Source organism: Anabas testudineus, chromosome 9 (genome assembly GCF_900324465.2).
Source record: "Anabas testudineus chromosome 9, fAnaTes1.2, whole genome shotgun sequence".
NCBI lineage: Eukaryota > Metazoa > Chordata > Actinopteri > Anabantiformes > Anabantidae > Anabas > Anabas testudineus.
In genome coordinates this window covers 2,379,062-2,451,150 of record NC_046618.1, presented here as the reverse complement: position 1 = coordinate 2,451,150, position 72,089 = coordinate 2,379,062, and the positions used below count along the sequence as shown (strand labels likewise).

Below are 72,089 nucleotides of genomic sequence, written 5' to 3'. Positions count from 1 at the left end.
CTGGTGTTATTCTACAGAATGGAAATGGTTATCGATCGTGTGACAGAAGACTGCAGACAGGCAAACTAACAGTGGAGCATGAAAAGTACAGATCATTACAGAGCAGTGCACCCGTGTACAACACACTGCACTGTCACGCTGTTGCAGTGTAGACGTACCACAAAAACAAGGAGAGATGTGTGATTACTGATAAGCTGCACCAGGCCTGTGAACGTAGTGTCACAAACAAATATGTTTCTCTCCTTCACTGTCTTTGTGAAGCCACCATTTCTTTTAGACAAAAGGTGCTTCTGGTATATGAAATTGGCAAATTCTATAAGTGGCTGCATTTAATGTCTAAGAGGAACTTAACACAACAGTTTGAGTTCATAAATGTCCAATGCTGTAATTTTATTACATTGTGTAAAGCCTGAGCCCATTCATTTGGCCTGATGTAGACACTAAAACAAGTGATTCTGTGAATTCTGGGTGTTGTGTTTTCCCAATACTTATTAATTAATTAATTAATTAATTAGGATTAGTCAGAAACTAAAATTGTTGCATTGTATGCACCCACCAATCGGCAGTTGAGATGTATATCCAAACTTATTATTCATATTCTAATCAGTTAATCTCTGTGTCTAAGTGATTGTTTGTGCCAGGTGTAATGGAAATTTCTTGAGGTGTTTGTAAAATACAGGGTGTCATTGACAAGATATTTGAGAATGTAACAGATCTGAGCTCACCGGTGAACATGACCTTTGACCAGCAAAATCTAATCAGTTCATTCTTCAGTCCAAGTGGACGGTTGTGTCATTTTTAAAGTAATCCCCAAAAGGCCTTCCTGAGATAGAGATATCACGCTCCCGAGAATGGGATGGATGAAGCAGGACAGACGTGACCAAACAAGAATTTGCCAATTTTGAGAAAATTCCCTAAAGGAGATTGTGAGATATTGACATCACAAGAATGGAACAGATTGACAATGTAATCCCACCGTGCCGACAACAGCCGTGGACAGAGGGATTGTGTGTGAGGATAGAGAGCTTACACTGCTGCATCCATTGGACTCAACGGGTTTTTCAAATCAGTCTTTTTCACTGCAGACATTTTGACTTGTTGTAGCAGGATAAACACGTGTTAACATCACAGATGTGTCTGCTCTGCACCAGTTAACTTGAACATTTTTTAACAGAACATCTAAACTCGTGCAGAATGAACTGGATATCAGCTCTGGTGGAATTGTTCTTCTCTCCTTTTGTATGAATAGTTGTCTTGATAGTTGAGTTACAACTCAGATGTAACTCAGATTGAGTTACAATCTGAGGCAAGTCAGATTCCAGGGATGTTTTTTAAGACACTGTACAGGTTACATCAGCACTTCTGTCAGTCTGTTTTCCGACTGCTGGCTTCTCCTGACACATTTTGTATTTTTTAAAAGAACACAAAAAAACCCAGAAACCACATAACCTAATTTGATGAAAAACTGACATCTTTGAGCTGTGTGTTTATCTGTGGGGTACACAAAAAAGGTATTCAGTGGAAATCTCCCTAGCAAGAAATGCACTCACAAAGTTGACACGTCCAACAAGCAGGTTAACAGAGTGCCATGACTGAATTCATTATGTATTAAACTAATTCTAGTTAAGACGTCATTGCGTTACTTTCACTTTGTTACAGTGAAATGTTTATCAGAGCAGTAACTGTTAGGGAGGTTTTCTCACAGTTGCATTGTGTATTCTGAAATATTTTACTTTTGGTACACTTCACGCAGCAGTTTGAAACCATTTCAATCAGCATTTGATGAATATGGAAAGACTACTTTAGTCAGACTTCACTTTACCAGCTATTCTTTCAGAATTTGTGGATTATGTCCAGTGTTGTTTCCTTCTAAAAAGGTTTACTGTTATTATTTCTTTTTTCCTCTAATTGTCTGTGTAGATGCTTTTAAAAAATATATATTTACTGTATCTTACGGTATTTGTCATAATCACTATATTTGCCATAAGCCATCATTTGGGCAAACTATCCTGTGGTCATTTACAATTTAAATAATTCTAAATCCTTGCCTGAAAAAATGTAGGCAAGGGAAAAGTTCTCCTTGCTCCTATGTGTCTTCCAGTAAAGGTTTTCATGGTGATTTTGCTCATGTGGTAATGACTTTGTCTTTGTCTACAACTTTATTTTTTATTTAAAAAAACATGGCATACCCTGTCTTTGGAATTCAGGCCCTTTCTAGTGTTACAGTCATAAATAAACCCATTAAACATTCAGAGTGATGGTGGAAAAGTAAGTGAAACTTGTTTTAATAGCAAACTCCTTTGAAGTTTGCATTCTTTCTGAAATAGATGTACATTGATGTTTAGAATCATTGTCCTGCTGCATCACCCAGCTTCTTCTGAGCCTCAGCTTGCAGAGAGATTCACCTGAATATTCATATTCTTTTGTAGGACACCTGGATAAACTTGAGAATATGTTTTCTCCTCCATGATGACAAGCTAAGCAGTCCCAAATCATGATGCTTCCTCTACCGTACTGTTGGGTTAATATTTTTATGTTGGGACTTCATTTTCTTTTTAAACCATATGTAGTGCTGCATGTTTTTCCCAAATAGTTCTACCTTTGTTTCATCTGTCCACAAGACTTTTTCACAGTAGTGTTGGACTGGAGTAGTGGATGGACTTTTTACGAGTCTAAAACAAATTTCCATTGTCGCTATAAGCCCTCAGTTTAGATTTCTGCACTGTCTCACTAAACTCACTGGACAGTGGAAGTATTAACTAACACTGTGTGGTGGGTTTGATAATGAAGCAGTTTGAAAGCATCTCAGTGCCCTGACAAATCTATAATCCAGGCACAAACAGCCTATGTTTGTGTGTGGATTAAAGATTTGTTAGTCTCAACAGCCTCTTGCGCTATGGTGTTAGGCCTGATTGATGCCTCTGATTATTTCTCCTGAGATGTTTTCAGTGTCCTGTCTTGCGCCACCTTTATATTTCAAGTGTGCTGTCACACACTGACATATTCAATATCTGATCCACTTACCAGTACTGGATGTTGTGAAATTGCTGGAACAGGCAGAGGTCAGGAAAGGATCTGGACCCTGTTGAACAAAATAGTTGATTCTGAGTTTTCAGAAGAGACATTGCAGCAGCATTACATAAGCTGTGTCCTCAATTCCTGCCACTGCATCTACTAAAATCTACACAGTATATAGCACATACTAATCACCATGATTCACTAAATAACCGTGATTGTAATGACCATGTTTTGATTCTAACATTATGCAGTGCTAGACATTTGGCAGAATGTGCACACTGTGAGTAATCCATGAAACATTCTTGCACACAAATGTGAATAGAAACTGTAAAGTATGAATAGCACCTCTGGGTGGGAGCATTGTGCAGCCTGTTGTACAGCTGTGCATCATGCTCAGTCTGGTGTCAAGTGTCATCTAGCTGGAGGACGACTGGATGGACTTGAAGTGGAAGTGAGTGATATGAAGCAATCCTGTGACGACAGGTGAAACATCCAGCCCGCTGCCACTGAACAGCGTCTCTGGCTTAACTATGACCTTGATAACTGAGAATCTCCACAGACTTTATCCAGGAATCAAACTGCCAATCCTCAAATCTATATTAGAATTACCACTGATACCTTGTTTATCATATACATTTCAAAATAAAATTGCCACTGAAATACTGCTGTTAGATTAGGTAGCTATCACAACTCAATAGACAGTTGCTTTAGGAATTAATCAGACCCAGTCACTATTTGCACACGTAGTTTTGTAGATTATATTTTATATGTACATTTTCACACAATAGCCCATAATGACAAGATAAAAAGAGTTTTTGTAATTTTATTAAATAAAAAACTGAACTTTCTCATTTACACAACTCTTCAGAACTTTTGCTGTGTGGCTCCAAACTGTGATCACCAGGTGCGTGCTGTTTGTTTTAATTATCCTTGAGACGTGTCCACACAGTGACTGGAGCCCACCTGTGGTAGATTGAATGGATTTGACACACACCTGTGTATATGGAGGTCCCACAAAAAAACAAACATCCATCCCAAGTTCAATTTATCAAACAGTATGTTTTATGGATCTGTGAAAAAAGTGGTATTTAATTACTACACATATAGGTAAGAGATTTCATTTACCCACAACTTACTGATTGATAAAAGAAATTGGGGGTTGCAACTCCTGCAGAGAGATGAATAGGTTTAAATTCTGGAGAGCTATAAGATGATGATAGTTGGAAATTTTATTTTGAATTTAGAAACGGGACAGTAAAGGTGCCCCTTTAAGAGAAAAGGGACACAAAACACAGTATAATAGGGCAAAAAGCACATGCATGTTACACCTTTGCAAATAAACATGGTGCTTATTAGTATTTGAATCATTTCAGAACAGAAGTCGTCGGCCAAATGTGCTTGATTGAAGTAAAATAAAGAAAGATAAAAGGCAGAATGGAAGACTCATCTACCAGCTTCCCTTTGGTCAAATGACTGGTTTTAATCTTTATGTTGCACTCCTCCTGCTCCTCTTCTCCACTTTTCTTAGTGCTTTTGTGTGATCCATATTTAATGAAAAAACAAAGTGGGTCAGGCAGGTAGGTAGGTCAGTACACACAACAGCTGAAGTTGTGAATCTCTGTGGTTTCAGCACATGTTTATGTGCTGTCCACACTGTCACCGCCAATCGCTCCACTGAGACATCACATGTGACAGACAGGGAAGTCAACCAGTGATCTCATATATCATGAACTGAATTAGTCAGTAGAATAAAGTACAGTTTATTCAAAGGTATTCCTATGTTTGTATTAGTTTGTAGATATATATATATTTGTTTTCAGTTGGATTTTTATCAAGTGTAAAGTGAAATCAATGTCACTGCCTGCAGCATTATGTGCAGAATGATGAGGTTTAAAGCATTTGAATATCTTAAAAAAAAGAGGCTTCAAACAAGCTTTGCAAATGTTTAGTGAACAACAAAGCGATTTAATCTGGACTGGAATTATTCCATTTCACACTCCTGTTATCGTGGCTGGAGGTAGGGTACAGTGGTGCCACCACTCTGTTTCCCCCTTAGACTAACAACGATAAAAGAAATGTCTGTTGACAGCAGACTTGAAACACGCTTGGTGTTTCCCTCTTACGAATGATTTAAAGCATGCAAAGTTTACATCTGTATAAGTTTCCCTGAGGCAAAAAAGGTTTATTTTAATGATGCCATCTCAGCATTTAGGCCGTTATCCTGATGACTTCATCACTGATCAGAACCTGGATTGTGCTTTACTTACTGACAACTAGCTCCTGCACTGATGAAGCTCTGTCCACTCACCACTCCTCCTGAGGAGTAAAGCAGGGCAGATGGACAGAAGATGGATGGACTCTGACTTGGTAACACTTCATGCCTTTGAACACAATGTCTCTTTAAAGTTGTTAGCATCCTTTCCTTCAGTAACAGCAGTCAACTGCTGGAAATAGTTAATAATTCAAGATTCAAAAATCTTTATCAATTTCAGAGGGCCTTGTTACCGTTGTTCACAACAGAGACAAAAAGAAAGGGAACCACAACCAGGAAAGATGTGAGATGAATGAGAATAGGTCGACAATTATGGTCCAGGGTCGAATGACGGCAGATATATGACAAGAACTTGTCAGTTCCCCCTGCCCCTTACAGAGGGGGAAGGAATTGTAAAGATTGTTGGCCACAGGTAGAAAGGACCTCGTGTGACGTTCTGTGGAGCACTTGATGTTGATCAGTCTCTGGCTCAATGTGCTCCTCTGTCCAGCAGCACACTGTGTAGTGGGTGGGAGGGATGGTCCAGGATTGAGAGGAGTTTGGACAGCATCCTCCTCTCAGCTACAACATGTAGAGGGTCCAGCTCCAGTTCTTTGTCCAAGTACACTTCCAGGTATTTGTACTCAGATACAACTTCCACCTCCTCCCCCTTTATGGAGAGAGTAGTGATGGGACTCCTAGTTTCTCTTGAGTCTATTGCCAGCTCCTTTGTTTGTTCTGGTGAATTGGAGATGTTTGAGCCCACAACAGTCCACAAATCTCCAAGATGGAGTTGATAAGCAAAACTGGAGGGGGTCAAGTAAGGTTTGACAAGAGATTGGAGGGACTCCAGGATCAGCCTGTCAAAAGACTTCATAATACAATAGATTTACTGTGAGGGTCAACACAAACCAGCCAGCCTCCTGGTTCTAGTTTCTAGGGGTTTAGAAACACAATAATAAATCCCATATCTGCCAAACAAATTGGCACACTACAGTTATCTACATACCTTGTACAGAGTGATATGAGGTTTGGGCATGTTTAGCCTGCAACAGGAGGACAGTAGCCCTACACTTGTTCTCTTGACCCAATTACTACCCCCCTGTTTAAAACTATTTTTAATTTGGTGCCCAAAGACCATAGTAAATAAATGACTGCCCACAATGCAGAATGAGGCATTTTCTGCTGAAATATTCACTTGCTTCCCAGGAAGCTGTCAACACGACAGCATATGTCTCTCAACCACCCCGTCCATGCCTCTGCGTCAATGGCACCTTCACAGTCACACATACTGTGGCCACTGATGCATCCCCATGCCATCACAGGTGCTGGCTTTCACTAATAACAGCCTGGATAGTCTTTTTTGCCCAAATTCATATTTTTCCTAAAACAAGCTGAAACTTGAACTCATCTGACCACAGAACACATTTCAGTTTTGGTCCATCTAACAGGAGCTCAGGCTCAGAGACGTTGCTGTTCCTGCAGATAATTGATGTATGGCTTACTTCTTCTGCAATAGTATCTCGTGTTATGTTTTTGGATACAGAAACTCTGTTAAGGGACAATGGTGCAAGCACTCCAGAGAGCATGTGTCTATACTCTTCATAGTAGCATGGCTGTTTCTCATGCAGTGCCGCCTGAGGGCTCAAACTGTCACACGGCCTTTGCTCTGCTTCATCTTCACTATCATGAGGACATTATGTTATTATTGTGTGTTTGATAAAACCTTGGTAAATGTTCATAATTGCTGGGATGGAAAGAAAATAGTTAAATGTTTATTTACTGAAGTGGTGTTTTTGTATATTAACTCTAAGTCTCCTCTGAGCTACTGCTTAGTCCACAAATCAAAAACAAACACAAGACTATTAGTCGTGCTAGCAGTTCTGTAAGACTGCATGCTAAAACAACGACAAGTACAAGGCCATATTTCTCACATACAGCAGGTATAATGTTTGGGTAACACTGGTATTTATAAGTATCTGTGAACAGTACTGTATGTAGAGCTGAGGCTAATGGGAATGTAATTATGATTGGTTAAAATCTAATTGATGATGGTGCTAGAGAAAAAAACGAAAGTGGTTCTTGAAAGTTGAGGAGTAAGTACAGCACTTGGAACTTCTTGGAAGCAGTAACTTTGCATCAGTGGTGCTGTTATATTTCTGCATGTTTAGACAGGCGTTATAGATTTTACAGTATTTAAAGATTTTGTAACCAAAATGGCAAATTATAGTTGAGATTGAATCTGTGTGTAGAAGTGATTGTTGAATGAAACAAGACCAATTTGAATAATCTATGAATCCAATAAGCCAACATTTGAATCCACTGGGAGAGACACCGTCAGTTCTCTGACGTAAAGAAAGTGAAGAGATAATATACTGCACAGGCAGCAGGTCTGTTCCAGCCGCACAGCAGTGATGGGAGTGGATGGTAATTTGGCAGGATTTACATAGTAATAGGCCGACTCACTCTCTGAACCCAGGGACAGTTTAGCCAGGTGATCACTCGATTGACAGTTTGACACAAAACAAGTCAATGCTGAGAAATGTCTATTTTTAATAATGCAGTCTCTGTTGATGTGTGAAGCCAAATTGCACCAAATGACGAAAGGCATCTGTCTTGAAATCACAAATTATTTGAATAAAAGTCTCTTCTAAACATTGACAATTACTGAGGGTGGCTGAGTGGATTAGAGGAAAGGAGCTGTCGGTCATTTCATCCTTTCTAATGTGTCAAAAGATTGTGGCTGTATGTTAACCTGTATGACACTGTAAGCAGCACGTCCTGTAAGTGGTGGTTGTATTCATGACAGGAGCAAAATATAATGTGAAGTCACATTGAATTTAGAGGGAGGAGGTTGTCATTGGCAGAATGTTGGACTGGAAGACAGTGAGTCTGATATTTGTACACTGAAAAGGGAAGTGATAACAGATAGTCCTATAATGTTTCTTAAATGGTTATATTTAAACAGCAAACCTTTCCAAACCCTTTAGATGTGCAAATTACAGTGAGTAAAAAACTGATGGAGATGAAGATGAATGATGGAGAAGGTACAAAGAGTCAAAATTAGAAATGTCTTAAAGAGAGGAGTTGACTTCACTGTGATGTCTGACGTTTTTCCAGGTACCTGTTCCTCCAACACATGGAAGTGACCACTAAATGAGTGTAAGTTAATTAGGCTCAGAACGCAGACAAGTGAAAGGCATCAACAGAGAATCTAGAAATCCACAGTTTTTTAATGGAGATACTACATCCACACTTAAAACAGAGAATACTGGATACTTGCAGGGAGGGAGTCAGTGATGCCTGGGACTGAAGAAGACTGTGTCTGTCTTTACATCCTTGGCAGGTATAAGCAGTCTTGCTGTTGCCTTTTCTTTTCTCATACCAATGCTGTCGAGAAAGAAACAGATCTATATCAGACTTACTGATATAAATAGCATCTGCACAGATCAAAGTCTGTCTATTTTAGTTCAGTGATGCTTGTGGAGCGAGGTGAGAAGTTGAGGTGGGGGGGACTTAAGAGCGTGCGTGCGTCACCCACTCGTCAGACGTCTAAAAACAGCACAACAGACACGCGGACGACCCTCATGACCACCTTCACAATATCACAGACTTCCAGTTTTCACACCTAGTCTACCGTGTAGAAAATCAGGATCTTGCAGCTAATTATGATGGAGCACCTTGACTCTCGTGTTTATTATGGGCCATTTTCACAGAAACCCTTCAGAATAAAAGGCAGAGTAGGACCAGTAGCATGAGGCTGTCTGTAAATGACAGACTGCAAGAAGCTCTTCTGATGAATTCTGGTTTACAATCATTAATTCTAAAATGTGTGGTGGTGCGGCTTAGGGTGGTATTTTAATTCTCATCACCCATTTAAAATATCAATATAGCTAATCTCATAGCACATCCTCTGGCACATCCTGATGTATGTTTGAAGAAGGAAATGCCAATGTCAAATGTTAATAAATAAAGATGTGCAGCTGTTCAACAAATATTTCAATAAAGTGTATCTTCATCACCATTATTAGTATTAAACACCTAGCAGCACGAACAGGTGGACAGGAGTTATAGGACATGGGGGTAAGAAAAGGATATGAACTTTTTCCAGTTTTTCCAGTGCTTATTATGGCTACACTATGTAACATTTTGGGAATATTAGTATTAGTATTAGTAGAAATATTCTTCAAAACTTCTCTTAAGGTGGAGGAGTGTCATCAAAGCCTCCTGTGAACCATATTAAGGTTTTGAACTGAGGCTCACCCTTCTAATCTATCAGAGAATTTCAATTATTTCTACTTGATTACTAAGTATTATACAGACTTATTTCTGTATGATGTATGATGTAATTTCACAAGAACTAATGTGTAAAGAGCTGTGCAGAGCGTGACAGATCGTAGCAGATCGTGAGAGAGCTCAAAGGAGCAGGGAGATGGAGAGCTGAACAGAGCGGAGTGGATTGATCATGAGTCTCATGCTAGTCTTACATAGCTCTGAGGAGTGGAGTCACTTGTGTTAACTGACGGTGATTGCCAATCGATAAAAAGCAATTAGTGTTAGTGTCTTCAACTGTTCATAATCGATTTGAACTTGAGAATAGAACATGGTATTTAAAGCAGAAAATGACTAAGCATACAATAACAGTATTCAGCTGTCACTGCAACAGGGAGTCAAAAGGAAAAAGGAAGATAGCAAAATAGAAAATGTTGTATGCATGTCTTTTTCCAAAAGTAACAACAGTTTGTGCCCCTGTATGTACGAGCAAACATGGAAATGACAATAAACCCGCATGTGAACATTAGAGGCCCAAACTTGGGTTAACTATTTAGCTGATGATCATGCTGTCTGTTTCTCAGACAGTGTATTCTACTCACTTTGGTGATCCCCTAACTTTTACTCTAGGGCACTACAGGTGAGGTTAGTTACACTATGATGTTATGTTGGCGTGGGTGACCCCATCTGGGCTGCAGGTGGCATAGGTAAGGACATTGACAGAAGTGTCAGCTGATACAGCTGACTCATGGGCATGGGTGTAGACTGGAATGGCCAATACATGGACCTGAGTAGGAGCTGCAGTGGCCTCTGTGGTTCACCTTCGAGCAACAATGGCTGTGCTATAATTTATCCACTGTGGAGCACAGACGTCAACCTGCAGCGGAGCTTGATCTCCAGCTTCATTATCATTCACTACTTGGACTAGTGTGAAGAAGGAATGTAGGCTGGAACAAAAACATCTAACAAAGTTCATCTAAGGATAAATATTTGAAGGTTTCTGGGGGAGAAAGAATTCGGGAACAATTGACAATGACCAGTTTTCCCACAGTGACTCACAGAATGCCCAGTATTGAGCAATACAAGCTGCTAAAGTGAACAATGTTGGAGGTTGTTTAAAGTCACACTGAGAAATATAGAAGATTTGGAAAACAGCTCGAGGAAGTATAAATCCCAACACTTAATCACAAAATTGTTCTTGGAAAGCATTCAACAACACAGATTGATGATATAGACGTGCATTAGTACAGTTCCAAGGTTGGAATTTCCCTTTAAATCTAAAAAGGGCAAACTTCAGTAGCTAAATCATGATAAATAACTAGTAGAAAGACAGAATGCCAAGCAATACTAAATAACTCTTTCTCTGGTAACTCAGTCTTTAAAATTCTCCAGTGATCCAGGCAAAAGGTCGACAATTAGTCAGTGTCACAAATCACCCTAATACAACAGCAGACAGGGAGAGGACCCAAATGCAAATGAACGAGAAAAGGGTTTAAGAGCAAAAACAGGCTTTTACTGAGACCAGGTAATAAAAAGCAAGCAGTGAAACACACCAGCACAAAAAAGGAAAAACAAAGTCCTAAACAACTTGTGTCCAACAGGGAGCATAATTTAAGGCACAATTAAAAAAGGTGGGTGGGGGGTGTGCGGGTGGCTTTTAGAGCACTACTCTGGAGGATAAGTAGGAGGCAGGCAGGTCTGCAGTGATTTTCCTTTTTTGTTCTTGGTTTGGTCTTGGAGAGAAGATCCAAAGCAGACAGTGATGGATGAAAAGTGAACACACATAACTGCAGTAACTGGACTAGCAGCTCAGGACGTACCCCGTTTGTTGAGAGGGGCAGGGTTGGAGAGTCCCCCCAGAAGTCCACCATCCCCGCTACAGTTTTCAATATTGTTATCACGCTCACAACATCTGTGCTAAAATGCAAAAGTTAGACTTCTGTTTTTGTTTTGCGGACGTTTGTGTCTCGATTTCTTGATTGCAGAACCATTACATTCCTGATGGTGATGCTAGAAAGAAAGTCAGGAGAGCAACAAAATGAGTTTGATTCTCTGGGCATCGTCAGTGCCTGTACACATTTTATGGCAATCCAGCCAACAGAAAATAACGGCCGACAGACACACGTTGACTGATATATTGATACAGAGCCAAAAGCATGATTAAAAACCGTGTTCCTTCACTGCCTCCTCCACTAAATAGTTTACCAGTTGAGTTGTTTTGTATCCAGCACAGTGAAAAATTGGCTTAATGTAGATGTTTCACATGTAGTAGTCCTTGAACTTTACTGAAATCAATAAGACACCTTCTATCAACACTAATTAGATTCTGATTCATCAATAATTTGACACTTTCTCTACAAGACATCATTATCTGTGGAGTGATTTTTACCACTACCACAAACACCTGAACATGAGGTGAGAACCATGAAAATGTGATTTTAAATGAGTCATATTTGCATGAATAAATGTCCAAATCAACCAATGGTAGGAAGAGGAGAGAGAACATAAATAGAAGACCCAAATAACGTTAGCCACGGTGATGATGCCTGATTAATTGCATGAATGATCAATGATGTGGTTCTCGGATGATTGCTGTGATTTCTGGCAGCTCAACTGTCTGCAGTTTGAGCAGGGACACAGTCCAATGTCTTTAACAGCTGATGTCCAAAGATAGGACAAACTGTAGTTCCAGACTTGCTTACAGTTACAAAAAAAAGTAAGTGAACCATTTGCAACGTCACAATTTCAACAAACACAAGTTGATAAAAAGCAAACAGTCACGATTTCTCTCGTTTTTATTTAACACAACCATTAAACACACAGTAGCTATAAATAAATGTAATGGAGTGAAAGTAAAATATTGTTTTTTTATTATTATAATTTTTTTATTCCTTGATGTCACATTGTTGAGGATACAGCCACTGTGTCTGTGTGATTCAATACACAAAGATAATAGCAATAAATAATCTAAATGTATGTTTTTTTATTTTACATGTGAGTAATAGTGGAGTGAGGAGCAGGCACATTGAAATGTTAGATGACAGGCTGTACAACTCCAAGTCCTCAGCAAGTTTTACTGTGTCCTGCTGTTGTGTGAAAAACTACTCACACTGTGCGACGCATTAAATCAGATCACTCGAAGTTTGCTGTACTAATAAATTGCACTTGCAGTCACCACAGAAACGATGGGCGCCATCAGCTCAGTGGTTCAGGACTGATTTCCTATGACTTTGCAGTAACCTACCACACATGATTCATGGTGATTTTTTGTTTGGGGAAAACTCTTCACACAAATCCCTTCATATATCACTGGCTGCACCATAAGCTCCTTTACAAAAGCACTGGCATTTCACATATTGAACTCAAGTACAACTGGAACCCAATTAACACACAACTCCCCAGTTGAACTGTTCACACACCAATTGGAATTTCACAATAAAGGGCCAATAATGGGTCAAATGTCACTTATTTTGAAACAGTGGACCCACAAAGACCTGAAGATAGAGGAAAAGGACGCAAAGTGTCTGACGCCATTCATACAGCTCTATTTGTCCCTGACATGAATGAGAGGAGTTGGGGAAATAGTGAGCTGCTTCACAGTAACATCTAAAAATCCAGACCTTCAGAGAGGAAAATAGTTCTTTTTGAAAGCAACTCAGATGGTCAAAAACCAATACTTTCTTTTCGTACTGTGTGGTGTATTTGACTGAAGTACAGGTGAAATACAGTTCTGTATTCCATTTTATATACAATATGAAAATGATTACAGTTATGTTATGCCAAACTGGAAGAGATAAAAAGAGACTCACCAAATGACTAAATGAAGGAAGCTAAAGTTTGTAAGCCAGTTTTTGGTGACATAACCCAGCCAGGTTATTATGCTTTACATGACCCAATGGAGCACCTTTAGCTCTTGTTGACAATCACAACAAAGTTTCTGTATAAAAAGAACATATTACAATCTGGTTCCCATATCACAACTCCATGTGACCCTATTTCCACCAAGCATAACCACAACAGATCAGATCTGACTCCATCACCTCATCGTTATTGATACACTCCAAATAGGGCATCCATCAGTTCCTCTTTCTATGTTTGCTGACAGCTGTAGTATGGTGGGATATTTAGGTCAAGATGATCTAGTGTGTGTCTCTTGAGACAAGAATGATGGCACTGAACACTTGCTAATGGGCGGCATGCTTAATTAACTTGGCAAACATCAGTCAGATGGGGAGACAAGTCACATGTCGGCCAAAACAAATCACGTTTCCAATGCAAAATTTCATGACGTAACTATCTTCATATCAACACAGCTGTTTGGTTTATATATATAAGATTTATTTTAGGATTTCTCAGTTGTAATAGACACTTCTACTGTATTTATTTTGAGTTTTTAACCAACACAGATGGAAGTACGGCAGGAAATAAAGGTTTCTGAACACCTGCTGTGCTTGAACAGACCGTAAAACTTGATACACATCAAACTTAAATCTCCAACTCCAGATTTAGCCTGGAGCACAAAAGGCTGCATGAGCTGATTTATGTGAATGTCAGAAAGACATAGAGAGGAAATGGTAGACAGACAGAGAATGGTGAATGTATTTGCAGCATCATTGCTGGCTCACAGACTTCCAGGCATGCCAGATGGCTTCTCCAGTTCATCCACACTACACTAAACATGATCACAACCTACTGGTAGGGTTTCATTATGCATCTACATCTGTAACTGTGCAAGTGCCTTTCTTCCGCCGTCATCCTCATCTCTCCATCCTATCCTCCAATCCCATCACTCATTGTGACTGTTTGGCAACAATTGGCATCAAATATCAGCGTGATGGCTGTGTAGAGATGGGAGGTGATGACCCGTTGCTGCCGCTGTAGCCATCTAGTCTTGTACCAAGCATGTGTGCAACATGTCTGTGCAGGTACCCCCAGGTACGAATAGAAACATGCACATCTGTAGCGTGGGTATGCATCTATCGAAGGGCAAGCTCCTTCTATGAATTGGCCGTTAGGGGGGGTTAGGGTTGCATTTAAATGTCTTCTTTTAATGTTCACTTCCAAGCAGATTATTTATAGAGATTGAATTGGATAGTGTATCCTTGCACAAGGTCAGAATAGTTATGAGCCTGAATGTAAAAGCATAAAATAAATGTGCAGATGAAAAGAGATCAGGGCAGAGGTAACAGGAATACCTCTCATTTTTCACTAGATAAATAGTGTTGCTAGCAGAAAATACTGGGGTTGGGGTCTAATCTAATGGGTAGAGAATATTTGTGACTAGAAGGTCTTCCCTTTAATGGATTCACTGGATAGAATAACTCAACAAGATAGTGCACTTTGTTGGCAGTCATGTTAGCATTTTATGGTAGTAATGGAAGATGTACTTTAAAGAGCTGGGATTGGGATTGAAGGACACTTCAACAAGAACAGGAAGAGCCTGCTCAAAAAAGTATAGGAACAGTTGTTAAAAACACATCGGATCACACTCATTTATAGTGATGTGGAGTCATGTAATGAAAGAATACCACATCGTTTGAGTGATCAAAGGCACTCTGAAAATTAAAGTGAAATCACTGTTGAATGGCCCGAAACATATCCCAGAGCTGTTGTATTGGATTTAGGTCAGGTGAGCGGAGCGTGGGGGCCCAGCAGTGATACCAATCCCTTCATTCTTCAGAAACTGTTTGAATGCTCCATCACATGTGGCCGGGCATTGTCATGTACCAGGAGGAACCCAGGACCCATTCCCCTGAATGGGGTCAAGGATTTCATCCTGACACCTATTGACACTCTCTCTGCTGCTTAACTGACCAGATCCATATCCCAGAAGTTTTTTGAGCAGTGTATACATACAGGATATTGTATCTGACACATGGATGCAGACGTTGTGGCCTGAAGACCAAATTCTCACAGTATTAACACTGGTATTCTTCTAATAGTACAATGTGAAATGATACAAATGATTTTTAAAGGTCATTGCTTAGTTGAAATGCAACAAAGAAGCATTTGAGACAGATTCCTCATCAGTAATCTTTGTCATTTCATAGTCTGCTGAAGTAGCCACCAGCAGGGCAGTTATTCCTGAAATGATGGCCAATGAAGTCACTTTGAAATTACACTGACATCAGCAGTTGTTCTCTCTCTCAGAAGGGGCCGGTTAATTCCACACTCACAGACAGAAGGAAAAGCTGCTGGATTAGTCGTGGTAGTTGTTAACCAGCTAGTTTGTCAAACTGTTATAAAACTTCAATGTTAAGTTATTCAAACAGATCCAGCTGCAGTACCCCTGACAGTTGTGAGCTCACCAAATGACATGCATTTACTGTATGTTACCAAGTGAATATGTATGAAATCCATATAGGTTTTTATACACATATAAGCACTTGAATGGCAAGTGTAAATTGGTTGTATGGACCTAACTAAATCACAACAGCTTTCTGTAATATAACCCATGGTTGAACCTTTTCTTATGTGAGACTTATTAATAGGACTCATTAATCTCAGTCCACCACTGGCTCCTTTCTGTTGTTTCTGGTGATTGATTATAAATTGTTTCAAAAATCTATTACATTATGACATTATCATTAATATCAGACTTGGGAGTTTTTCCTTTGACACGGTAAAAGATTCAAGATTCAATTCAAGATTCGAAAAACGTTATTAATCCCAGAGGGAAATTGTTTTAAAAACTTTGTTTTTTCGTCACGCTGCCTCCTGCAGATTCATGGTACAGCATTCTATGTGAACTTGCAAATGTGCATTAATCTTGCCAACTTTAAATTATGGTACAATGTGATTGAGATGCTCCTACACATGAGACCCTCTCTTAAATCTCCTGTTAGTCAGAGAGACATCAGTATGACAGATTCCTACTGTCATTTCCCTTGGGGCTTGCTGTACACTCTCTCCAGAATAACAAGCCCTTGGGAATACCATTGGCAAACACAGAATGACAGAGTCGTGACTGCAAGTTAGCAGACAGTGTTACATCAGGACAACAGGTAACTAAGGCCAGTTTATCTTATTGGTGGGAGATCATCAAGACACGTTAAGACCCAAACAGCTGGATAATGTTTGAATCATTCAGCTTGTGGCATGTAAAACAGCATGAATACCAATTAAAAGGTCAAATCAGCCTGAGATATTTCTGGTGCGGCTACAGCTTCACTTATACAAGCTGAACATCTTGCTTTTAATGCCAGGGCTGTTTGAACTGTGTATGTAAAACACAGCAGGACGCATCACCTTACACACCTGTTCTCCAAAGACAGTGTGCCGAACAGCTACTGAAAGGTCCAGTGGATGTAGGGGAGGAAATATGCATCCACTATATAACAATAATAACAATAACATTACAACTCTTGAAGAATCAAAAAATAGATTGTACTGTCAGTGGAGCTGCTGTGGTTTGAGGGCACGGGTTAAATGTGAAATAAGGACAGAGCTGAATGTCAAACAGTGAGGCATGGAAAACGAGCTCCATACTCCATGTTGACAGTAGTTGACCTCCACTATTAACAGCTGGGTTTGTTCTACCAAGTTTTGATAGATATACCAGTGCAGTTTGTGCAGGCCAGAATGCTTCACTGGTTTTATTCCAGCACGTTCTACTCTTTCCATGCACACAGGCTGTAGATTCACAAGCTCTTTTCATTACTGTGCCCTCTCCTGTGAACAATGCATTTTACAGCCATGTCTGCCTCCACAGCAGCTTGGTGTATTACAGCTATAAACTTGTTTTGTCATGGGAGTGAGCCGTCCGTGAGCAGCGTGAGCATAGGCCTGTTATTGCTTACTCCTCTGTGAAACACACACACGCCTCCATGTTTAATTTTTTTTTTTTTCCAGGGTTAATCCATGCTGTGGCCTGAATGGGATTTAAGATGCATTCATTTCCAGTCCTGATGTTAGAATGCCCTCACATGAGTTGGACAGACTGGGAACAACAAGAAAAGCCTGTTGTTCGGATCTAAGACTATTCAAACATTCTTAGTCCAGAAAGAACATTCTGTAAAGCACATTTTCAATTTGGATAACTGCATAAAGACAGGATTAGATGTGAATATCCCTCTGTGGAACAAGTTGAAAATAATTCAGCTAAATGATAAAATTTGGAGTTCTTTATGAATCTGCCTCATAGACTTACAATGACACAAAAGGACAAGAAAGACAAGGGCTTGGCTGAGAATAACAGGAAAACGACGGCTGAAGTAAAAGGTGTTTCGTGGCAAAATATATCTTAGGTCAGTCTTGTGACTCATGGGAACCGTGCACCCCAACGTGGTCGACCGTGTCATTCTTAAGTGTTTAAGTGCTGCATGAGATATCCCAACCCATACATCCACACACCAGCCTTAGTACTAAAAGCAGCACATAAATCAGGAAGAACCAAAACACACTGTGCACCATGATCAAGACCATTCATTGTTTGTAAAGAGAGCTGTCTCCGTGCTGTGCCATTTAGAGGGAGGAAAACGATTTACTCTGGCTAGAAATGAGAAGCTGCTAGCTGAATGTTTTGTACATTGGCATTTGCGAATGACTAGTAACCCAAATTTAGCGAATCTTTGCCAACATCAGCATCTGAGCTCAATGGGAACAAAGTCTTCACATTTTCATTCATTGTTTTAGCCAATACCGATCTTTTGGAACATTCCCAGATGGGCCTGATGCAGGACAATGTAATTCATTTGTTTTAGTGGTAATTAGTGTAAGAAACACACAGTCTACTTCAGAGCCTTTAGATTGTGAGTACATGCCGTCTTCCTTTGGAGGTTCAAACTCAGGCAACGAAGTGCTTCTGGCACTGTGTGTTCTCCATGTCCATCCCTGGATATGTGCGCTGCTGGCATATGATGTGCCAGTCTGTCGGCTTCAGTTCTCTCTCCTCTTTACTCGACACTCACGTGGGTGGTGTGCACTACATCAGCAGCTGATCAGCAGTAATATGCTGCCATTTGAAAAACGCACTTCTCTTTATTTCATTTTGATATGAGATTTCAGTTTGTCAGTTCTGACTGCATGTACACAGAGCTCTTGCCAGTGTACTGCACATATAAACATGACGTGTGTACTTCTGCTGTTCCTGCAGTCGAGATTTCAGTTTTAGCAACAGCCGCACAAGCTAAATCTGTCACTGTCTCTACTAAAATTGATCTGCATGAAGCATGCTGTCATAGTAGCATAGTAGATTCTGCGTGCATGGAAACACACATGCAGATGTCTACGTGTGTCTGTGTGGGATCGTGTGCAACTAGGTGGTAAGGAGCTGTCACTTTGGATAGCACTGGAAGCCACACACTAGCAGGGGAAAAAAAACAGATGGCTGCTTAAATATTTATAGTCAATTTGTTAACGTGCTCTGCTCACCGTTGCCTGACTGGACTCACGTGCTGGAAGATGAGGAGAGGTGGAGCGAGAGAAGCACAGAGAGGAGGTGAGATAACGAAGAGGGAGGGGCCGCAGGGTGGGGCTGAGTGATGGACGACGAGTGAGGGTTTGCACACGCCCATGCACAGAGGGGGTGGGGGTGACCCAGCTCCGAGGAGGTCAAGTTTGGATGCTTTGCCAAATTTTTCTCCTCCTGGGCTTGTAACCTTTTCAGCAGTGACTGGAAATGTGATGACGACGGCTCCGATTTACAGAACTGCACCTCAGTGATTTATTACTCACATTTATACTAGTGTGTACAACTTGTCAAGGTGCTGCAAACCCCTGAGGATGCTCTTCAATGAAACTTTACACACTGCAGTCCTACTGTTTCTGAAACATGCTGATATCACCCTGAGCCACATGTTGCGGTTACAAACAGATCCTTTTCAGACCAGTGTCTTTACTCTGGGGTGCTACCGTCAATTGGTTCTAATCAATTTGTTCTGATGAGAGAACTAACTTACATATGGACCGTGGTGAACAAAGAGCTGGTGGCCGGGGAGAGGACGAACAGGAGAAATGACCTGAAGAACCAGGAAGATACACTAGCAAACTAACAGGGAACACAAATAAATAAAAACAGGATAGGTGAACAACGACTGCACCTTTGTGAGGTGAACAAGCTGAGGCAGGAGCCAGAGGAAGAGAAACAAACACAATGAAAGAAGCTGCCCCCGCTGGTCCGACGAGAAACTGTATCAATACTTCTGTTGAAAATAAAAATCAAAAATCAAAAATAACTACTGTGACCTAATTTCAGGAAACTTTTCACACAACAGCAGGACACAGATCTGGCTAATTTACTGAGGAGCTGGAGGTGTAAATTCCACTGTCCTCCATCACTGGACACAACTTCCATGACTGAAACAATTGCCTCCTTGTTTTTATACATACAACTTGATAAACCCTTATCAAGCATCATGCACATTATCTTTATGTAATAAATACACATGCTGTATTTCCTGTGGCTGAGATTTGCATCAGTGACATGCTTTAATGGCCTGGTAGTAAGTTAATACAGCTATAATAAGCTGTAAATAAAGTGAACAGTGAGAGCGACAAAATCGAATTATACTCCACTGCTTGTTGTATTGATTTCTGTGAATCCCTTTTGGAGTGGTGGATCGAGGAAAACAGAGGGTGGTCGACTGGCACAGTACAAGGAAGAACAGATCAATTTTCAAATGTTATTTTAATGTGTATTTAACCACATGGTCAAATAATTTTCAAGGCAGACCTGGCCAAGTGTCAGACAGCACGTTCAACGTAATATACACACTCATACCACAATATGTAAAAGTTTGAATAAAGCACAGAACGAGATGTTACATGTATATAATTGAATGCTTATCATTTTAAGTATGTTATTATTTCATTGTGTATGTGTTAGTGGGGCATTGAATCCAAAGCCATATGATGAGCTCTGCCACAAGCAGTTCAACATAAAGCAGCATATATTGAGATAGTTACAGGATGTAGCTGCATTACACAGAAATCAGAAGTGGATTTAAATTCATGAAAATGAAGTAAAACGTAACGTGGACGCCGTATTTCTCCCAGGATCCAGTAGAGTTACCTGAGGACTCCAGTGTCACAGCCCGTGTCATGAACCTGCTGCTGCAGCCCACACCTCACCTGTCCGCGTCCTGCTCCTCCTTTTATGGTCTCTGCATCCGCTTCCTCCTGGAAGCTCCAGTTGGATGAGGAGAGGAGGCTGCAGCGCGGCGCAGCGCGGCGCAGCAGCAGCAGCACGTTTATCCTCCAGCTGCTGCGCGGGTTCCTGCAACAAATCCTTGTACTGAATCAGAGAGATAGAATAGATCAGAATCTCGTGCTGAATATGAATTAATTAGTCCGCAGTCGCGATCGTTGCTTCCGGAAGGTTCTTCTTTCCCCATCAGTTTTTTTTTTTTCTCTTGTTTGCTTCGCTCGCCGATCACCCTGTGGAATGGTCTGCCTTTTCTCCCCTGAGTCGTTTCCACTCCAGCATGGGAACTGCGGTGTCCAGAAAGAAGAATGTGAGGAGTGATGCGATTTCTTCAGTGGCAGCAAAAGTTAGGTGAGTGTGTCCGGAGGATGTGCAGCCGGGGTCCGTGCGCTTCGAGCGCAGGGGAGACGCGAGCAAAGAGCGATGGTTTCAAACCAGTCACAGCTGATTGGTGACTCTGAAGAGTCTGTTAACAGAACAAGAATTAAATCCTACTGATTCGGATTAGATAATAATCTCACAGGGATTAAAACCTGCTCCCCTGGTTCTCCAGACTCCAGAGTTCAGGCTGCGTCGCTCCTCAGAAAGTTTGACTCTGTCTTTTGCTGTTATTGTGAATGTTTGATTCTTGTGATGTCAGCCTGCTTCAAGTCAACTACTGGATGAATAAAATACACGGAGCACGGAGCACATTCTGTTTGCTACAGCAATGAGATAAAGTGACTTTAATATTTAACATTTCGAGTACTGAATGAAACTGGAAGCTGACTATGAATAATCAAATAACTTATTTCATAAACTGTCTGATTGTTGTTGACATAAAACGACAAGAAATCAGAAACAGAAGAATAAAAAAGTCTTCAGGTCAGCACGAACTAAACAGAAGAACATAAAATTATATATACAGTACATATATATAGTAATAAGTTAAACAGGAATCAGCTAAATAACAGCTTCTTTACCACCATGTCTCAGGAAGTCCCGGACAGAAAAGATGATTTATTGAGATTATTTATATGTAAATGTAAATATCATCATGATGTGTCTAGTGTTGTGAAAACAAAGCTGAGATGTTGAGTTTTCTAAAAAAGACTCTTATAGACAGAGACTGTGGTCAATCAGATATTTTATTGGATGATCTTTCGTCTTTTTCAGATATTTATTATTATTTATTTAAGCTATTTGTTTGTTGTTTGCAAATTAATATTTAGTGAAAACTGTTCTCAGCTTCAAACGCAGGAGAGAATATAATGAATTCAATCTGATTTCTGGATTTTACAATCTCAGTTTTAGATATTTGATTAACTATTTGGTTTGCTAAGAATTGTATTTTTGTCTAACTGAGCTAAGTTTCTGTACATATCCCATATCCATTATACCGTATACACACTAACACCATCTCTCCTGTCTATTTGCGTCCTGCTCTGTACTCATTTCCTTTCCTTTAGATTATTTTCCATGGTCATCCACAGATATTTGACGAATGCTAATGACTTTTCACTTTGATTGCGTGAGTCATGCCATGAAACGTCTTGGTGTCACGGTCAGATTAGTGAGCTCTCCATCCGAAGGCTGCAGGATGACTAATGTTTGATGGTAGGAGATGCGCTCTGCTTCGCCCACTTACTGATCCTAGAAGCCAGAGCATGGACTAATGAAGCGCTGCAGCTCTCAGGCATGTGTGTGTATATTTAAATACATGATCCACACATATGCTTGGGCACACAACATAGGCCTGTGACCTTTGCATCTACTTCCAGTCACCTCCACGCTTCCTTCAGGCACACTCTCTTCAACTCCATTTGTTTCTGTCTTCAATTTGCTGTTTCTATTTACCGCCTCCCTCTCTGCTTCACTTGCTTTATCACACCTCACACTTAACTCTCCATAAATCACACAGATCGCAGCCAGCATCCCAGATACACGCGTGGACTGCAGCCAAGACTCGTACATACTTCCCGTTCTATCAGCGGTTGCGAGCCGCACAGGACGTTTGATGGCTCCCAATGAAAACTGTTGCACTTGCTTTGAATCCCAGACACTATTTCCTGAGCTGAGCTGGATCTTGGTAGTTTATCTGTTGTGCGGTGAATGAGCAGGACTGAAGCTGCTTCACTTCTAATATATCTAATTCCATGCTGCTGATAGTAGGTAAGTCTGGACAGCAATGCCTTAGAGGGATCATGTTGGTAAATGTCTTTAATAGCATCCTTTTGTCCGTGCACTCTACTCCTGACTCTGTGATGCACACGCAGGCGTGCACACACACACACACTCACACATGTCCATTCACTTGCGTTGCCCAGGTTCCTGGCAGCCAATGATTGTGTCGTTTGAACGTTCCTGGTACTAATAAGAACAGAAAGCTCGAGAGAGAAGCCAGGCCTGTCACTGAGTAAAGCTCTGATGGTTTGCTGCTCCCACACAGACAAGCGCCTTGGTCAGAGGACACACACGACTCCATTCACTTGAATCCATCCTTGGGGAGGGAGGGGGAGCTAATTTGAGTCACGTTTCAACACTTTGTTCTGGGTTTCTAATTTGCAAATAAAAGATGCTTGAGTGACATTTGATTTGTTGCCTAATCATTTCCAAAGGACAAGAGAAGGCTTCTCTCCTCAGGATTAACTCTTCCTATGTGCTTCCTGCATGCTTGTTGTGGTTGTAGCCCCGTATGAGATGCCCTCGCTGCTTCATGTACGCTAATTAAGCTACTAGTTAGAGGTCTACAGTTGTAGCCATCATTTAATTAAAGAGTGGAGAAAAGTTCTACAACAGAACTTAATGTATGAGGAGCAGCTCTGTCACATTTTGGTGATATGCAGCAGTAAAGTTTCACCTGTGCATTCAAGGACAAAAAGCACCTTTTCTTTTGCTGCTGGGAAATCCTGATGTCCTGACAGTCTGAATGTGTGCAGGCCTGCAAATGCAAAAACAAACAAACCTATGCAGATAACGTGCTGATTCAGCTAGAGAGGGAGACATGCTCCCTCATTGTTCAAACATGTTTGTGAGGTTGTGGAGCAGAGACATGAGGAGACTTGAGTGGAGCCACAAGGACAAATTTTACTGTGGCTTAGTGAGAATAACCAACAATGACACACAATCACAGTGCACTTTGTGTGAGGATAAATGTGATTTTTTGTTAGACGCCTATTGCTTCTTTATGAAGTATCACTTAATCAGCTGCAGGAAACTCTGGAGTCTGTCCGAGAAAAGTGTTCACCTTTAATGCCGTTGGCAGACAGAGGCCAAAGACAAAAATCATAGTCAGTCAGGAGAGTAGGTTTGGTAACAGACGGCAGAGAGAACTAATGGCTGAGGTATACAAATGTTAGGCCGTCTATTAGGTAGGTGAGAAAGGGAATCAGGCTGGTATAAAGACTCGTGGTTAATTATGGGTAATGAGGAGCAGGTGCATTGAAAGAAGTGAGCAGCCAGGTGAACGCTGAGCCAGGAGCAGGAAGCAGGCAAGCATGGCAGTGCAGGAGGGAGTGGCCAGGGTTTGAAATGATGAGAGATGGAAAAACATGACAAAAAATAGCACGATCAGGGTGTGTGTATGTGGCACTGGGGTGTAGACTCGTCCAAGTAATGGTTAGGATGTCCATTAAAAGCTTACCTTTAATAGACATATATTACATTATATTACATATGATGTAATATGAAGAATGTTGTTTCTTCAAGGTGTTGCTGAGATATCATGTTCACAAAAACACTTAGCATTGTACTACATGATGTTTTTGACCAAGGCTGTTGCTGGTGCAAAGACATAAAAAATCCATGACATCCCTGACAGATCAACTGCCTGTTGTGGCTATTGTGTGTTTATTTGTTCAAATTAATTTACTCTACGCTTTTTTTCCAGAGGACACTGTGCTTGTCACTGGTAGAGAATTATCCCTGCTATGATTTAAACTGTCTCCTCAACAGCAGGGAGCTCTCTGCTGCGTGGAAGCTGGTGTTATGCTGTGTTTGGTTGTTTGCCTATATTCCTCTGCCATTCTTCGGTAGACTGAATAACACACCAGCCAGGCTGGCAAACATGAGCCTGCTGTGTGCAGTTTAATGACAACACTTTGCAGGATTTCAGGGTATTCATCAAAATATTCAGGCCTGGATTCTTCAAAACACACACTCTGGGCTGTGATGTGATGTTGCCATTTTCAGGCATGACTCAGACCTGTCTTGCAGATGTGTGTCCGACCATCCAGCTATTTTCCATTATTTATATTTGTTTTGGCTGCACGTCTGGCATCTTGTTGGCAGAGCTGGCTCTTTCCAGGAGAATGGGAGGGAAGAAGAAATGAGATGAGAACAATGCATTAGCATTTGAAAATTGCTGATTTAAAATAGTCTATTTTGCATTTTGGTCATTGTAATGCTAATGTATGAACAGCTTCGACACCAGCCCCTTTAAATACACCAAGAGGATTGTGCTAAAAACGAAGCACATGGTTAAAAAGGCTGCTATGAGTCTTGCTTACAGGTTCTCTTTGTCATCTACTATGCAGTTAATTGAGTGTTTAATGTCTGAATTTAAAAGGGAACTGGGGAGAGATTTGTTTTCTTTTATGCACTCCGCCTGAAGCACTTAATGATGGCCCAGACCGTCTCCCTGTCCTATTTATGACAGATCTTTGAGAAACACCACACAAAGACACCAGCGCTTTGATCAGTCGCTCCATAGGACAGATTACGAGCACTTCAGAGCTAACGTTGCCTTTAATATTTCAAGAATGTTGGAGTCACTTTTGAAAAGAATTTCATAGCATAACAGTTTTCTCAGCATAAAAGTTTCCACTTTGGTGAAAATGAGATTTTATGGCCTCTTTCCCACAGGAGTGTGTGACTAAGAGCGGCCCTGTATTCATCACTGCACAGATTAGCTCCAGCCACGGTGCACTGTGGCTATCAGCTATAAAACATCTGGGTCCCCTCTCGAAAACATAAACCTGTCAGAATCATTAGTAATAAACCATATACAGTATGAAGCTTTAAAGGCCAATCTTAAAAAGGATGTTAAACTGATAGATGGTATTAGCATCCTTAATTATGTTTTAATTAAGCTGTCCTTAATTATATTAGCTTGTTGGCTTTACTACAGCACATCTTTATTCTTTAAAACAGTGAAGAGGAAAAGGAGGTATGATGTAATGAAGGTGTGAGGTGTAAGTTCCAAGACGTTTCCATATATGTGGATTGTCTACTTGTCCGGGAGACATATATGTCCACCTAGGGGCAGTGTCACTGCCAGCAAACCACAATTTATTAAAGACGTAGGATAAAGACAGTAAAGGAAACCAATGTAATCCTAGTGATGGTGTAAACAATTCAGTCACTGGTGAAGCTGCAAACTCATATTATAAAAATAACTGGAGAGGGCTCAGAATAACAATAACAAAGAAAAATCTAATTTATGGTAAATTTTATATAATAATTAAATGATAATTTCTATATTAATAATTTGATTATATCATATCAAAACATTGCAGACAAATTTGACGAGATAAGACTTACTGCTCCCCCCTGGGTGACCAGCTCATCATGTATTGATAAGGGATTCAAACTGCTCATTTTGTAAAACAATTCGTAGTATTAAAAATACACAACTGCCGGGAAAATCCTCCAACACTCTAATGATTGATGCTGCTGGAAGACTGTGTTGTACAGGGTCATTATTTCTTTCACCTTTGCTGACCTTTAACAATTATCCGGAATGGAAATATCAATAAGGCTCCTCATGCTCATGTCTTCTTAGAATAGATCCTGACCTATAATTGACATAGTAATTACTTTAAATGTATACAGAGACAATCTGCGAACAAAAACAAAATCTATTTGAAAATGTTCAAAGTCCCTGTGTGCAAGTATTTGGAATTTGGGAGATTTGGGAGAATGGGATAAAAAATCAGTTTTGAAAGCCACAAAACTCATAACCTGCTCACCCACCAGAGAAAGATTTTATGGCCATTTAGTGCTGAGGGCCAATAAGGCTCTTACCTAGTGTCCCTTTAATAAAAGCCAATATCAGCCCAAAATGTCAACAAACCCATGTTAACCTGAGGTTGCTCCTGCATGAGCGAGTATCTACCTCTAACACAGAGCACTCCAAATGTTGCAGACACAGCTGGAAGACTCAGCTCCCAAACGCAAAGACTAGCCTGTTTATTCTCTAGCAGTAACTCTGTCATGTACCTGAGCATTATTTGTACCTTCTACTGCTCAACCTACAGAGTCACCCACTGTAAAAAGTTTACATTTATTTGTTCAGTCTACATTTGAAGAATACAGCACGACTGCTCTCATGCACGAAAGCCCATATTTCTGCGCTGCAAAAATATTTGCAGATGTATTTCCCAGTGCACGATGCTTCAAAGATCAGACCTGACCTCGGCAGAGCAGAGTCGGTACAGTTCTCTGATGTTGTGACTTTTAATTGAACAATGAGGTTGTGCTTTATGTCTGACTTATTTATGACTTATTGTCATGTCCTACTACAACAGGTCAGAGCTGAAATGGCAACGAAGAGGCATTGGAAATAGGCTAAGGGTGGTAATCTCACAGCTACTGCAGCACAAAGCGAGCCCACACCAGTCACTGAAAAAACTACAGGACTAGAGGTGTAATTACTGCAGGAAAAACAATCTTCAGGTTGCTGTGCAAACAGGAGTGAGAAAATCTGTTAGAAGCAGCTCTGTAAGACATTAACATGACTGACTCTTCATTAGGGTTGCAAACTGCTGTTTTAAGGCAAATTCCAAGTAATTATGATGCACAAAACTTTTTAACAGGTGTGCTGCAGCAACTTTTAGTGCTCTTTGGTTTGTAGTTTTAGTCAAATGTCACACACTGATCTTTTAACTCTGTATTAATTACAGACATTCTAATCTGATGCTGTAGGAGGTTGCAAGCAAAGGGCAACTTTGAGAGTACAGAGGCTTAAAGATGATTTTACCCTTTTACCCACAAACTAGCAGAAAACCTGCTTTAAGTAAGAGACACTTTACATGTATTTTTCCCCTACAGTGCTTATTGATAAACCCACTTCCAGCCTCCTGGGGGATGTAGTTAATTGCCTGATTTATGGCTTCTGTTTCCAGTGGGGTGCAGCAGAGCAAATGTCCCTTAATGAAGTCATCAGCCCCTCACTAGCCAACCTCCCCAGAGTGCACTGAGATCAGAGATCAGACACAGGTCAGACTGGTATTTGACCCATTACATATTTTGGTCATTTTTGAAAACCTTATACTAACCACACATTGTAATGACTTACTTTTTCAAAAGCTAATGTATTTTTACTTTATTTTATGAACTTAAAATCAAACTGACGGAGTGGCACCCTGCTACCCCTAGCCTGAGTAGTAACCCTCGGCAGACATTACAGCTTGCAAACCCTTTATTCTTAGCCAGGAATGTTCACTCTCCTTTTGTTGCACATCACTTCATGTTCCAAGATATTGTTTGTCTGCACAGCATGTGTAATATCTACCCACAGACTGTCAGTGCTGTTTAGGTCAGGGGACTGTGAGAACTGTTCTTCAGCTTGTGTTTCTTGAAGTAGTTCAGCATTTACATTTTGCTCATATTGAGCAAAATCACTGTAAAGTTCCCTGTGCCACTGACTGCCAGTATCTCAACCCCCCAGCTCCACCACCTGACAGCGTGCTCTTTTCTTTAAATGCTGCTCCATTATTTCTTCAAACACACCTTTTAATTTCACTGATCTACAGCAGCAACCGTAAATTTAAAATACAACATAATCTGTGCTGCTGCTTTGTCTTGTTTCTCCTTTTGCTTTTTCTGCTGATCAACCAGCCAATTAATTCAAATAAAGGTTTTATAATATCATCATGGATATATCATTTTCAACCCACAAAAGAAGAGACTGACTGATAACCATTCTAAATTGGACTGTCAGATATTTAAACCATTAAATTCATACGTCCCTGACCATGTACATGATGTTTGACATAGGAGAACTATAAGATACAAAAGGCACGATTTCATGGAGAAGTTTAAGTGTGCTTGTGAAAGTGGAACTGAAATATAATTAGTAGAGAAGACATTTACTTTTGTTCCTCAACAGTCCAGAGGGCAAAGTCAGTTTACATTAATAATAGATAACTGTCTAGACTGTAGTATACTTATGTTCTGTTAATGATAGATGCAGTTAGGTGAGCAGTTAGATGGTAGCTGATTGCTGATCACCTCCCAGAAAGCAGATGGAATATGGAGGGCACAGCAGAGTCAGGAGTTAAACAAACCGCCTCCATTAACCAGCATTGTGGAGGCTACACTCACCTTACTGCCTGCAGCAGAGAAAACATTCAGTCATGGAGTGTATGAAGACACAGCCTCATTTAGAAGACATGTAGCTGCTGGATGAGTTACTCGAATATATGTATTTCTTGGATGAAATATTTTGGCAGATACTGTATTTTTATTTAATATCAGCCCATCATGTCATCCTCCTCTGGTTTGATAGATGTCTCTGGCTTCCTGCAGGCACAGGAAAACAGAAAAAATCCAATCACATTTAGATTTCTTTGCACATTTCATTACAGTGTTGAACCGCTGACGTATTAAATAAAGTAATTCTTGATTTAAAGGCAGCAGTATGACATGAAGTGTTGGTGGATGGAGGTGAGCACAGAGCAGAAACCGTGGGTGAAAAGACCCTGATGCTTCCGCTGAGTGTTCTCACTGCAGCTAGGTTCATTTACTCCAGAGCAATTTCATACAAGTGTAGTCTGAAATGTTACATGATGAGAAAACGTTAAACAAACAGGATTTCCACTGTGTTGGCAAATTAATGTGCACAATACAACCTCAACCTCTAATTTTAACTCGCCTAGCTGCCTCCCAACAGTGTAGTTGTGTTGATGCTACTTGATCATTTTCAGCTATTTTCAGCTATAGTAACTCTATTAACTTGATCCAAAAAAAGTAACAAATGACTTATTGTAAATAACTGAATAAAAGTTTACTAATTCATGTAAGTCAGAACAACCACTTGAAAAACTTGGCATGGTTAAAGATTGAGGAGTTCAGGCTTCCTGTCAAATCCAACTGAACCACAGCAGCAGGACACAGAAAAAGTAGGATAACTACATGTTTGTAGTGTCAGCTAGTGATTTTCTTCCTTTGAGGCCCTTCAAACAGACAAAGAATGAGGAAGAAGAGCAGAGATAACAGATAAAGGAAAGGGGAGGGTGAGGAAGAGGAAGAGGAGGAAGTAGACTGAAAAGAACAAAGGAGGACAAAGAGTGAAGAGGGTTAGAGGAACAGAGCAGGAAGTCAGTGGGGAAAAACAGAAGAAGAGCGTGAGCCTCTAACCTTAAAACAGTCACGACAGAATCAGGACCACTGCTACACCACAGAGAAATCAGGATACATCAGGACTTTAAATAACACTTAACCACTGATGAGCTATAATAGATAGTTGGTGTTGAGAGAAAGACCTGTTTCTAGTTTTTGAATGTTCCAGGTGGCTCCACAGATGAGATCAGGATCAGCTGACAGTGTAATACATTCAGTGTTTCCTCTTTTGATAAATGGATATTACAGTGAACACATTGTACACTCTGCCTTTAGATGTGATATGTCTCCAGGCACAAACTGCATCACTCCTGTGTGTTTTATCAACCTATACAATTATCCGACCCCCTCACCAGCAGAGAGGAGGACATAGCATATGACCATCTCATAAGAGGATAATGTCATCTAGTTTCTGGATCATCGGTCTCCCGTCTCTCCTTCCTCCTCTTCTCATTTCATACTCTTTTCTTGCTTATTACGCCTCCACCCCACTTCCAACTCCCTCCTTACTTTCTATTTTGGTCTTATAAACACATGTCTCTCTTGTCACAGTGTTTCTTCCTCCCCCCTCCATCCTCCCCCTTCCTGTGTCACATGGCTGAAAACATGCAGCAGGGAAAAAAAAAAGTGCAGCGGTTGCGCGGGGGGGGGGGGGGCTAGTGCGCGTGTGCACATGCAGCAAGTCCTGGTACAATCACTGATTTCTTTCCTTTTTTTTCGTGTCTGGCAGCACCAGTCACCTGTTTTGGAGCAAACATTTTGACATTGGATAACTGGAAGCACATGTGTCTAACTAATGGCATTACCAGTGGCCTCGTTTGGTTAGCTTCTCCACATCCAGCACCCTGCTGTTGTGAACTGACACAGTTTTCTGGGACACAGTGCCATCATCAGTCATTCTTTGTTCACCTTGTGTTTTTTCAGTTATTACTCCAATTATGTGCTGTGAAAAAGGTCCACAGTGACCTCGAATCCCCAGATCTCTTCGCAGCTTACAATTGATGCTGAGTGTGAACAGTATGGGGACATTTGGGTAATTACCTGTGCTGCTGGGGTCCTGACTAAATCAAGCAGTGCACATAAACATTTCTGTTGAGCACACCGTAGTAATACAAATGTTTGCTTGGAAGGCAGTGAAAGAAGGTGAAAACACATTGGTTACATACAGTCATCTCTTGCCAGTGAGCCAGTAATCATGTAGTACATGTTAATGCTGTTTTAGGGTGTAATTGTAGTGATTTGATTTACATCAGTGCGAAATCAGGAGATTCTACAGGATTATACTGTTAAAGGTCAAATGTTTCTGGCACCAGCTGAAGGATCAGTAACACTGTTCTAAGTAAAAGTGGACAAACTTACGTTGCAAATCCAATTCATCCCAGTCCAATCACTACGATTTGTGGATTTGTTCAGGGTGGAAATGGCGGCGACTGCTGACCGCTGAAGGAACAAACTAGAAGGTGGCTTTCAGAGCTTGTTAGCTGTGACTGAGGCAGCTCTTTGTGAGCGTAAACTTACTGTCCTCTTATTGACCGAGCCGAGCTTATCAACTAACATGTTTGCTAACGTGTTCAGAGAGCTTCATTTTCCCTCTTCAATAAGTTTTGCTGAGCAAAAAACACAGTTACCAGGAAAGTACAGAGAAAACAGAGAGAGGTTCAGAGAACTGTTGTGATGAGCACAAACTCAGAAATAGGGCTGAAAAATCGATCTGTGGTATCATCATGATCATAACAAAGAGAGTGGTGCAGAGAAGCTGTTTATTTCTACCTACACTTAAATTCTACCTACACGTCTGGTCCATGTTACCTTGGGACACTGCTGCATGCTGCCGACTGCAGCATGTTCTGACATCCTTTTTTCTCTCGGCAAAGCACATGGAATTTTTATTGGAAGGAGTGCACTGAGATCAGAGTAGATTGCATTTTCTTCCTCGTGCCTTCCCTCCTCCTCCTCTTCCTCCTCCTCCTCCTCTTCTTCTCCCTGTCATCCAGGCTGGGAGGGGAGTTTTCACGGGGAGCGCCCCCACACGTGCCGCCTCATATTTAATTACTTAGAGTGTCATTGCAGGAAGGCATATAGGCTACAGCAATAACACAGCAGTTCCATTCCTCCACAGCTCCCGCTGGGATTTAACCCTTTGTGCATGTAGAAATCATATTGTACGTGTGTGCGTGCATGTGTGTAGCCTATTTCTTTTTCTGCAGGCTGAGCCGCATAGTCACAGTGACGTGGGAGTCTGTGTATTTGTGTGTGCAGATGGCAGGAGTGGCAGGTCAGAGTGAGTGGGAGAAGATTGATTATAGTCTTTACTGTTTCTCTATATTTGTGTTTGTGTGTGTGTGTGTGGCCCATATCTTTTATGTATTGTACAGTAAGTGAGTGGGTGAAAGTAAGTATTTCACACTATAGTACAACTATTGACTTTACTGAAAGAACTGAAACTGCACATCATAGCACAGATGTTGATACAAGACAGTACCAACCCCCAACCTCCTTTTTGCAGCAAGCCCACATATGTACAGTACCTTTCCTTATCTATTGTTAGCGGTTTAAGGCATCCATATCCTTACAGCAGTATAATATATGAACACATTGCCCTGTTAAGTAAAAAAGTAAAAAGAAAAGTAAAAGAAAAGTGCAGGAAACAGTGTACAATTGTTCCTAGAGGTGTACTTCATGCTTTATACAGTGTAAAGGTTACAATAGCGTTGATTGTCCCCATTCTGTTCTGTGTTTTTTTTTTTTTTACTTTAAGTGAGGCCTGAAGGCCGTGTGGCTGCAGAAGCATAGAGCTTGAACTATTATTCATGAGCTAATCACAGTTATTCAAGGCTGTTCCCCCTGTCAGAGGTGGTGTATTGAGCCACTGTTGCCCTTTTAATGCAACACACTGGGGTAGCTTTAGCTCCATACAGTGCAGAGTCCAGCACAGGACATGACATTTTGTTTTCACCCGAGCTGAATGAATGAATGCACTTAGTTTTGCTAAAGGTGCTTCGGAAAAAAAAAACTATTGAATCTGTATTTTAGTCCAAGAAGGGATAGAGAACATTGTGTTTTATGTGCAGCCTGTGTACCACACAAAGTACACTGTATGTTCAGAGAACAGTGTCAGCTCCTTACTGTTCCTGCCAACATTACATGTGTATGTGCCTGCATTTCTTTTCTAGCTATTATGGCTGGTACATGCTATGTCAGAGTACGCTATGGGGCCTTTGATCTGTGCAGTGGAGGCAAGATATAGCTCCTAAACTGATTCCTAGTCCCACAGTCACAATGTAAGAGCAAGACAAAAAGCTGTTACAGAGTAGGACATTAACAATACAGTGGCCTCTTAGAGACTGCTGTGGTGCTGTAATCTACTCTACTGGTAGCAAGTAAAGTGAGTGAACCCTGAAGAGGCCTTACAGATAAAAAAAAAAAAAAAAGGTCTGTCTGCTGATTGCGTGGACAGAATCCTGTAAAAGCTTGACTCTTTGTGAGCCACTTCTTTGTGTTTGACAATTATGTGCTGAGCAGCAGGGCTTACGGTTAACTGCAATTGTTGTGTCTCCACAGAGCAGCCAGAGCTTTCGGAGAATTCCTGTCCAATACTAATCCAGGGAACGGCAACGGAGCAGGTAGGTGGCATAAGCACTGGATATCATTGAAGCACACTAAGACCAGGAGTCCAGTGCAGTCCTACATTAAAGCAGCATTGAAGTGACTTATTTGTTGCAGGCTTGACGCAGCAGGACATACCTATCACCACAAAAATAGGCTTCGAATTATACATACCCCCGAGGTGATTCTGACAACCAGTGAACTGTAATGTGTTTTGTCCATCTCAACTTGCAGGTCTTGCAGGACTTTAACAAACTGCAGCATTCACAAACAAATTCTTCTGAAAAATACAGAAGTAGGAAACACCAGTGTGCTAGATAGATCTTAGTATTATTTACTCTAGCTAAATATGGGTAGTGTATCTGACTTGATGTTGGCACGTACCCAGTATCAAAGGAGTCAGAACGCCTTGGCCAGAACATTAATGCATAGAACACTTACAGTGTTTATGCAGGAGAGCAGACTAAATTAGTATTTTGAAATTTCTTTCCAGCTAATCCTCTAAAATAAATGAATACTGATGACATTTTATCCGCAAAACTGCTGGAAATGTGTAATTTCACTTGTTGACTTGCTGCTGAAGCTGTACCTGCCTCAAAACCAATACACAAGGTAGTAAATCACAGACCAGCATGTAAAGCAGCAAAATATCAGTTAATGCAAATGGAATCACCATGACCTGCAGATTTGCTTGCGTAAAGGGAATCTACATGAATCTTTTGTGTCAAGTTTAAAACTAGCGACATTTTTTATGAATAGCCACAATCAGATGGTACAATACATTTGAACTTGCAGTCTGGCGTTCAGGTTGGAAGAGCTGTTGGGCCTGACTAGTGCTAGAATGTTCCCAATGTGTTTCTACATAGACATGAAATGTCATCTACCTACTGGTAGTCACTATGTTACAAACCACCTATTTTGAGAGGATGCATCGAGGACATGTACTGTACCATTTATTATGTGACAAGGGATTTAAAGAAGGCCCCTTTTGTACATGCAATCAAATTCCTTTGTGTGCTGTAGTCACACAAATAAACGTATCTTTCTTTTCTGTTCTGTTTTTATCATTATCACTCTGCGACTAGCATGTCCCATGCCGATGTATTCCCCAGCACAGACAGTATGACAAAGCTCAGCCATTCCAATGAGTTAACACTTATTTACAAGTCTGCAGAATTGCAGCTGCTCGCTCTGAGAGAGGGGGCATCCATCCTCCATGACCCACAGAATGCTGGGACTCTTGTTTCTACCAAAACCCTTCACGTACTTCATGTACTAAATCAGCTTATCCATTTCCAGCTCTTTCAACAATTCTCCTTGTGCTCTTTTCTATCACTCAGCCACCTCTCTGCTACCTCCCCCTCATCTTGCCGAAAGCTTTGCTGGCTCCTAAATGTGTACCACTTGGTTGCCAAAGCTACAAATCCCAAAGGGAGTCAGTCTCTCTGTTCATTTGCATTTCAGGCATTTATCTGATATTCATCTTTAAAAGCTGTATAAATTACAAACACAATTACTGTCTGTCTTTCTTTTTTGTCCTTCTCTCTGCATCTCTTTTGTCTATCTTTTCATTTTTCTTCAGATCATCTATTGTCTGACACCTTCCCTGGCCAGGACTGCGACTCTCCAGACATCAGCCGCTTGCATAACAACAATCTGCCTCCACAGTCACACTGTTTTCCTGTAACTCAACCCAGCCAATCTAATCCTGGTGCTCATCAACAGTCTCAGCCTCTGGTCAACAACTTTCAGTCTCCAGCACCTTTGGGTCCCTCCAAACGTCGACTCTCTGTTGAGCGTAGCCTCTCTGCAGAGGACCCACGAGTCGCCAGAGGCCCAGAGTGTGTCACAGTGAAGCCAGCCAGGGTTTACACAATCACCAGGGAGGGAGGGATGACGCTCGGAGGCCGTGGCAGTGAGGAGAGCCTGGAGCTGGAGGTACTGAAAGGCTCCAGGGAGCAAGCTATGTCCCAGGGCCCTGTGAACAATAACCCCTCCTGCACCAGCCAACCGTCTGCAACAGCTGCCCATGGTAGCCATCATCGTAGTAGCCATCACCGCAGCAGCAATCAACATGCCCACCAGCATCACGGAGGCCCGCCATCATCAGCACAGCCGCTGCAGAGCTCTAGTGACGCCAACAACATCCGGGCCTGGGGGATGAGGAGAGGAGGTTCGCGGGACGACTACACCCCAGACTGCGTGTCCTGCATTCGGGCTCCATGTCAAAGCCAGCGCTCCCTTGACCTGGATACCTCGCCACGGGATGGCGGGAAACACCGCAAGAAACTGGAGAGGATGTACAGCGAGGACAGAGCATCTGCTGATGACAGGGGTGAGGAGGATGCCTGGCAAGATGGGTGGGGGCTTTATGATATTTGTATTGCAAAACATTTGGGATATTGAAATACACTAAATCTGAAATAAGTGAAGCATTGAGTATTTCCCCCAGTTTCCACACAGATGTTTCACTCTCTTCATTCTCTCTATCTTAATCTCTTTGTTTGCAGAGGACAATCCTAACAGCTGGTTCCCCAAAGAGAATATGTTCAGTTTTCAGACAGCCACCACCACCATGCAGGCGTGAGTATTGTACAGCATGGAGTTCTGTCTTCCCTCCTATTCTGTGCATTTCTGTGTCTTACTACACCACCACCATATTGGCAGGTGGTGGTGCAGCCATGGCTCAAATGCATTGTTCTATTACAACATCATAATTAGCTGAATGCTTTACCAAAGACAGTATTTGTCTTCATAATTCACTATCCACAAGTCTGGGTCAGGTCGGAAGTCTTTTTGAGTGCAAATCGAGTTGAGTGTCCATCTCTGACACACACGCACACAAACACACACACTTTGTCTTCCACTCTTTGTCACTTGTTAATTATCACCTGTCAACAAGATTATATATTTATGAGCCTCAGAGAGACAAAGCTCACCCACCAAGATCTTTCCCCTTGTCTCTCCCACTGTTCTCCTTCTCTCTCCACATGTCAGATTCTCGCCTCCTTTTTTCCATCTGTTTCCATCTGCCCTTGTCTCTATAGGTTCATAATGACATGGCCCTCACACCACTGGCCTTTGATTAAAATTGCTGGCTTCAAACATGATGGTTTAGTTTGATTGCTTTACAGTTGATCAATCTAGAGGTACATCTTGTACTATTAATGCTTATGTCATTGTTGACTGACATTTTTAGTTTATAGTCAGTACTTTCCTACACAAGGTGTTGTATCCATGGGACACACCAAGGGAAAAGACAAGAGAGGTGTGTCAGAAATGTGTTTAGGATATTTGTTATTGTTTCTAACTGCTTTTTCATTTTGCCTTGTCTTCTTGCTTTCCTCCCCGTGTGGCGGCTTTCCAAACCACGACTGTAGAATATCGTGAGTAACTTCTCCACACATCCTAGTTGTTCTTCCTGTTTTACATTCTGCTAGTTAGGCAACACATCTTGAACCCTTTTCCTTGTGTGGCTTTGTGCTACTCAGTGTGCTGTGTCAGCCTCAGTGTGTGGTGGACTTGCTGGTAGAAGTTACAGATGAAATCAGAAGTCCATGGAAGTAGAGGGAAGAGATCCCACTGCAGAATTGAAATGGGGAAACGTTTTCACATATTGTCAACATTCATATTACACAGCAACACAATGCAGCATTGAGCATGATTACACATTTAATTAATATATGCCTAAATCCATTCAACAATATGTATTCATACAAATGGGATTAATGCTGCATTTAGGATTATAGAAGACTGAAGTCTAATTACACAAAAATAGACCCTTGCAGTCTAGGATTTGCATCAGCACCAAAACATAGCCAATGATTTAATCATTTTGAAATTGAGCAAATGTGTAATTTCAGCAAGTGAAACTTTCAAGAGAAGCAACATAAAGTATATTATTATTGCCTCAAGAACCTATAGTAGGTGGCAGTGTTTGATGGACACCAGCTAATGTTCTAAGCTAATATCTGATAATTCTCTGTTAATTCTTTTGTACTAGTTGCTCTAAGTATGCTCATTATTCTCATGTCAAATTTGTATTGTGAAGAATAGATCAGCGCAGTAGCTACTGTGGGCTACTAAATGTGGATTAAGTATTAAGAAATATGATGGCAGCTTTTAGAGTCATTATTATACCCAAGTAAAGTATTATACTGTACTATGGCATGGAATACCTCAACATTTCACCAAATGTGTGCTAAATGTGAACTAAATTAATAATTCCTACTGAGAATATAGCTGGAGAGCTCAATGTAAACACCAGCAGTAACTTGATCTGTTTTTGTTTACTTTTTGTGTACGGTGCTGTTCAGAAGTTTGGGGCCACCTAAAATCTCCTTGCTTTTTGTAGAAATATGTTTTAAACAGTGTTATTTCCAAAAGAACTTTCTAATGACTAATTAGTCTTTTAAACTAACAAACGTCCATTTTCAAACACAGCGTGCCACTGGAACATGTTTGCTGGTGATGGTTCTCTGGTGATTCGAATAATGGCGTTCGTAGTTCCATTAGTCAATAACAACATTATCAGTGTCTAAACTGTCTTTCTAAGCAATTTGAGGTGGTGAAATGAGCTGTTCTTTCAAAAGTGAGACATTCCTCATTCTAAACTTTAAACGTGAAGTTTGTATTTTGGTACAACTTATTTCCTGTAGACCACAAACAGGCACTAGAGTTGACTTTACAGAAAGTAGTGTAATTAAACTTTAAATGGTCAATTGGTCCAAAAATATCCCAGTTACAGTTTTTTTAGTCCAAATGTTTAGCTCCAGCACTAAGTTAGTATATTAGGAGATACATTTTGTCATTGTTGTTAACTCTAATTGCCAATTAGAGCATGAATTTGGCAGGAAATGTTGCTGGATTAGTGAAAAAAAGAAGATGAAGAAGGTCCTCAGCTTTCAGAATTTCTGCTGAGGACAGATGGTGGAAGCAGGGACAGGCTGAAGGAAAAGTTGCTTCCATCATGTTTACCGTTTTCACAGAGAGGGAACAGAAGCAAATACAGAAGCAGTCTATGACTGGGGAAATGATGTAATAGTTATGTACAGGTAAAGCAATGAAGGCTCTTGGTTAATAAGTACTGTACAAACTTCAGCCCATTGGTTTTTGTCCCAGAGCTTATCGGATGTCTACCTGTCAATCAAAGCCAGACTGCAGGACATGACTTCTTTTCTGGCATACCCTGTCACTGATGATTCTCATTATGTCTGACTTCCTGTCAGAGCCATTACTGCCATTACTGCCCCCCCTCTGGGAAAGGCACATCCACAATGATCAATTTATACACTGACAGAATGAGAACTAATGGACATCATGACAGACAGGTTCTCTAATGCTGCTGATGTTATAGTTAGCTCACATTGGATAGACAGCATCTCTAGGGTCTTGGTTACTCTTTAGTGCCTCTTCTAGTAGCTCCCTAGCTTGTATCGTCATCCTAGTGTTTATGTGTGTATGTGTGTGTGTGTGTAGTACATGAGCATATCCACAATGTACTCTGCATCTGGTGGATCAAACATACCTGTGCTGCTAACTCTAACCACTCAGCAAAGCTAACCAAATCCCTAGCTAACATTTATAGGACATAAACCCAGCCCCTCACCTTGAACCCCCTTACTGTTGCCCCATTCCACCCTGACTGGAACTTGCAATTTATGTCAGAACCCAACTAGACCCAAAGGGTCTCTTAATTTTGTGACTTTTAAGTGTCAAGCTCAAAGTACTGGTCCTATAGAATCAAAGACTTCTGAGTTAAATTGTGTAAGGTCTGTAAAAGTTATTTACCCCCTTGGGTCAGTTTGGGTTCAGACAAAAATTCTTTGGTGTTAGGTCAGGCGCAGCTAAAACATGGATCTGTATTTCCCTACAAAACCGCTTAATGCTTTGACATTCCGGCAGGGCTTTCCGAGGCATTGCTGAGAGAAAGAGGCGGAAAAGAGAGCAGGAGGCAGCCACCATGATGGAGAGGTACCATGTCCTGGCTGTCCTGTCCTGTCCTGTGTGGTGCAAAACCATCCTTGTTATAGTGACCTTATTAGACAGCAGAGAAAGCCTCATCATCAGTCGCCGTTTTCATGTGTACAAAACGTCTAGTGATATAGATATAATAAAGGTTATTTACCTCAAATGCAGAGAGACCCAGACCTTCTACTTTGTCTTGGTAGGCTTTTATTGTGAAACATCTGCAGGAAATATTGACTTGTTGGTGGTAATTTAACATCTGCCGCTGTTGTTTTCAACTATGTTGAATTTACCATGTGTGCTACATTACAGACAATTCTACTCATCTACAAGGTTTTATACCCGATCCTTCTCTATCTCTGCTCTTGTTGTAATTTGTAATTACAGGGATACCGCTGTAGCTCTCTAGGACCAGGGTTGCCTACCCATGTTCTAGTGCAGGGGTCAGGAACTTCATGGCTGAGAGAGCCATGAAAGCCACATATTTTAAAAAGTACTTCCGTTAGAGCCATACAATAGTATATCTTTTTTTTACACTGAATACAACTAAATGCGGACAGAGGCATGTCTTTTATTCGTTTGATTATCTTATCTTTATCCAAAAAGTTGGCAAAAAGTTTGGCCACATCAAGCATGAATGTTTTGGCATACTACACATCTGTAAATGGCTTTTTGTTCCTCACTATTGCCAAAGGACCAGCAAAGCTATCCGAATTCCAGTCACCTAGTCGGGCCAATATACGGAGTTGCTGCTGACTAGCTTGCACTCTGCATAGTAGCTCTTGGCATGCCTTCTTCCTGCTGTCACCTGCTGGATATTTCAAGGCAAATGTAACATGGTGTGCGTCAATGACATTTTATCTATTAAGTGCATATTAGACACACCGCAGAACCTGCTCTCTCCACAAAGGCGAACAAAGTCCAACACACAGGGGAACAGTCCAGGGTAATCCAACAAGGGGTTAACATCTGTGAAAGTGCAAAAGAAATCCAACAAACCAGCAAAAACAAAGGACTGAGGGGAGCTTATGAAGGGACGGGGACAAACAGGTATAACAAATCAGAAAATCAGCAGAGAAAAACATCATGACTCTTCCTGATCCTGTACTTTAGCCATTCACTCTGCTTTTACACACTTAACAAAGCACTGCTTCCACTCTTTCAGGGCCAACACAAACCTTTTGCAGTATAATTAGTGTGTGTGTGTGGGGGGGGGGGGGGGGGGGGGGGTTGTCATGAATTCTGGGGGCTGCTGATAGCAGGTTTAATCATCACTGAACACGGATGTGTAAGAAAACCTATCAATACAGGTCTGTAGCTCACTGCTCTGTGGTTAGCACTTAAAGGGAACCAATCAATACATTTTTTGCTATTGACACTTGATCCACCAACAAACGAAAAAAGAGCCACTTGCTGTCTGAGACTGTGCATGTGCGTCTGTGTTTCGGGTTCTTCAAACAAAGCAGGAAAAGCACTGTATAAACATACTGTACATTACACGTGTTGTTAGTGATTCTGTATCAGCTATTAGTGATTTGGTGAAGTGATTTTGAAAAGCTTTTGTCACACAGTATGAAAATAGCAAGAATGAAACTAGAGAAGAATGATGGATCCCCCTCTCCCCTGAGTCATCCATCTATTTTAGGCTCTGCCTTCACAGCTCCTGCAGTCACCACTGACATGTCAGCAGTGTTACTTGGAATGCCTTGAAACTGCAATGACTACAAAACAGCTTCCGACAAAAAACATGCACGTTGCAGGGCGTGTGCATGGCACTTAGTTTTTCATGAACCTTGCTAGGGCTGCTAAGAGGTACACTAATATATCAAGTTGATATTGGCTTTGTTTCATTAATCAAAGCGACACAGTGGGAAAAGCTCACAATGACTGACTACCGGGGTGGGTAAGGTGTTAAGCTGCTGCTGATGAACTGCTAATAAACTAGCATTAAAACCTTCATTAAGTGCATGTGGACCAAAAATAAGTAGAAGTAGAAGAAGTAGAAGAAGAAAGAAATTGCCCCATTGCACATAAAATCGATTTTTGAGCTGTTTACTAGTTGTCAGAGATTGTATTTTTGTGGGAAATAAGTATCTAAAACATTAGCAGCAGATATTCTTCTTATACATTCAATAAGGCAACATAAAGAAACCTAAAGAAAGAAACATTCAGATCAATAAAGTTATGTGATAGTAATGAGTAGAATGGATCAAGTAATGGAAAGTGTGTTGTGATGCTCTAGGGTCTTTGTGACAGCTCCTTTTCAAACGGTTGTATTAGGAAAACAAAGACTTCATGTTGCAGCATGCATCAATACATGAACATGAAATTCATTCTATTTGTGCCGACTTGATGTGCAGGGTTTTCACCAAACTGAACCTAAATGTGATTTTGGTAACAGTCACATGCTGTGACACTTGTTATATATGTCGACCAATGACCAATCACCAAAACAACGAAGCAGTCATTTAGTTGTGTAGTGAAGTGGTGAACTGGATTCAGAATTATCGTCTGTTTCTTCTTGAAACTGATTCATCGTTTGTTTGTTTGACACATCCCTTTATTCTGTGGCTCTGTTCCTCATTCTCGATGTCTCTGTCTCCTTCTCTTCCCTAAAATGAAAGAAATTTCCGCAAACACCTTAGAATGGTCGGCAGCCGCAGGACAAAGGCCCAGAGTAAGTCTTTCAGTGAACAGGATTTGCATGTGTTTACCATCATCAGAATTAAGGTTCACCAGAATGTACATGTGCTTTATGCATGGAGTGCTCATGTTTGCTTTGGAAAAAGAACGTTATCTTTCTTTTTCATTGATAAACTTGCTCCTAGTTTATATGTGCTGTCATTTCTCGTTTTGCTTGTTCTGATTTGACTTTGAGTAAAATGTATAGGTTGATTTTTCTCATTCTATTCCGCTATTTTTGGTACTTTCATTTTGACTGACATTCTCTTTCCACCCGAAATAAAAATGTTTCTCATTTGGTTAAAGGGCAAGCAAATGACTTGGTGAGGAACGATACAGCAAGGTCATTCTATGATAGTGGCCCTTTCAACCCTGTTACGATGATAGTAGACACAGACAGCCCAGACACAGACACAGACATGTGGACAGGACGGGAAATGTTGGTTTAACAAGCAGATCTAGAGAAATGAGTCACTAATGACCATTTTAAAATCACCGTTAGTGTCCCTGACAGTGGTTGTTATGGTCGCCACCACATACGTAATAGACTGAAATCAGGTCGCAATTGGGGCCGAGCCAAGAACATCTTCAAAGCAGAGAGAGTGTGAGTGTGTGTGAGTGACTCTCCTACCCTCTAACTCCATCAGCCTTCGCTGACCGCCGAGCCAAGAGCTTCAGTCGCTCGTGGAGCGATCCCACCCCCGTCAAGCCTGAGTCACTGCACGACTCCAGAGACAGTGAGTTGACACTCTCTCGATCACATGCATGAATATTAACACAGATTCTTACTCTACATAGTATGCACATGCACATAGCACATACTGGATATGCATGCTTACATTCCCATCCAAAAGTATTGGAACAGTGAGGCCAGCTCCTTTTTTTTTTACTGTAGACTGAAAACATTTGGCATTTGACATGAAAAGATGAATATGATTCGATATTTAATTTATATATATATTTTGATTTTGATATGTTTGTATTTATAGTTAGGACGTGTAACCAACATTTGCAGATGACATAGATGTCAAACTCGAATGTTTTAAGACACAGCAAATATAAAGGAACTGGCCTCACTGTTCTTTCTTTTACTCTTGGAGGGAATTCCACACGTTCATACGTAGAGACTGTATGTTTTTGCATACACACATAAAATACAACTCGTGCTCAAAGCTGCACTCTGACACACACACACACACACTACACTGCTGTAGCTGTGGTAAGTCTGCACGTGTGTGTGTACTGTCTACTAGTTGTGCTTCCTGTATGTGTGTGTACTTTTTGTGTACTTGGCTGTTCACTCAGTCGTCTTCACCTGTCAAGCTGTTGCCCATTTACCTGTCACTTTGTGTTGTCGCTGTCTGTATCTGCTATTTTGTGTTGCCTGATTGGAACGTTCCTCCCCTCTGTGTTGTAAGAATGAAATAACAGGTGCGGTGCTTTTAAGCATTGCCCCCGCCTCTCTAATCTTGTTTGTGCGTGTTGTCCTTTCATGTTGCCCTTTGTTCGCGTGTGTGAGCCAGGTGGCGAGCTTCAAACCTCTTCAGGGACACTAGATGAAGGGCTGGATGAGGATGCTGAGTGGGAGGATGAGAGGGATATGGAGAGAGCGGCCTGCGAAGGAGAGGACTTCATCCCACCGAAAATCATGGTGAGGGTGCCATCAACTCTCAAATTGAAAACACATCCAGAATGTATCAAGTTAGTTTCACACACACACACACACACACACACACACACACACACACACACACACACACACATATATATATAGCAGCTAAGGGTGTTTGAGTTTCCAGGTGTTGTCTGCTTTCCACAGCTCATATCCTCCAAGGTCCCTAAGGCTGAATATGTTCCCAACATCATCCGCAGGGATGACCCGTCCATCATCCCCATCCTTTATGTGAGTAGCAGCTTCACCTCATCATTATATTCAGGTTTATGAGATTGTGTGCAGCATTTCCAAAGACAATCACTGATTGAAAATAAACAAAGATAATAAGAAATAATAATAAAATTACAAATAATAAGAAGATAATAAGATACGACACAACTATTCTAACATGTTCCAACTGGTCTCAGTGAGAAAAGGCTCAAAATGAAGTCAAATTAGGATCAAAACACAACAACAAAGCTAAAATTGTAAAACATTTAAATTAAGTTATAAGTTCCTCTTCATGAACATAAACAGTACAGCCGGTAATGTTAGCATTCACTTTCCAAAACTGAGCAGGAATGCACTAAAAAACAGACCGATCTACTATTCTAGAGGATAGAAAAACTCAATCAGCAGTTTTAGAATAATCTTTAAATGAAACATGATGCAGTTAATGGCTTTAAACAACTGGATCTATATTTAAAACCTGTAAATAGTTCCTTTGTAAATTAATAATCAAAAATAATGATAATAATAACTGTTTTATTTCACCATTTCAAGGACCACGAACATGCCACATTTGACGACATCCTCGGTGAGTACATGTGACATCTCAAGTGAAAATTACTGTACCAGTGCAAACGTGAAAAAGATGAGGGTGGAATGAGTTTGAGCTCGCTGGAGTGCAGAGATGACTCAATGTTTTCTTGCTTGTTTGTGTGTGTGTGTGTGTGTGTGTGTGTGTGTGTGTGTGTTCGTCAAGGGACAGCCAATTTATGTGTCTCACCATTACGCCTGAGTGGGAAAAGTGACACTTGTGTTTCTCCTCTTCTCTCTGTCTCAACTGTCTCTCGCCCAGACGAAATAGAGAAGAAGCTGACTGCTTACAGGAAAGGCTGCAAAATCTGGAACATGCTCATTTTCTGCCAGGTGAGTGACTAGATAGACCGATTTGAGAATATTGTGACATTACTAGGTCATGGTTTCCTGTGAATTAGTTATAGGTCAGGTTACCGTGTCTCAGAAATGGACTTTTTTAAAGTTGGATGTTATTTTGTGACATATTAGCTGTTGACAGCTTTGAGTACGAACACTCCAGTTTCACAGCATTTAGATCTGTGTCTACTTGTTCTATAAGCACATATTGGCAAGGTGGGTGTGTTACTGATGTGGGTTTGTTATGACTAATCCACAGGTAACACTTTATTTTTTATGTCCCAGTAAAATCCTGGATTCTTGTGGGTATTTAGCTGTTGATTACTAGGATATTTCCAGCAAAGGTCTATGAACCTTGTCCAGGGGGTCAGGGTAAGAAGGGGGAACATCATATTACAATTAGTAATATTACAATAGGTTCATAGGTTCTTACAATTCACCAACTACCATTCTGAAATAATGACTTTCAGCTAATATGGACTACTTTCTATTGGTAGCCCACCATCTCTGTCTGTACCCAGACACTCTAGAAACTTCACTAGATCAATGTTTAAATTATGAATTGGTTTGTTATTCAGTTCATGAATTATTTCTCACATATCTATCACGTCATTTATTACATAAAAAAATGAATTAGACAAGTGGGTACTTCATTAGTAGCCACAAATACTTTGTACCACATTGTGTAGGAGTTGTAATTAAAAGCAAATGATCAATATTCTTTACATTTTTATTTATTAATTTCTGAAATACGTTTTTAAATTAGACTTTTGGGTCGTGAACTATAGTAAAATGTACCATAACTGAAATATCTGGTGTTTGTATGACACAATAAAAGAAAATAGATGATAGGATTCATATGTCATGGTGATGTTATTAATCACACACAGATACTGTACGTGTACATGCTACCATAGGAATATCACAGGAATATTGCAGGGTTTGATATGATAGTGCTACTGTAAGTGTACCGCTGCTCCAGATTTGAACATTCATGCTGCTCTCATTTTCAGCCCTGTTCAATAATGTAACACGTCTCCTGCTGCCTTGATGAATTATTTGAAGCATAATCGATATCAAACCTCAAATTCAGGCCACTTAAAGATGATGATGAAAAGAGATGCTAAATTGTAGTGGGCATATTTTCTTATTTCAAGATAACAGACCCAGTGTTTCTCCTTGTTTGTTTAGCTGACTGAAAATGTCCTGATTAAATTGTAGAGCTTATCATTTTTATACTTAACAGAAACTATAGTAACACAAGCCCCTCTCCACAGGGGGGTCCAGGACATCTGTACCTGCTGAAGAATAAAGTGGCCACCTTTGCCAAGGTGGAGAAAGAAGAAGACATGATCCAGTAAGACTTCGTTTTTGTCGATGTAATGGGACTGATTTTTCTCTGCAGCTCATAGATATGATGTCCCATTTTTTTAACCTCTCCCCTCCTCCTGTGTGCTCAGGTTCTGGAGGCGGCTCAGCCGGCTGATGAGTAAGCTGAACCCAGAGCCCAACGTCATCCACATCATGGGCTGCTATGTGTTGGGGAGCGCTAACGGAGAAAAGGTAGCTGTCTTTATATTCATCATGACGATCCACGGGAAACAAATAAGACTCCCCCACACTGATTGTCTATTTAAACCGCCTGCCTGCATATGTAGCCTGCTTATTCATGATCGCAAATATGCACACATCTGCTCAAAGCCATATGTGGTCAGATGCATGGTGCTGATACATCATTTAGACAAACTGCTGGCTTTTTCTTTTGATAATGCAGAGCCATGCAGTGTCTGAGGAGGTAAATGCAAGAGCACTTTTTGTATATGCATCTTAAAAAGGGGAAGCAGTTTTAGTGCGTGCAGAAGATAAAATAATGCTTAGGAAAGTGATTTAGCTTTATAAATCCTAGAGTCAAGTGTATGAATTCTGACCTTACTACCTTCTGCTGCCTGCCTGCAGTTCTAATGCCACGGTGGCACACAGCACAGGAAGGGGTAATGACAACGAAGGGGACACAATAACAATAATAAATAATTAGGAATGACAGGAAAATACACAAATACTCACGATTACATAGGTTTACTGACACACTCACAGCTCTTCCACCCCAGCAGAGACTGATACACATCTGCCTGTTGACATGAACATGCCCACACACTAAAATATTCATAGTTTCTCATGCAACCCCCTCTAGAACCACTCTACTCCTGGTTGTTATGATTGCTTGGTAAAGTATCACTTCTTCTCTTTGGTGGTGAAGCATCTCCTGACCTCTTCATAGAAATTTCAAATAAGTAATGACCCTAGAGTATGAGTGAAAGGTGCAAGGTTAAGGCCATTTAATGCAAACTGTATTAAATGTGACTGGTTACAATGCAAATGCTTTAATGTATTTACCAAAACAATCTGCTTATGATAAGAAAACATGTTATCAGGTAAAACACAAACAAAATCTTCGCAACATTACATTTAATAATGTTATAAAAAATATTAATAAATAATTTACAAGTGATTGAACTAAAGACGTTTTCTAATTTGACGACAGGGATAAAAAAGTTGCCACAAAAACATCTGAACATAGAGAAATGCTGCAAGTTGTAACCCACAGAACAACAGAACTAAATGGCAATAGCTAACAGCTAACAATTGTAACATAAGATAGTTACAGTAATTAACTCCAGCTACTCTACTTTCCTTTAGTTTGGGTCTAGATTTTGTCTATTTTCATACCTTGATGAGGAACTTTATTAATCTCAACCCTGCTCTTAGTTGTTTATGATCATTACATTTTACACTTCATTTCAATGATCTGTTTAGGATTAACTGTGTCCTGGACCAGTGTCTTCGACTGTACTCTGACAGTCACTGTGACATTTGCCATTTGCTGCATTTAACAATTTTCCCCTGGTGCTGCCTGTGTGTGCTCCTTCAAGCTCAGCTGGAGAGCCACTATTAATAGACTGACTGACTGCGCTACCTTCAGTTAATATCCCACTCCACCCAGCATCACAACGCTGAGATCTACCATCTTACCTTGCAAAAATATTGCTTATACCTAAAACATCTAATACTGTGTTGTTGTGGGTTATTTTTTTAAGAGGAACAGTAGCTACTGTTAAATTATGGCTCCACCAACAAGATGGGATTTATTGATCGCTTGGGGAAATAGTAGTTGACTGTAGGATTCATAATGTCCAAATGGGCTACTGCTGCCCCAGTATGGTGTTCACATTACAAAATTCAGTTCAATGAAATTTTATTTGTATAGTGTCAAGTTACAGTAGAACTCATCTCAAGGCACTTTACACTGTGAGGTTTAAGACCCTTCAAATATAACTGTTTACAGCATTATATAAAAACCCAACAACCCTGACACAACGTATGTAGTGTCAGTCCCTGCTGTGTTAAATGTCCTATTCAAATCAGAGTTTATTTGTTTTCCCCACACACCATTAAACTATGCATCTCAATGTATCTCTGAGTACATATACACAATATCTCCCCCTGCTGCTGCAGCACATCTCTGTAGGTAGTCAGTTCCACAACAGAAAGGTGCTGTGCTCAGTGCTATGGTAAAACATCATCACTTGCTAACAGCTTCCCTGCATTAACATTTGCTGTGCTGAGCCCAACTCTATTGATGGACTACCGCTATAAAGCAGATTGCATTAGCCTCTGACAGGCTGTGGGACCTTTTACCTTTCAGCTCCGGTTCTGCATTCATACTAATCAACAGATCGCACCAAGTGATTCATTGCTGTTAAATTGTTCTGGACTCTAACACTGTGTGATGTAAACTTTCATCTAGTAAAACTGCAAATAAAATACAAATGACCAGTTCTCTCAGTCTAGTGATAAGAAAACAGATGTTATCCTCCATATGTCAAAAGATTTCAAATTAAAACAGATGGGAAACTGCTAGTTGCCTGGCAACACACAACAATGAACGATGCAACTGGACCCAGGCAAGAAAATAGTGTGGGTCCCCAGAGTATACAATGAAACAGAGTACACCCAGCACAGTCAGTGTCAGTAACGTGTTAAGTAATTACAAGTCCTGTTCATTTATGGTTTGATTTGGTTTAAGCCGTTCATCACACACTCCTTTCAGCTGGGGTTTTACTGCAATGCAAAGTTCAGTTAGATACAGGTCTGCTGAGATCCTTGGTCAGGTTGTACTTTCAACTGTTCTCCTGTAATATTTGCAGCAGTGTGATCAGGATATTTTTCTTTGTTAAAACTTAACATGCTCGAAAGCAGGAGTTCATTGATCATTTGTACTTACAAAGTTGTACTCATAGTATGATCCATAAATGTCATGCTGAACCTCAGCTGATCTGTATGCCAGAATATATAATATCTAATACATCATCATCTTCATGATAAAACATACACATGAAGCCTCAACACAAGTCCCACATGAGATACAACATAATGCTAAATTACCATTCATTGCTCAGCTTTTTGTGGCAGCTGGCTTCATATTTAAAAAAGATAATGATGCATATTGTTTAATTTCATATAATTATAAAACTTTTTGAATATAAAGACATTTAGTTGGTCAGTAATTCTTTAGTAAGTCATCATGAAATTAATAGATGGACCATTTATTGTCATAAATTTACAGAAAAGTTCTATATAAATGTTTATATTTTTATTTTAAAAACTCATCCAAAAGGCACTGAATATACAAACATTGAACAGATGATGCTCAGATTGCTTTATGGAGATAAACACCAGTAAACAGCATTTTTAGCTGCTAGGCATTTTAGGTGATGGAGCACCAACAGGCACTGGTCCAGACCGAGGGACAGGGAGGATAAGGTGGAACAGGAAGGTCCTCACAGCGAAGGCAGGAGGTTCATCATCAAGTGTGATGGACTTTCAAATGCACAAATACACAACATGCACATCTTTTTTTTTTTTTTTTACAAAGTAAAGGATAGAAACACACAAGATGAAAGGAAAGGTTGGTGACTTGGGAACACAGACGCATGCTGTGACCTACTTCTGTGACTGACATCTATCAGATCCACATGAGGCAGTTAAAAGGTTCCCCCAGTGCAGCCAAGAGAAGCTGTGTCAATGTGGGTTTGTGAGGGCTAGTTTAGCGCCACAACCGCTGTCCGTGGTGCTGAAACTGGGGCTGACCAGGCCTTTGTGCAGCGCTGATATGAAGAGTCACCACAGCTTGTGATGATATTTCACTCATCCAGACTTCATCGTGCACTCCACTCTGCCCGAGTCTTCACTTGAAAAAAGCTGATTAGAGTCCTGGTTACTGGCCACAAAGTCAGCGTTGGGGGAAATGTCCATAATGCCCTACTCTCCATAGAACCAGGTTTCTCATTTACATGTGAGCCATTGAGAGTCCTACTTGTCTTGCAATGACTTGTCAGTCTGTGCCCGGGCTCTGCCAGACTAAATCAAATAGACTGAAGGATTCTGTGTCTAAAAAAATCTGAGAAATAATAAAAGGATTCATTGTGAAAACCGAGGGCAAACATCCTCTGTACTAACAGAGCAGGACATTGTTCTTCTCTCAGTTACTTTTAGACTTTCATAAAGCTGCATCACAGAGCTTTCTTAGCCATGATGGTTGCAGAATCATTTTGTGATAATAACAAACACATACGTGTGAAATGACCAAACACTAATAAGATAATAGGTAACAGGTAATCCTAGACAATGATACTACCACAATTTAATAAAAGCTTCTGGCTCCATAAGGAGCACTCACTGTACGGTGACCCTCATCTCACAATCGATCCACAGTAACAGATGAGTTCACATGGAGAGACCATACACACACCTCTTATGGTCTATACATTGACCTTTTCACATGCACTCATCATCATCATGCTCTAGGGCCGACTCCTCCTGCTCAGTTTTCATGATGTGCTCTCTTTGTCTCTCTCTCTGTCTCTCTCCTTTCCCCTACCTTTTCCTTTCAGCTGATTCAGACTTTAAAGAGGCTGATGAGACCCTCCTTAGTTGAATTCAAGTCCCCACTAGAGCTGTCTGCACAGGGTGAGATCACACACACATACACACACACACACACACACACACACACACACACACACACACACTGGTTTTTTTATGTTGTGTATTTGAACAGTACAATATGAATACAAGTATTATTATTGTTGTTGTTGTTGCAAATATGCACACAGTCAAAACATGCTTAGAAAACTTATATCGATTTAGTTCTATCAGCCTCACCAGTTCACCTGCAGAATGAGAATAGTGGGTATTAATCACTGCCAGTGACTCAGTGTTGCTCAGCAGAGAAGAACACACATTACAGACTTTAAGCAAACCTACAGGTGTGAACTACAAACATCTCTAAACATTCCTCAGTCATTTTTCAGACATCTACTGATGCTGGTTTCTTGTTAATTATGTTTCCAATGATCCAAGTTCCTTTTTTCCCTTATTTGTATACTATACATACAACCTGTCGAGCTGTGGAAAAGCATTCAGCACTTTTTTTGTTCACACGGCTGGACCAAAAGCTGAAAAATGTGAAAACAATAATAAAAAAATGTGATAGTATCAGTCAGAGATCAGCTGTCAAGCCTCAGTATCTGAAGCTGAGTTTGCCCACCTGGTCAGTGTGCACCTTACTCTGCTGTCAATAACGTCTGTAACATTATCGATCGATTGATTTTAAAATGCTAATTTTTATATTAATTATGACTCATTAGCTGCTTTCATTTGTTTTGGGAACCGACTGGAGCAAACCTCTGTACATTCCTGTCTGCATCCTCTCACATACCTAAACTTCTTACCAGGCTTTTCTGTCTTCCTCGCAGTTTCTAGAAGCAGTGATAACTTGATTAAAATCTCCTCTCTTAGCTAGTAACAGCAGCTAACTAAAGTTTTTATTTCAAATTACCTTTACTCTCACAATAAATAGGCAATAAATCAACAGAGCGTCATCCTGAACCATGTAGAAAAGGAATTAAAGTAGACGAGTGTTGGGGTTGTTGTCTCAAAGCTGCACTCAGAAAACATTTTTATTCAAAATCTGTGTATCATTGTTCCTTTTAATAAAAGAGTTTAGGTCTGAGTAGGATTCACTTTTGTGACCTTTGCGTTCTGTGCACTGCAGGAAAAGAGATGATCGAGATGTACTTCGACTTCCGTCTTTTCCGCCTGTGGAAAACCCGTCAGCACTCAAAGCTGCTGGACTACGACGACCTCCTGTGATGTCGCGGTTATCTCACATCAGAACCTGCTGTTGTACGGTGACAGGGCGTTTGGCTGAAAGGTTTCCCCTAGAGGCACCTAGACCAGCTCTGCGGCAGCGCTGGAACAAGGAGTAGAGTCTTCTTTCCTTCCTGAAGTGGCTCGGCGGCCCTGTGGATTCAGCCAGCGGTGTGCTTTTTCACCCTTATCCATTTTCACTTTCTGCCTATCTCTCTGAGAAAAGAGAAAGAGAGGGACAAGGAAAAGGAGAGGGGAGTGAGGGACTCGTCATCCCATCCTAAATGTGTCAGAAGACACTACTAGATTTAGATTCCTGAGTTTAGAGGTAACATAAAAGACTAAAAAACTTTCCTTTCTGACTTTAGAGGGTGTCAGATTGTTTGCCTTTATTCTACTGGTCTGCTTTTTTTCCACATAGAGGCTTGAAGGAGGGTATTTTCTTTGTAAAGTGTGGAAGTTATTTGCAGGGGAATTAGAGTTCTCTGTGTAAATGAACAAGTGCTTACTCAAGCATTAGCTTCTGTCTCCTTGGCATCATGTGAAAAGTCTAGTCTTATTCAAAGTTAAAGGGTATCTATTTAACGCAGCTTTTTTAAAAACTTCAAATAAATGTATTAGTATTTCATACAGACTGTTGTATTAACTCAGGTCAAATCCCTTGTTCGATACTAAGAATTGTTGACACTCTTCAATCCAGGGCCTTCATCCTCCACACACACAGCCATCTCCAGTGGAACGCTATGACTGTCAGGGATGTCAGAGCTTAACTTGTGTGTGTGACAGGTGGAGCTTTTCTACATTTTCTTAGTCGCTCAAGTCAGCTGTAGCCCAGACAGATGTATCCATGCATGTTTGAGAGCATTACATTTGACCCTGCTGAGCCAACACCAGCTATTATTCTTTAAGCTGTTGGCTCACAGGTGCAGATCCATAGTCACTGTGTAAAGAGGTTGCAGGTGGAGACACAAGACTCTTTACACTATTGTTAGAATCCTTTTGAGAAAAAAACACACCAACAACATGATGTATATAGTGTACTGTAGTGTATTCTATTTCATTTGCTCATATAGCGAATCTCTAATTTTTCTAATTTCTAAGACTTAACTTGAATCACTCAAAGTAGCAATGGAGTGGTAGAGGTGATTGTTTACTTTTATTTCTCCTCACCACCAAATTGTTTTGTGGTAATATAGTCTTACCAATAGTGCTCTAGCAAAGTCAAGGTTTTGTGAAAATCTCATATATCATATATCTGTGACTCTGAATACAGTTCTTCTCATCTTAGTTTCTGGCATCCAAATTTTAATGGATGACGTTCCAATGTCATGAAATGTATTTTAGTATTGCACACAGGATTTGCAAGAGACGTTTAAAAAAGGCAAGAGGAGGTGGGCCAAACACGGACCCAATGTACAAACCTGTGCACTGATAGTTTTTTACACAAAAAGCGAATCCCCAATGTAAAAAGTTGACACAAAGAAGACATCACCAAACAACATGACATCATCAGGCCTATTTTCTGACATCCAGAAGGTCATATATAATTATTTGTTTTCAACTGAGTAATAAGACTAACTGATCTGTAGTGCAGTTTAGTGTAAAAAAAATAAAAATAAACCCCCGGCAGATGTTAGCAAATACTTTACACACAGCTGCTAATTATATCAGGTTGGATTTAATGAATGGCCCATTTTACCAAAAAGATCAGCACTAGTGATGCTGTGTTATTTTAAAAAAGCAGTTCTGTATTTTAATGTCAATTAGAATTGCATAAAAATATACTAGTTAAAAGATTTAAATGATCTTTAAAGTTAAGGAATGATTCAGAGTGTGTTTTTTTTATCAGCATATGCTTCCTAAATTTATATCCAAGCTTCCCTCACGTGTAATGAGCCCTGTGTATTCATGTCTTGTTGTTGCTTCCTGATTCATGTGAGTCAGATGAGCTGCTAGCGTTATTTATATTAATGCATCTGAGGTCATACAGTGTGTGGTTTTATGAGGAGAGCTTTAGTCCAAGATGGGACATGTGAGCATTTGAATTGTCTCCTGTTGCCAGTAAGTAAGCAATGCTATTCAATATTATATATTAAACTATATTATAATAAATCATAGTTACTAATTGTCCTCAGAGCTTTGCTTTGTAGTTCAACTGTGATTTACAGAGGGCAATAAGAACTGCTTTTGAAGTCTTAACTGGATTTTGGACTGAAGCCCTGTAAAGGACAAACAAGATATGTTTGACTTTCCTTAGAAACACTAATACTGTCCTTTGCATTATCTGGTTTATATTATGATGTTTTTTCTCTATGTATTTAAATCATGACTATCATTTGTGTTTGTGCTTGTTTTACAAAAATTATTACATAGACACCACCAGTCAAAAGTTTGGACACAACTTCTCCTTTAATGGTTTTACTTTATTTTTATTATTTTCAACATTGTACATTAATACTGAAGACATCCAAACTATGAAAGAACACAAATGGAATTATGTAGTAAACAAAAAAGTGTTTAACAACCCAGAATATGTTTATATTTTACATTCAAAGTAGATGACAGCTTTGCACACTCTTGACTTTCTCTCAGTCAGTCTCATGACACCTGGAGTGTTTTTTCAGAGATCTTCAGAGTTCTCAGAGGTGTTGAGTACTTCTTTGATCCAACTCATCCCTCAACCATCTCAACTAGATTCAGCTCAGTTGATTGTAGAGTCCAAGTGATCTGATGCAGTACTCCATCACTCAAGTGAAGGGAGCTTATAAATTCATTTCAATTTAATCTAATTTCTAATTTGTATAGCTCTAAATAACAACAGAAGTCATCTTAAAACACACAGTGTAAGGTTTAAGATCTACAGAGTTTAATTGTATAAAAAGTACATAGAAAACCCAACAATCCCATTTGAGCAAGCTTTAGGCAACAGTGGAGAGGAAAAACTCCCTTTAGAGAAACCTCCAGCAGAACCAGGCTCATAGTGGGCGGCCATCTGCCTCGACCGGTTGGGGTGAGTGGAAAGAGGAGAGAGAAAAGCAAAGCTGCTGCACAAGTGAAACTGATCTGATCTTAAGGTGAGCAAGCAGAGGAAGAACTCAGGTGAGGCTGATTATGTGATAAGGGGAGAGAGGAGAGAGTCAATCAGTCCATACATGGGCATAACAGGAAGTGGCTGGGGAACAGAGTGACGAAAGTGTGCCCATGAGAGTATGAGAGACAGCAGGGACAGGGAAATAAACAAACTGGGGCAGGATCGTAACATTTTTAAAACCCCCAAACCTCTTTCTCTGAACAAGACAACTGTCTAAAGCACATTAAGAAAGTAAGAAATGTCACAAATGAACTCTTGACAAGACGGTCTGAACTCAAAACCATTCCAGGTGACTAACACGAGAATCTTTAAGAGAATGCTTAACTTTGATTGGTAGTGTTTGATTGGTAGTGTGCGGTTTATGCTGTAATTCATTTATTGCACTACCACAAAGTGGCATCATGACAACACCAAACTACTGTTGGAAACACTGATTATACATACATATACCTTCAAATACAACAATTAACTAAAACATGCCCATTGGAAATGTGTTTGATACAAAGCTAGTCTTCGTTTGTGCCATTATTCATACGATATTTATGCCAAAAACGTTTTTTAACAGGCTTAGGCAAGTCTTTATTTTTAATGTGACCTGTTAATATCAGTAGAAAACCCTCCATCCTACCATTGTAAGTGATGGATTCGATGTTAATGTGAACTCAAAGCTACCTCCAATTTTACACAGCAATAATCCATCAGTACAATAATCATGTCATTATCACAACTTTGCTGTTTTATTTGTACCATCTGCAAAAGGTTGAACTCAAAGTAACTTAACTACGGTCAAAAAAACAGCAAAGTAGAAGTCCTGGCCTGTTGTTTTTGTACTGATGGAATGAGTGCTGAGGCAGTCGTACATTATAATAAATTCATCATGAAATGGTAATTTTACCCCCACCCTCTGAAATTTACACAATTTTATATTAACTATCATCCAAATTTCTTACAAACATTTAGTAATGCGCCAGACATGTTGCTAGTTCTGCTTTTTCACAGGATTTCTAACAGCCTTAAAATAATGTACAATTCATGTTGAATTCATGAAGATAATTTTTCCCTTTTCCTTGAGTAATTTAGCTCAGAGGTTTACGTGTGTTTAATAGTAGATCCTGACTGTCTTTGATGGAACCTAGTGTTACTGTCTTGTGTGCTCAGTTATCTCTTTGCATAGAAGTCTAGTAGGCTCTGAACTTTGTGATTGTTGTACATTCATGTTGAAATGTATTTGTTTCAAAATACCTACTCCTTCTCTCCAAATCTTTCTTCCGTGGCAATATACTGTTTTTCTGTATGATAGAGAACTATTTCAAAGTATTGTATTAGTATGTAATGCCTTTGGATTTTAATAACTATTGATTTATAGTGGATGGAAACAAATTGATAAATGTGTTGGGGACTGACAGAGCAGAATGTGTTCTGCTCGTTGGTCAGCTCCTTTATATTCTACAGGAGTACAGTCTAGCATTAATGCTTCTCAAAGACTCCCCTGCTTTCTCCTCTGCTGCGAGTTGAAGTGAAGGCTAAAACCCATAGTCACTATATTTAATCCTGCTGCTCTGTTGGCTTTGAGTTACAGTCAAAATTGCCTGGTGAATTTCCAAACAAAGTAAAGACCTATGATGCCATTACATCATAAGCTTCTCCAGAGGCAGGAATCAAATTCCTACAGTACCTACACTATCATTTAAAACTTGAAATGTCCTTGTGTTCCATGAAAATATCTGTTTTCAGCTGTGCTAACATAATTGCAAAATAGTTAGTTATCTTTTAAATTTAAACACTCACATAAGCAAACAACAAGGCGTTTGAACAAAGGACTTATTTGGGCTTCTGTACACAACATGTCTACATTGTCTTGTGTGATGTCAAACTTTTGGTAGTACCATAAATGCATTTGCTATTTCTCCTTTATCAGATACGACTTCATGAACCAAGATTCAAGCAAATCCTGGGTGGAGCATGTTCAATGTTTATATGTGTTTGTGCACGCCCAGCAGACACAGAACAAGACTACCAATAATTTTAAATTACGTTTATGGCAACCAAACAATTATGAGTGACAAATGCTCTAATTTAGCTCTGTTTTGAACTTTTCCTTCATCTATTGAGAATATTATCTGGATCTTTAGCTACCAGCTTTTGTGGGGGACCTAGTTCCACATGAGCTAATAGTTAAATTTGCTAGATTAGTTTTGCCAAGTAGCAGGCACTGGGTTTACTCAAGCTTTTAGCTTGAAGCAGTGGCTTTCTGCTGGACTTTCACTATAGAAGAGCGCCTTCCTAATACCCATGGCCATCTATTATGTCAGCTGTATTAAACTGTATAAAAGTGATCAGTGCAGCTTTAAATGTTACATATGGACATTGCAAGGACGCAGGGAGAAATCACCTGAATGTTTTTTTCCATTGGAGTTGAGCAGGGTACTGGTGTTCTAACATTTGGTCCTACCGTATCAGAATTCCCTACCATAGTGCAGAATATCTATAACTGTAGGCTCTTGTTATCTCGCTAGTGAATTGTTATAGCTTGTATATCATTATTAGAAGGTTCACAATAGCAGCAATATGAATTTATGAGCTTGCAGTGAAAGAAGAAGAGCATATTTGGTATGGCGTGCACAGCGAGCTTGGGTAGGACATCTTGATAGGTAGGCTGTATTTTTAGAGCACCAGCAAAGAGTCGCTCACAGCCTCGGCAGTCTTTTATGGGTGCTGGCAACTTTGAAATAACTCTCATTCAGATCTCAGCTGTGAAGAACCTCCTTAATAAGATCTTGCATTCATAATAGTGGTGCAAATTCATTACACTGGAGTTGACCTAGTGAGTAACTTGTGCTGGCTCACTGAAGCAGCCATTTCCATTTCCTGAGAACATAATTACACAAATCAAAAGATTAATATTTAAACATCTCCCATCTCCTGTTAGTTTCCAAATGAAACATTTACAAAAGGAGACATCTGCCCCCAGTTCAGATTATTGCCTCGCACTGTTCCCTCCCCCCGCTGATCTTGCCAGTTTCCATGAAGACTGTCATGGCTCAGTTGGGAGCATGACTGAGTTTGATGAGAACGAGAATGATGTCCTGATGCTGCTTTGATTGCTCTGACAACTCCAGTCGGGCTGTGATTGTATTTTCGGAAGAGTGGAAAATAATGTGTTTATTTACTGTCTGTTTGACTTGACATCAAATTCAAGTCGTCTAACTGAGCATTACATTTTGACATAGCCTTCTTAGACTAACAACTGTAAATGCGATCAATGTTATACTAAGTTTCTCAAACATGACTATCATGCACATGTCTTGATAAAGAAAATGTTGCTTATTATGAAAGATAATATTGCAAACAACATTACTGTATATGGTGAGTTTGATACTAGTAAAAGTAATATATATATATATCTGGGTAGCGTTCATGAACTTTTAGGTTCTTCCTTAGAAGAGACATTATACGATTTATACCTTTTGGAAGTTTGTGGTTTTCTGTATTTGTATATGTAATTTCATATAAAATGTGATCTGATCTTTATCCAAGTCAAGAGTATTAACAAATATAATGTCCCTAAAATAATAACACCAATAAATTCTGATCTTTCATGTCTTTATTGAGAACGACCATAAAAACCTCATAGTGTGAACCCTTGGATTTAACTGGTTATGTAGAACTACTACAAATCATTTTTTTATTATTGAAACATACCTATTCCACTGTGAGGGTTATATGCTTGTTCTCAATATAGATGATAGATGAGAATTTGTTTGTGTTATTATTTTGGGAACATTATATTTGTTTTTTATTCTTGACTTAAATGAAGATCAGATCACATTTTATGACAAATTAATGCAGAAAACCCTGAAACTCCCAAAAAGTTCACATACTTTTTCTTGCCACTGTATATGGAACTTAAATCCAAGATGGCAGTTTACTGTACCTGAACTATTAGCAAAGAAATGATAGATTGAACAACGTTGGCAACAACCTGTGAAAAAAGTTCCTGTTTCTAAAGTATTTTTCTCAGTAAACTTTAGTTCTGCACTATTTGTTGTGCTGTCTTTTTATTGACCGAGTGATGTCATCAGTACAGACAAAAGAACCTGCTGTTAATTTAGCTCATTGGGTTGCAGACAAACTTGATGATGATGATGCAATGCGCTTTAAATAAAAGTCACCAATAAATTATCCAACTTATTAATGTTAAATGTGAGTGCAAGTTTAAATTTGCCCTACTGTTAATACAGTGAACTACATTAAACTACCATATTAGGACCTATGGAGCCGGATGTAGCATCTAACTAACTGCTTATTAGAATATTTTCAAAATGTAAAAATGGGTGAAATCATATGCTTTCTCTGTGAAATAAGACATGTCTAAATAACGTCTAAGTTGTGTGGACAATTACTTTAGTGACAGTAAACCACCATCAACCTCAGTGTTTCACAAAGATGGATTTTGAAGTCTGTTTCCCTCATTCAAAATTCCCTTGCTCAATATGTTAAATTATATTTTTTGAATTACAATTGTTTGTGTTTCACATAGCAGCAACACCATTTGAGGCTAATCAAACCCATCAGATGATGTGTTTTTGGATTACGAACATAAATGGTTTCTATAACAGAGTTAAATTGTTAAATTCAGCAGACAGCGTGTGTAGATTTTAATTCTCTTTTTCTTGGATAGTAAATGTAAGTTAGGATCATCTAGACAAATACAGGAATCCAGTACAGAAAATCATGGGATTCTCATGTGAGGTTTGACATCGATACTGTGTGGGTAATTTAAAAGATAATGCACTGTGGAAAACCTTCTGGCACTAAACAGAAAGTGATGAGAATCCTGTGAACAGTTGTGAGCTAATTTCTCCACCTGGACACGGAGCTGAAGCAGGAGCCACACTGGAGACATTCCAGCAGGTAAAAGATGTAAAATGATGGTTTTCATTTATTAATAGTGATGAAAAACTTTAATCGGGTGAGCACCTTCAAGAGATGGTCAGTTGTAGAAAACATCTACATGACTAAATCTATCAAATCACTAAAGACTAAATCACCAATCATGTCAGGTACAGTCTCCAGTTTGTGTTTCTGCTATAGGGAAGCTGTAGCCCACAGAGGTCGGCAGTCTTACAGTAACCATGAATAATTGAGGAGAGGATGGAGCAAACAGACCACAGCAGGACAAAGAACAAAGTTAGTGCTCAACACACGAGGGACAAGCTGCAGCCAGAGACAGACTGAAGAGCAAGTGAGAGAGGATGGCTGGGAAAAGACGCTGGGTGAAAGCAGCAGGAGCAGAGGAAAGTACTGAGGATTTTTTCAGGACCTTTTATCCTGTTCCACAATTTCTCAAACTTCTGAAATGTATCTCCTCAGAAATGATGCCTTATTGTCTCACACTGACAACATATCAGCTCTTGTAATGCACCCTGATAAATCTGTTGCTTTAAATGGTGCAACCAAACATAATAAAATTTTATACACACCTGGGTCTTCAATAAATTCAAACTGAACAAAAGATCAAGGCAAAGCATATGTAATTGATCAACAGCATCCACATGTGTGATTGATGACCAATAAACAAGACTTCTAGTCTACTGGATAATAGATAAAATAGACAGGGGACAACTACAGCCACTGTCTGACACATACTGAGACAGAGGCATCACAAACAAAGCAGCAAAATATATAAATCAGTTCTTAAAAATCATCTAATAAATCTTAGAAAGCGCACACTATAGCCTAAAGGAAACATAATAAGTTAAGCTCTGTATTGAGGCTGAAGGGTTCGACTGTGTTTGCAGTATGAATCCAGCTTAGCTTGTCTGGAACATGATTACTGTTGCTGTGGTAACTCAGTAAGATTCTGACCTCGACTAAATATGAATTTTCTGTTTAAAATTTCTAATGGCATATTTTGTCTTGTGGTGTACAGTGCCTGTTAATATTGTGGCTATTTTGCCTAAAATTTGGCTGAAATAAAATGAATCCAGATGTGAGGAGGGTGCTTGTCTTTTCTCACAGTGAAAGCAGTAGCTTGCAGACACAGCAGCAGTCTGCAGTGTTTCCAGAGGGACATTAAAAAGTGACAGACAAACACTTAGATATACACTTTTCACATAATGCAGTGTGTTTATGTTTTTGCTCTGCTCTGTCCATAGTTTTGTTTTTCTTCTACCAATACCAAACATTTAATACATCCACCAAATCTTTCAAGACTTACATATCTCGACTCAAAACTGCCATACAGACTCATTGTGGTCACATGTAAGCTCAAGTCCGGTGTGCGCTGTTACCAATTTCGGTCCTGTATCAAGTTTGAACCTTTTTCTTAAAGTGACTAGCAACACATCAGGGGACATTTTGGCCTGATATGAACTACTAGAGAGTTTAACAGGACAAAGTACTGGGGTGTAAGACACCATAGTAAAACTAGAACCACTGAGGTTTGTGGAACATTCTTTGGCTATTGCCAACCTTTCTTCACTAAGGTCCTCCTGTCTTACATGATAAGAAGTCCTCAGGCCTCTCTGATTGAAACAGGAAGCTATCCTATTCTCCTGATGGACACCCTGCTGTTTAGTGCCAAGGTCATCAACATTCTCACAGCCCCCTGCTTTCATCACTGACAACACTGCCCAATTCAATTCAATTTTCAATTCAATTTTATTTGTATAGCGCCAATTTACAACAGAAGTTATCTCAAGGCACTTTACAGTGTAAGGTTTAAGACCTTACAGAAAATATTTATACAAAAAATTATAGAGAAAACCCAACAATCCCATTTGAGCAAGCTTTAGGCAACAGTGGAGAGGAAAAACTCCCTTTAGAGGAAGAAACCTCCAGCAGAACCAGGCTCATAGTGGGCGATCATCTGCCTCGACCGGTTGGGGTGAGTGGAAAGAGAAGAGAGAAAAGAACAGCAGGCAATAAAGACAACAACAAGCATCAAGAACATTGGGCAGATGAACTGGATTCTGGAGATGTAGAGCTCCAGGCCGAGAATCCCTGCAGAAAAGTACAGAGAGAGGGAGACAGAGAGGAGGAAACACAACTACAGGAGAGAGAAGACACAAAGTTAATGATATGCAATGGTGGCATTTGAATGGATAGAGGAGAAAGGAGAGAGGAGAGGAGCTCAGTTTATCAATAGAGGTCCCCCAGCAGATTAAGCTATATCAGCATAACTAAGAGATGGTTCAGAGTCACCTGATCCATCTCTAACTATAAGCTTTATAAAAAAGGAAAGTTTTAAGTCTAGTCTTAAATGTAGAGAGGGTGTCTGCCTCCCGAACCTGAACTGGGAGCTGGTTCCACAGGAGAGGGGCTTGGTAGCTAAAGGCTCTGCCTCCCATTCTACATTTGGAAACTCTAGGAACCACAAGTAAACCTGCAGTCTGAGAACGAAGAGTTCTGCTTGGAAGATAAGGACGGATGAGGTCTTTAAGAGAAGATGGAGCCTGATTATTAAGGGATTTATAAGTTAGGAGAAGAATTTTAAATTCAATTCTGGATTTTACAGGGAGCCAATGGAGAGAAGCTAACGTTGGAGAAATATGATCTGTCTTACTAATTCCAGTCAGAACTCTGGCTGCAGCATTTTGGATTAACTGGAGGCTCTTTAATGAGTTATTGGGACATCCCATTAATTATGAATTACAATAGTCCAGTCTGGAAGTAACAAATGCATGGACTAGTTTTTCAGCCCACTCTCCTTTATTTACGATAACACAACATGAGATAACATTTTATTGATCCTCAAGGTAAAAATTCATATGTTCACAGCAGTCCAGTCACAGGTAAAGAAAGAACACTATGTTATTGTCCAAAGAGAACCTTATATAAATATATATAAATAGGATGTGTACTGTCTAGACAAGGTAGCATACAACATATTAAATTAATTAAACACAAATCCTCATTGTGTTCTTGATCACACTGTTTTGTTTACAGAACATTGAAGAAGCTCCAGTAGCAGAAATCAGAAACTGCACATTATGTACATAGCAAGAAATTGTACTGTAAGTAAGTGAAATAGTGTTTTAATAACTAGTTGAACCACCTTTGGCAGTAAAGGTGCAAGCAAGCACTTACTGTAGCTGTGGATTAGACCTGCACAACTCTGTTCCTCACAGAACTGCTTTCGCTCACACAGATTCTTAATATGAACAGCTCTCTTGAGGTCATTCCACAGCATTTCTACCGAGTTAAAGACTAGGCTCTGACTTGTGTTTGTTGATATCTGTAACTTTAGTGAAGATCAGACAACATTTCGGCACCACCACAGAAATCCATTAGATTTTTTGCGTTAGATTTTTCTTGCCACAGTGTAGAACTCTGATTTCCTAAAGTAAAGAAGCATGGAACAACACCAGAAAGGTAAATATTCCCCAAAGCAGATGGTAGGGTATGTCTCTGAAGAACAGAGTGGTATCCAAGCAGTACTCAATACTGTTGCTGAATCAGAAGAAGCTAGCTCCATGGTTCAATTCACAAATCTGTAGCTTAATGCAGACATTGCAAAAATTGGAAAGGAGGTTCCACTAATTTAGCTGAATCTAGCCTAGCCTGGAAAGATAGTTTAATAATATATAAAAAAAAGTCTTCCATAAAGCTAGAACCTCATATTACTCCTCATTAACAGAGTCAAATAAGAACAACCCCAGGTTTCTTTTCAGCACTGTAGCCAAGCTGACAAAGAGTCATAGCTCTGTTGAGCCTAGTATTTCATTAACTCTCAGCAGCAACGGGTTTATGAATTTCTTTTTTTATTCTCCAATAACTATTAAAAGAAAAACTGATTGGATCCTTCTTGCAACTGGCACATATGGATGGTCTGAAATGTACAACAGCTCTAGATTCATTTGTAAGACCTCCATTGTACTTAGACTGCTTCTTTTCCGATCATGTTGAGTGTATTTCAATAATTGATTCCTCTAAACCATCAACATGTCTTTTAGACCCCATCCCCATTAGACTGCTCAAAGATGTTTTACCTTTCATCAGCACGTCCATATTAGATCAGATTAATCTGTCTTTACTAACAGGCTACGTACCACAGGCTTTTAAGGTTGCTGTAGTCAAACCTTTACTCAAAAAGCCTACTCTGGACTCTTCCAACTTTTAGCCAGTTATAGAACAATATCCATTCTGCCCTTTATCCCTAAAATCTTTGAAAAAGTAATAAGAAGTTATGTAACCACTTGCACTGGAATAAGTTGTATAAAGATTTCCAGTCAGGATTTAGAGAACATCACAGTACAGAGACAGCTCTAATTGAGGTCACTAATGATCCCCTTAGTGTCAGACAATAAACTTCTTTCTGTACTAGTCTTGTTAGAATTTAGTGCTGCATTCAACACAACATTTATCACACAGAATGGAACCTATTATTATGGTTAAATGAACAGCACTAGGCTGGTTTAAATAAAATAAGATTTATCTGTCAGACAGATTCCAGTTTGTTAATGTTAATGATGAGTCTTCTGTGCACACATAAGTTAGTTACGGAGTTCCGCAGGGCTATGTGTTGGGTCGATTTTTTTCACAGTATTATCATTATCAGTATTACTAGGAAACACACATACATTTCCATTGCTATGAAGATGACAGTTCTCCTCACATATAAAGCACTTAATAATCAAGCTCTATCATATCTTGATGACCTCATAGCAATCTTAATTTTTTCAACAAAAGAATTGACGTGAAAGAAGTATTTGTTGACAAAGGTTAACTTAATGATTCAATTGTAAAAACAATAAGAAAATATCATAATGAAAATGACTACAAGATCTCTGTTCAGTACAGCATCACAAGTAAAAAAGAGTTTTTCTCAAACACAGTCTCCACCTGAAAGGACTGAGCGTAGTTTATGCTAACATGAGTTAAACAGATAGATAGATAGATAGATAGATAGATACTTTATTGATCCCCAAGGGGAAATTTTGGTGTTGCAGCAGCCATTACACACAAAAACATTGAACATTAAGTAACATGATCTACACAACAATACACGAGACACAGTACAAGAATAACACACAATAACACACAATGACTCCCTGACAGACTAGTGTCAGCGTGGGCTCACTCTGGTCTACAGCAGCAGTACACAGCCTGGCATTGGGTGGCAGCCTATGGCGCCACCTGTTACACCTCTACATAGTAAATGTTCTAGTTTACTTAATCAAACAACATAAAAACAGAGATGCTGTGCGTAGTATTGTAAAGATGCAGCAATGGCATAGAATCTAACTGAACCCCTTTAATTCAGTCTCAAACTGAGCTGGCCTCCTCAAACAGTTCTGGCTGTAAAACAGTAGAGGAATTGTGAATGCTGTCAGTGTGTTGACCTTTGGCTTGTTTGTGCTTCTCACCCCGTGTTTTGCTGTCTAGTCTAGTCCAAACCCTGTCAGCCATCTATCTCTTCGTAGCTTCCCTTTAACGCTCCCCTTTTTGTGCCTCTCTCTCTCTCTTGCTCTGCCATCGTCGTACACACACTATGTAAAATCCTCCCGATTGATCTTTACTCTGTGATCTATACCCGGGTTCAATCCAATTAACCTTCAAACAAAGGATAGTGTATTAGGAGTTGTGTGTGCACATGTGTGCGTAGGAGAGACTGAAAGGGAAAAAATGGACAGTGCTTAAGAGTGGTTTTGTGAGTGGTGCATATTGACTCTGTCTGTCCAGACAAGACAAGAAATTATGCTGTTGGGATGAATTAGTTTTGATCCTCAAGTACGTAAGGTGCTGTGAGTAAAGGTAAGCAAGATAGGTCGCCTGTCCATAGAATCAATTTAGTTTACTACATATACATATTTCTACAATAAAGGCAGGTGCCATCTGTATATAGATACATATATATATATATATATATATATATATATATATATATATGTAGAGAGAGAGAGAGAGAGAGAGAGAGAGAGAGAGATCTATATGTACACATATATGTCTACATTTTTCAGGAGTTAATGACACAATGCCTAAAACTAAATTGAAATTCCTGTCAAAATAACTAACAATACCAATTTTGTACCATGTATGAAATGAGAGCTAGTCTTGTCTTGCAGTCTTGGAGATGTTTCTGATAAAGTTATTCTATTAGGAATGTTTGATTCATGTTTGAGGTTTTAAATTTGTAAAAACTTGAGATTCTCTCTAGAAAAAGAAAACTCCCTCGCTCTGCTAAAGCTCAGCCACTAAAAGAAGTAGCAGCAGCACATTTTAAAAATGTGAATACATTTGAAAAGGTTTTTTTGGCTTGTGCCAGGCAGACACAATGACTTATATTAATAGTGTGTGAAATGTTAACTCTGACTCTTGCCCAGCCAGAACCTCTGACTCATATGGAACAGTTAATCAGAAGCTAATCAGAAGCTAACTCTGCTTAATCAGGAACCTCGGCATGGAACCTGTACTCAGATTAGTGCAGTGATAATGCCACTAAAGTTTATTCAAACAAGGTCACTGCAAGACGCAGCCAATAGTGTTCTCCAGTGAAGCTCACAGCAGTTTGTACACTGATCAAACTGCTGTATACTACAGTATATGAAGTACACACTACTCCTATAATTAATTAATTACACCAAGTTCAAGTTGAAGAGCAGATAGGACTGTATGACGAAACAAGAATCATGACTTTCACAGTGCTGCCCGGCCTTTTCAGGTGTGCAGCACTGATGCTCTCTTAAAGAAGAAAGTCATAATATCCTCCATGGTGTTCGCCTGATATGCAAACTGAAGGGGGTCCAGGAAGTCTGACATCTGCGACCTAAGGTGCTGCAGGACCATTCTCTCACTCTGTCTGAATGACATGTTAGTGTTATGGGTCTAAAGTCAGTGCTAGGACGGCCTCTTTGTGGTAGTAGGACACTAGTACTGGACCAGTACTGGAATTTTTTCATAAGATAGCCTCTTCTGGTCCTGTGGCTGGAAGTACTAAAAAGTCTCTGTAGAACATTAGAGAATCAAAGAAAACCCAACAAATCCCCTTTGCACAACCTCCCTTTGAGTGAAGAAACAGAACAAGGCTCAGGATTGGCGTCCATCTGCCTCAAGAGCTTGGGGTTAGTGGAGAGCATAGAGGTATAGATGTACTGTAATGTGGATGTTTGCAATTAATTATCATGTATATCATTTGAATTTATTGTCGCTGGGGTGGGTTTGGTGGTGTATGTGTGGGCTGGTTGCGGTAGTCCTCGTTCAACCCTGCTGCAGTGACTTTAAAATCCTTTTTGTTTCTGCTTTATTGTTTGCTCACATTACCTTTGCTGGAGTCCTCATGCATGCATCAATCCAGATTTGGCTATTGTTCAGTAGCTCAATCATGGTTGCCCAATGACAATCTGCTGCCACTCTGCCAGCCATAATCCATCTTCAGTCACTGGTATATTGGCACACCAGTAAATCCTCCGTCAGTGGTTGCACTTCAATTACAGAAAACACCAGTAATGTACAATCATTTACACCTACTGAAGGCAGAAAGTCTTCTCTCAGAATACTGATGAAGCTCTTGTGAGGGGGAGATGTTGGAGAAATTGATATAACATAAGTTATGTTTGTGATCTTGGGTTTCCAGCCTCTAGAAATGGCCAGATCTCGTCTTTGACTCCCCCCCCCCCCCCCCCCCCCACCCTCCATTAACGACATGCCTTTGCAATCAGCGACGTTCACTGAGCGTTCCAGCTTTGTCAGCACTTTAAGGGTCAGCCAGCTGCAGGGAGACAAATGAATAACTTGTGTCCTCACAGGGCCCCGGAGCCATTAATTGAATTGCTTAACACCAGTGAGTCTTCCCTAGTACATTCCTCTTTTCCTAGAAAAACCTGATATACAGTACATAGGTGACAGTTATGGATTAGAGTTAAATTAGTCATACAGATATACAGCATGTGAAGCCTGTAAACTTAATGTAACGTTTACTTTGGTATTATGAGCACTTTTCTAGTAACCTAATACGGATGAGCTAATGTGACTTTTCACTCATAATAAAGACTCAAAGACAAGAAGTTAGGCTATTCATGACAATACTAAGTATTGGAGAATTTATCTGCCAACCCTATTTTCTTCTCCAGATCAAAACAGACTTTGTTCCTCCTGTTATTGTGTGTGTTTAGCTGAGCTCCGTGACTCTTAAACTAGAAATATTAACATCTAATCTAACTTAATGTGATTGTCATTGTTGTGTTAAATAACATCTAATTTAGAAAAGATTAACATTATTGTGTAATGTATTTTAAACATAAAGCAATAATAGTGTTGTAGAGCTAAGTAAAAAAGAAAATATATATAGTATATAGGATTTTTGCAGTTCCTATTCAAATGGAAGGAGTTTTGGGGTTTGGGACCACATGACTTCTCTTGGCACGTGCTAATTTCAATGGCTAGAGAGTTGGCCCCCATTGTGGATTGGTTCTCTGCCCATGAGGGTTTAAAGTTACAGAAAAATGCACACACTGCTGTACTGTGAGCCGCCTCGCTCTGACACAAATGTCCTTCCAAAAATCCACCCTCCAAAATCAATTTGTGCTTCATTTTTTGATATTAGGTCACCTTTGCCAGTCCCCTCTCCCTGCAGACCACAGAGTCTTCCTCCTAGCCTACTTTAGTCCCACACACATAATAGCGCTTCCTGACTCCTGACTTTGACCTGAAAATGAATTCATTACAAAAAAAAAACTCTGCAGTCAGTGGTGTTTTATAATCAGGGAAGAATTATGCTCATGTTTATCATGTTGATAAACCATGTTGAGACCCAGAGTAGTGACTCTAGCCAACATCAAATGACTTTCTATTCAGCCTCAACCTTAGTGGTCACGCTTCACAAAACACTGAGATAAGTGCAATTTTGTGCACAACTATTGATCTAAAAAGCCATCCAGCCATTTTCTTAACCACTTGTCCACTGAAGGGTCACGGGAATGCTGGAGCCTATCAGGCTGTCATCTGGCGAGAGGCAGGGTACACCCCGGACAGGTTACTAGTCCATTGCAGGGCTCTAAAAAGCCATTTCCCACAAAACACCATGAAGCACTTTCTTCACACAGCCTGTCTGAAGCGTGAAGAGCATTTGTTGTGAGTCTACTGGGAACTGATCTGATGGCCTGCTTTCCTCCAGCCTTGTCTGACATTTTCAGGCTGTTCACTGATCAAACAAACACTCGGTGTGTTGGTTGATGTGTTGAAAGACCCAGGCACAGGCTGGTAAAGGTGCAAACATTGGTGAAATGTCAAAGTAAATGAATTTTGAATTGTTCCAATTGTGTTAAACTCTAATTTCTTTTTATGAATGAGATACCATTTAGGGAAAACTGGAGTAGTAATAAAAGTGCTGATTAAATGTGTTTTTTCTTTTTCAGGTTTGTCTCATATCTTGCTTCTTTTCTCTATTTCGACCACATGTTCAGCTGGTAGACTAATGTGTTACCAGCACGACACTAAAGATTAATTTGAGGTACAGTGTTTAATAAGCAGGAGGCTGCAGACTCTGCAGTTTTACTGTGACCTCCACCCCTCACAAGCGCTATCAATTACTGACATCTCACTTATGTTTAGTTCACAGTCACTACACAGCTGCCGCAGCTTGACAGCGCTTTCAAAAAGTACAGTATAAGTATAAAAAAGCCCGACTTTAGAGGCTTAAAAGAAGACAAGTGAGGCATTAGTGCAGTGCAATGAGTGACAGCGAAGCTCATTTTAATCCTGTCAACAACAGCATGTGTTCACAGAATGATGTTCTAGCTGCTTCCATCCACAGCAAAGGAAGTCTTGAGCAAGCAGTGCCACTGTGTGGAGAGTCAGGGAGATGTCTGCCAACAACACAGTAAACCTTGTACAATATGTGTGCTGTGGCTTAGAGTACATTTAACAGACGTGAAATCTGTATTATTAATAATTGTCCCATCTAAAATAGGTAAATTAGTTAAATAGATCAAACCAAAGAAGAAGCAAATCAAAAAGCTAATCATACTTTTAAACTTACTTATGGATGCATCATTCTATCTAATACAAATGGTTAATGTTAATATATTTTAGTCTTATTCGAGATTAGTTCTGTTGTTTTCAACTTTTAATGTGAGTTTGATTCTGCAGCTGTGACATGTGAATCTCCCCTTTGTTTCATTATCTTATCTTTACTTTTGTTTTTGTTTAGTTTTGTTTGGATTGAGGCCGAGGCAACAATAATATTTCAGTGAAGTTGGGACTATGGTAACAAAAGACGTGACAACAGATAGGCAAAAGGTCAGTATCATGACTGGGTATAAAACCAGCATTGAACGCTCTCTCACAAATAAGGATTATGTAGTGTAGGCAGTGTAGTGGAGATCACCACATGGGCTCAGGAACACCTCAGGAAACCACTGTCACTGAAACTTTTTGGAAATCATGGACGCCACATCTTCCAGGCTGAATTTCAACATTTGATAGGTGTCTTTGAATTATTTTCTATCAAATATAGGTTTTCAATGACTTGCAGATCATTGTATGATGTTTTTATTTTCATATCATGCAGTATTCCAACATTTCTGCCACAGTAATCAGATTACATTGTAAAGCAGTGTTTAGTAAGTAATAGCGTGCAACAGTTTTCATTTGAAACCTTCCTCCTCTTGTGCTGTCAGAGAGCTCCACAGCCTATGATGAGCCTCATCAGACCAAACAGACTCACACGAAAACAGATCAACATGTTCATTAAGCCTATTCTTTATATTCTGGTGTTGTAGCAGAGGTGGAGGGCAGACAGAGAACCTGAAGGTAGCATTGAATCTTTCATGATCTTTTGATGTGTTTGTTCGGTGCTTTTGTGTCAGGTGGGCACGGTGGCTGGTGAATGACTCTGTGTGTGTGTGTGTGTGTGGGGCAGTGAGGGAGACAGTCTGAAGAGGCAGGAGAAAACCTGAAGACTAAGTGTTTCATCAAGGCTCAAAGGGAAGCTTTCTTCCCCATTATGTTTCCACATTCATTGTGCTAAAAAGCTTCACTTCAAAGACACATCATTAACATGATCAGCAGCTCCCACGAGGTGCTTGAACAGGCCGACATGAGCTCGTCCAGACCGTCAGCCGGAAAACAGGTGGTCAGATCCAAAGATTGTTGTTCGTTCATCACATGATTGGGGCTTGAAAATCAATAAAGTTCAAAATGTAACTCTGCAATCACTCGTGACATAACTGAAGCTTTAAATAATTTGTTCATGTACAGGGGCAGAGCCTGAGGGGGTATGATAAGTAAAGGAGGAGGAGGAATTGTATTTTTTATTGCACTGGGATAGAACTAACTTTTAGAAAACCACTTGTACATGGTAGAAAAGAAGATTTTTAAGATAAGCTGATGCCTGAAAAACAGATAGAACCTTATAGAGTTCCAAGCAAAAAGTGCGTTTTCAGAATCAGGAAGTTCTAGCTGGGACGCACGAGATGCCCACGTTAGTGTACACAAACACTTCATCACATCATCATATATACTTTAAACAGCAGACGATAGCTGACATTTACTGTGCACACACATGCTCAGTCCAAAGTAACTCCAAAAAAATAACACCAAGGAAAATAAGAACAATAAATGCAACATTATGGAAAATGTTTTCATAATTTTATTGTTGAGAAATTCATGATTGATTTGAGCAAACGCCAAGAATGGAAAGTCATTATATATGTGAAGTCTAAAGGCTTAGAAAGGTTTCTCTCGGTTCCTGTAAAGCTGATGCATCAGTATCAGC

The 72,089-nt window shown here is 40.0% G+C and overlaps 3 protein-coding genes across 5 annotated transcripts in view; 2 read left to right on the top strand and 1 right to left on the bottom strand.

The window, feature by feature from the left end:
- The window catches only part of lman2lb (lectin, mannose-binding 2-like b), a 7,873-nt gene extending 5,754 nt beyond the window's left edge, over nt 1-2,119 (top strand). Inside the window, exon 8 of the mRNA XM_026343709.1 lies at nt 1-2,119. This exon is cut by the window's left edge and continues 1,217 nt beyond it. The gene's annotated coding sequence lies outside the window, so the exon portion shown is untranslated.
- An 18,845-nt stretch (nt 2,120-20,964) lies between these two features.
- nsmfb (NMDA receptor synaptonuclear signaling and neuronal migration factor b) lies at nt 20,965-53,632 on the top strand. 2 transcript variants are annotated; one of them, XM_026343632.1, is made up of 16 exons: nt 20,965-21,035; nt 33,567-33,628; nt 35,194-35,946; nt 36,122-36,194; nt 36,992-36,997; nt 39,516-39,584; nt 42,203-42,255; nt 42,908-42,997; nt 43,784-43,911; nt 44,080-44,163; nt 44,698-44,731; nt 44,996-45,066; nt 46,350-46,429; nt 46,533-46,635; nt 51,024-51,099; nt 52,187-53,632. In XM_026343632.1, the coding sequence occupies exons 1-16, from the start codon at nt 20,965-20,967 to the stop codon at nt 52,282-52,284; spliced, it is 1,851 nt and encodes a 616-aa protein (XP_026199417.1). In that variant the 3' UTR covers nt 52,285-53,632. The 2 variants fall into 2 exon arrangements, with proteins under 2 accessions (XP_026199417.1, XP_026199418.1); XM_026343633.1 differs by lacking the exon at nt 39,516-39,584.
- An 18,316-nt stretch (nt 53,633-71,948) lies between these two features.
- Nucleotides 71,949-72,089, bottom strand: part of LOC113151177 (dual specificity testis-specific protein kinase 1-like) — a 27,021-nt gene continuing 26,880 nt past the window's right edge. For both annotated transcript variants that reach the window (XM_026344054.1, XM_026344055.1), the window contains one exon: nt 71,949-72,089. This exon is cut by the window's right edge and continues 898 nt beyond it. The gene's annotated coding sequence lies outside the window, so the exon portion shown is untranslated.

Coding starts and splice junctions, on each gene's coding strand:
- nsmfb (XM_026343632.1), top strand. CDS start 20,965: ATGGGAACTGCGGTGTCCAGAAAGAAGAATGTGAGGAGTGATGCGATT. Junction 21,036..33,566: donor TCAGTGGCAGCAAAAGTTAG/GTGAGTGTGTCC, acceptor GTGTCTCCACAG/AGCAGCCAGAGCTTTCGGAG. Junction 51,100..52,186: donor ACTAGAGCTGTCTGCACAGG/GTGAGATCACAC, acceptor TGTGCACTGCAG/GAAAAGAGATGATCGAGATG.